Below are 59627 nucleotides of genomic sequence, written 5' to 3'. Positions count from 1 at the left end.
TGCCGGGGAGAGGCGCTCGCCGCTCCCGCCGTGTCCAAGCCGGGCTCGGAGCGGGCCGGGCCCGCCGCTCGGTGCCGTTGGCGGGGCCGCGTGACGCCGGTGGGTGTGAGGGGCCCAGCGCGGGAGCCTCGTCCCCTCCGTCCCGCACGGCGGGCGCGGCGGCAGGCGGCCATTCGGGGCCGGCCGGTGCCCGCCTCCCCTGCCGTGGCGGCCGCGGAGGGTGTGTGACAGGCGGGCAGGGCGAGCGCGTCACGGCCCCCGCGCTCCGCCCCCCGCTCCTGCTCCCGGCGCCGCCACCTCGGCCCGGCGCGGGCAGGCGCGCACGGCGCAGCCATGGAGCCGGAGTGCCGGGTGCTCTCCATCCAGAGCCACGTCGTCCGCGGCTACGTGGGCAACAAGGCGGCCACCTTCCCCCTGCAGGTAAGCAGCGCGGACCTGCTGCTGCTGCCGCTCCTCCTCTCGCTCCGCCGCTGTTCCCTGCGGGGCGGCGCGGGGAGCCGGGCGGGCGGTGTGACGGCAGCGCTGCCCGGCGAGCTCGGGCGCACGGGCGGCTCCTGCCAAGCCGCGGTGAGGTCGGGGCACGGTGCGGAGATGCCCGCTCGGGCGCCCTCCCCGTCCGCCCCGGTGCCGGCGGCAGTGCCCGTCCCGGGGCTCCGCGCTCCCCGCTGCGGCTGCGCCTCCCGCCGGCTCCGCGCCGCTCCCGTTAACGCAGCTCCGCCGGGGCTGGGCACGGGAGGGGCAGCGCGGGTGCTGCTGCTGGGTGTGCTCGGCTCCGCTGCCGGCTGCAGGCGCGGATATGCAGCCGCGGCTCCTGCCCCTTAAGGCAGGGTCATCGCCGTGTCCCGTGCCGGGCTCTCGGGCAGCGGTGTCCTTGTGCTGGCACCCTGCTAAACCCCGCCTGCCCGCGGGCACGGTGATCCCGCACCCCGGATGGGCCGGGGGAGCTGCAGGGGGGTGTAGGGGCCACTCCGTGCGAGTGCAGGGCAGGGCCAGAGAGCTGCCTGCCATGGCCCGGGGCTCCAGGGTGTAATTGGATCTTGGCCTTCACGGCTGTCATGTGCTGCCTTCGGAGTTGTTTGCTTGGATCTCGCTGCTGGTGGGAAAACACGGGGTGAACCTCTGCATATCGCGCTGTTGGCTCCTGTGGAGGGTCTGTATCCTCAAGGGCTCGTTTCGGGCCTGCCCATCAGGAGGTCTTTGTGCCTTGATGTGTCTGTGTGGAGCTCTCCAAGAGCCTCATCACCAGAACAAGGTGTTGTGACAGTGGTTATCGTGGTGTGTGCTTACCAAACCGTGGTGTAACTCAATTGACTAGACAGGAGAGATGATGTTCTCTGATAAATGAGATCAGGCCTGCCACAAGCCAGTGTCACACCCCCCTATTACCATCCAGTTATAATGTAACCAAGTCTCTTGAAAATCAGTGTATGGTGAAGGACGATGTACCTGTGTAACCCGAGCATTGTGGAAAAATACAAGTATATGGAGTTACAGGCCAAAAAGGTTGTCATGAGCTAGCTGTCCTTCCTTTCCTAACAAAACGAGCTCTACTTCCCCTTTCAATTTCTGTGTAGCAGAAGAGCACACAGTAGTACTTATTCCAGAATTCACAGAATGAAATCTCCACTCTCTTAAACTGTTCTCGCTCTCCATTCTAATTCTCTGTCAAAGGTTCTCCTCACTATTCTGTGGCTTAACCTTTCTGTGACACATGAGCTGTGTACCTTGGCAATGGGTTCCTGGAAAGTGTCTTTAGTTCCTTGGCTATGATGCTATAAAATACTACTGGAGTTAAAGAAACCCCTGTTGATGGTGCGGCTGGGTTTTGTTCAGGAGGCTGTTGTGCTCACACTGTGTAATATTCCTCAGTGTGTAGTGTAACAAGAAGTTTCTGGAGTGGGAGGAAAAGAAATTTACTTGGGGAGCAGCCAAACTCCTGCCACTTCTGGCTGCACTTGCAAATCCTATGCAGGCAGCCCTTAGTGAAGTTGTGCTTGCTGCAAAGTTACCTAAACCCTTGTTTTGCTAGAACAGCAGAGATGGGGCAAGGTGCCCCAAAGTCAAACTTTGCTTTTCTTTATGAATTACAAACCTGAGTTTTTCTCTTGCATTGTTTTTATATAGCTATATAAATGATAACCTGTATCTATTCTTGAGGATGGGTGCAAGTCTGACATGCTTTTATTTCCCATTCTTTTTTTTTTTAACTTTAGTTTTCTGAACCAGTTAAGTGAGGCCCCCTTTGGAGCTCATCACTGTTGAGTTTGCAAGGCAGGGTGTATGAGATACGTGTGTCTGTGTGCTTGTGAATCTGATGGGCTGAAATCCTGACACAACAGTTCAGGAATCTGCATTTGGACAGCAGCATCCAAATAGAAAACCTGTCATGGTTTCACCTACTCTTTGCAGACTTATCCAAAAAACATCACTTGTGTTTGCATGACCTGATTTTTGGTGGAAATCTATGACATGACTGTCAATAGTTAGCAATCTGCACAGAAGAGAGTTCTTTAAGATCTTTTTTTAAATCAGTTGGTTGCATTTTGTCTGGCTTTCACTGGAGTAAAAGCTAAAATATTTTAAATGTAGGTGTGGGGGAGAACTTCATCTGTGGTGTGTGTTGTACATGGTTTCTATATGGCAAACACAGCAAAACAGAGTTAGAACATATATTAGAGCAGTTATAATAATGGAAGTAATAGAGCTGAGTGAGAAATGTTAGAACTTTACATAATCTCAGGTCAAAATACATGTAAGTAATTAGACAATCTAGATAAACTAATAGGTTATAGAGGAAACATGCACCTGGATTTGCCAGAGAGTGAACTGCCCTCAGCACTGCTTTGAATTCTGCCTTGTCAAGAGTTGTAATAATTTTTACTTGCATGGTCTTACTATCTCTAAAAATTTCTGAAGGTAGTTCTGAATTATTTTTAAAATAATCTCAAGTTATTCCACAGCTGTGTATTCTGAGTTTTTTGTATCAGGAAGTGGTTCAGGATTGTCCAGCATTTACGAGAAGAAGAGTAATGGAGTGTAGATTAATATGGGGAGTTCCCACTCTGAGCCAGATAAATTATTTCAAAACACCAAAAAAGGTTTCGAAATGTTTCTAATGTTGACTAAGATTTGTCATAGTTTTCACGAAGTGTATTGTTACCATGACAGTCAACTTCACTTTTATAATATTTTTATCATTTTTTTTTCCTTAGAGACATCTCTTAGCTGTTAATTTTAAATATAATTTTAGCTTGCCTTTCCTGCCCCACCTTTTACGTAGGCACAGTGTGGCAATAAGGGAGCAGAACTGGCAAGCAGAGAGAGTTACAGTCCTCAAACCACAGAGAATCCAGAAGGACAAGGTGACTGCTGCAGAGGTATCTCGTTCTGACCAACAGCAAAGCTTTGGTAGGCAGAGGAATTTCAGATTCATACTCTGCACTCATCATAATATCAGCTCTTGGGAATCAGAGTGTCAGTCTGTGTGATCAGTTTTTGGGGTATCCAAGCACTTCCAAGAAAGAGTTTTGAAAGTACAAGGAAGGAGCATGAGAAAATCCCAGCCAGTTTTACCTGGGCACTGGACATTTGCATTTGGTTGCCACAGGAATAGTTCACACCCCTGTCTGCAAACCAGAAAATATTTATCTCTACTCATGTCTCAGTAACCGTGATTGTTTGGAGTGGTTTTGTTTGTTTGTTTTGTCTGCCCTAACACTCAGAGAATTTGAGAAAATCATGCCAATGTTTTGAGTATTTTATATTTATTTCCTGACTTCCTTTTATATCTGCTTACGTGGAAGATGAACCTAAAAGCTGAGAAAAACACCATTAATTATTTGGATCTGCAGAATGAAATTGTCTGTCCTGAAGTGTACAACCATAAATAGTTTCTACAATAAGGGATAAAATGGCCTTTTGAAATCTGTTCAATTATTTTATTTTCTTACTTTTTTTTCCCCTCTGAATGGAGATAAATGGAGATAGTTGTCCAGATATTAAAAAGGACTGATGATTGTCAGACTAGTTTTCAGTAATTCTCCTCTGGAAAGGTAACAGTAAGTCTACATTTTTAACTCCTTCTTAATTGTAGAAAAGATGAGAAAACAACTTTGGTCAGCACAGGAATTTCTTTGATTTTTAGGGATAGTCTTGAACTGCCTTGTCCGGTATATGCTGAGGCCAAAACCAGTATCAGTAGATCTTTTCTAATTATCTACTGCCTTAGCAAAAAAGTTGAAGATTTTTTTTCTTTATTTTGTTGAAAAGTATGGTTAAATGGCTTAAGAATTGTGTAGAAAAATAAAGTACATCTCTTATTTAAGATGACTCTCTTTTTCAAGCCCTGCTATTGTGTTAATAGTATGAGTCAGAAGAAGGATGAATCAATCAAAAAAGTCTTTACTGAGTAACAATAGGAAATGTTCTTACTGGGTAGCCCTTATTTTTGTTACAGATCAAAGGCTGGAATAAATCTAAACCTTAAAGGAAAAAATAAATACAAAGATGAAAGAATGAATTTGGTCTTTGTAATATCTAAATATTGTCCTAAATTGCATATTTGAAACAACAATTATTGCTCTAGAATCATACATCAAATGAAGTTTGTGGAAGCATTCTTTTTTCCCCCAAATTTGTTCTTTTAAGAAAGGTAGATAAGGGGTGAATGAATTAAAAAATACAACCCAAGACATAAAAAAAATTCACAACCCCTCTGGGAAGGCTTGTTCAAAGCTGTGTGATGAGTATTTGCTTCTTAGTGGATGTCAGCAAATGTAGCTGCAAAAGTCTGGTGAATTCCCTGCACAAGGCAAGGTCCTGAAAAAAACTTGTAATCCAAAAAAGTCCAAATAAGGTGGCTCCCCCACCTGGCAGTGTGGATTTTTGGGGAAAGGCTTTACCAGACCTTTCCAGAAGGGCTTGTCCAGATGAACCCAGCTCAGGTGCACTGGGAGAGCTTTGAACCTCTCAGAACATTGTAGGGCATGGACTTCCCACCTGCGTGGTAAACTGGGAGGGAAGGTGAGTGGGACAGGACTGGGAGGGGATAAGAAAGTAGATTATTACTCAAAAGACAACAATAAATAACAACAAGGGGTGTCTGTCGCTTTCAGCTCCTAACATTGCTTTGAGGTAGACTAGACTGAGCCTACTGATCTCACTTTTACCTCAACAGGAGTTTGTTTGTGCACAACTCTAAACAAAGACCTCAATTTTCTCTTGGAACTCCTAATGGAATCCTTTCAGCTACTAATGCAAAATAATCAGCTTGAAAAATTAGAGTCATTTCAACCTGCCTAAGAGAAGTGCAGCTGGGGCTGCAGATGTGCTGTGGGCTCTGAATGGCTGGGCAGAGCCTCTAATGAACAGAGTGGGACTGACTGAACCATCCTTACCAAGGTTAGGTCTGTGTATCTGTGGGGTTTCTGACTCTTCCTGCAAGCCACTTAATAGTGGCAGCTTGTTAAACAAGACTTTGTCATGAAAATACAGAAAATACAGTCATGGAAATAGAGAAAATACAGTCATGAAAATGTAGAGATGCATAACATCATCATTCACACATGCTGATTGCATAACACAGTTGTAAAGCTGCAGAAAGCATTTTAAGATGCATTAAAAGTTATTGTGCAATGTATGGGGTCAGTTGACCAGTTGGCATTTCAAACTTTTCAAAAACATGGTGATAAATATTTACAGTGATTGATGATTCTGATAATTTGCTGCCTTTTTCATAGTAAATTGTGTAGGTTTGAACCATGCAGATGCTGGTATTTGATACAAAAGTTATGCTGGAGTGTGTGTAGTGATGTGAACAAACAGTTTTTGACAGAAATGTAATCTTTTCATCTGTCTCAACACAGCAAAGGGAAAAAAGATGAAGGAGGATCCCATTTGGTGTCTACAAGTACATGCAAATATTTGAGAGGAAGCAAAAATACTTTACCCTGATTCACCCACTGTCTTTGGAAAAAAAATGGAGCTGTCAAGAAATTGCAAATCTTATTAAAAGACTGGAAAACCTTGCCTAGAGGTGGATTTGCACTGTTTGTGTGGGGAGTATAATGTACTCAGAGACTCAGTAGCAAGTGTTTACTTGCTTAAGGCATTTTTATATTAGGAATGGCCTTATTTTCTGTCCTCAAGTCTTAGAGGGTTTTTTTAAATTTTTCCAGTATTTGATGTCTTATTTCTGCTCCAAATGAAATCTCCAGATGAGAGAATATTTCTTTCTGTATAAACAAACAGGGACAGATAATAGAGTGAAGAGTGATCAGTTTTCTGGGGAAAGAAGAAAAGCTTCAAGATAAAGTTAATTTTGTCTTAAAATGTATGGAAATCTATTAAAAACAGTTTTGAAATAATAAAGTGAATTTTTATATATATGCAAATTGTACAAAGGTACACTTGAGAAAAACAAGTGTCGTACAAAGTTACTGATAGCTGTCTAAAATCTTCCTGTAAGTAAACTGTTGTCTCTTACTATTCACTTTTTCTATTTATATCCTAAAGATGATAGTCACTTTTCCTTGAAAAGCATATTTAGTCACTTTAGATGAAGAATGCACCATTATCCATGGCTGACTGTACACATACCAGGCAGGTATTTTTAGCTTCTTTAGGCTGAATGGATGCAAGTGGCAGTTCCACTTGAGCTGCTCGTGTTGTATGGAAAACAGGCTGGAGTTGGTGAGGCAAGGTTAATGTGAGGAGCTGGACATTAGTCTTGGGACATAAAATGTCCATTCTCCTGAAATTACTATATGCAGTAGAGAGTTCAGCTGAATAATAATATGTACAGAGGAGAAAAAATATATATATGATGAGCATAATGTTTGAAACATGCCAGGGAGGTCTGTGCTGATAGATAATATGAGCCTCAGGAGAAGCCAGACTAGTTCATCATCTTGTGGCTTGGCAGCAGTGGGGAGACTTATCATAGCTAAAAAAATATTACTGAGCTGAACCACCTGAAATTTTTCAAACCTTTGTTCAGGACTCATATTTGTTCATGTTAATTCATCCGTGACACCTCCGAGCTCCAGTTCCCTTATCATCTGGAACAATTATCCATAGAGCAGCAGAGAGAGCTGAGATACCAAAACCTCTTCTGTGGTTCATTTAAAAACAAACTTCTCTTCACCCTCTGTCATCCTTTGTAAATTTTAAGCATATGGAGTAGTTTGGGCTGAGTGGAAATCCTTGCATGGTGATTTAACTTTGGAATGTCTTGGGAATGCAAAACACCTCTTGCCAGCTGGATGTGTGGGATTGAGGAGATGCTAGAGCACACACTGGAAAATGGAAAGTCTCTCCCCTGTGGCAAAACAAAAGCTGGAGGGCTTTCTGATCTGTGGATGCAGTGGCTCCCAAAACCAGCAGTAAATGGTTTTCCTGACCTGCACAACTCTTCCAGTCTGGCCACAACTTTTCCCCTTCTCCACATGGCTGGGTCCCCTCATGCTTTACCTCTCAGAAGAGGATCTGTGTGGGAATCTCCAGCAAGGATGGCACAGCCAGCAGTGACATTAATGAGCTGAAGGGAGGAATCCATGACAATCTTCAAGAACATTGGAAACATCCAAAGAAGTGCAGTGCTGCTCTGTCCCAAAACATCAGAATAGAGCAACATTTTTTCTCTTACTTCATTTGGCAGACTGCTAATAAAGCCAAGAGTGTTACTTTCATACTCCCCTTATTTTTAACACAAAGTAATTTGGGTTTTTCCTGAATTTTACCATGTTTCTTTATAGCTGCTCAACATGGTAATTCTGTCTCCATCTTCTCTAAGGGGAAAGAAAAAGAAAGTGAGTTACAGCAGAAAAAAACTGTTGGCTAAATTCTCACAATTTAATACTGTTTTGCAGAATTGTGCACTGAAACTTATGATCATGTATTTAGTAAAGTCTGGCCTAAATCTAGAAAAAATAAATGTGTGTACCTTACAAATCTGTGTATTTTATGACACTGTTTATGATGATGAGTACTACTGCTCGAGGTTGCACTGAAGGAAAACACTTTTTCCATCCATCTTCACTGTGGTTACTCTCATTTTTCTGGCAGCATATAGCCCCTGGCTCACAGCACTACACTACCTGTGAGAAACCATCAACACAACTCTGGGCATTTAACAAAAATGAAAACATAAGTTTTTTAAAAAACCCAGCTGTTTTGTTCTCACTGTTGTTAATGGAAGTAACATTGTGCCTCTGCCCATTCATACAACAGCCAAATACATGGCAAGATAGTGTTAAATTTGAGAAGTTTTGTATTGTCACCTGTCCTCTAGGGTACTGAAATCTGCTGGTTTCAGTAGAGAAGCCACTTTGAGAAATGCTGCTGCCAGCTGGTCCTTCCACCTGCACTATTTTGTGTCCACTTCAATGCCCCAAGAAAGTAATTCTGTGAGGCCATGTGCTAAACTGCTCTGAGAAGCCATCCAGGTTATAAATGACTTGGCAAAAATGGAAAAGAAGAAGGTGAGTGTTTGTGAGCCAATTTCCTGATCCAATTCCCTAACACAGCCCCACAGACAACTCTTTTGGCATAGCTGAAGTGCCAGGGCAGGAGCAAGCCCCAGGCTCCTGCACCTGCTCTCTGCTGAAGGAAACATTTTTCAGAGTACTGTTCACTAAGACATCTGCTTATTCTGAGGGAAGTGGTGAGACATCCACTCTCTGTTAGCTTCATCCTTCCTGTGAGTGGCCTTGGACTGATCTTCACATGATGTGGCACCTTCTTCAGGGAGGTGTTTCCTGTTTCTTCAAGTATCTCTTACCATGCAATTTAATGTCTAAACCTTTGGTAGGACAGTGGGATCCATTCATAGTCTACCTAAGAAGTCACCTAAAGAATGTGCAGGATAAACCAAATCTCTCTCGATGTACAAAATGTGCTTGCTGATGGACTGGTGGTTGGATAGCCAAAATATGAACAGCAGGACTAAAAATAAAAATCAGAGTTAAAAAAACAATGTGCTGTGCTCCTCCACCACTTCATTCACTAAAATAAAAGAGATAATTTCCACGCCTGTTGGACCTATTGCTGCTGTCTGTCTGCCTCTCCTTATCAATGTTTGCAAACTTCCTCATGTAGCACTGCAGGATTCCAACTGGCAGGAGTTTGCAGTGACAGTATGGTGTTTTTGTCACATTACATCCAAGTGTAGAAGGAAGCAGCACGAAGATGATGAGTCTGAAATCTGCAGTGAACCTACTTCTCCATCTGAAATCAGCATCTGAAGTCACTGTTGCCTGACACTGAAGAGTCTCAGGTGGAATGTGTTTCTTGGGTGGGAGGCAGGCAGAGTCCCCCAGCACCACCTCATTCTGGTATTTTTATGTTTGTCCTTTAGTAGGAAGAATGAAGAGGAAAACAGCAGCAGAAACAAGTTTTTTTTCTTGTCTTTCATTGGCCTTAACCTTTATAAATGGGTGTCTTGCAGACCCATCACTTAAATACCACTCCAGATGGCAGGAATGGCCTCCTGCCCATAGAAAAGTCAGTAGAGCAGCTCTACCACAAATCTTTTGACCCTGCAGTCATCTCAATCCTGAACAAGAACTGCTGTGATGCAGGCAGTAGTGCTGAGGAGGGTGTGTGTCTTGGAGGCACAAGAGCCTGTTTGTTTGAGTATCCTAAAGAAATTATCATGATGTAAAACTAGGAATTTCTTAGTGCTGAATAAAATGGCTGAGGGGAATTTTTGATAAAGGGATATATTTTATGTCATCTGAGTATATTGCATTGAACTGTTGGTAGTACCTGCCAATCAGTCAGTCCAGGTGCAAAGAAAAATGAGTGACATTGTGCTATTTACTCTGAAGTACAGTAGTTTCACGAATACAAGCCGCACGGATTATAAGCCGCACCCCCGGTGCCTCGACAATGTTGCTGTCTTTGTCAATAGATAAGCCGCACCCCGAATATTAGCCGCACTTTCGTTCGTCGCGAGAATCCGTGCGCAGCTTTCACAAATTGGCCAATTAGTAAGAGGATCGCGGCATAGCGGGCTTTACTGGCTCGGGGCGGGGCCAGGCAGGCTCGGCCCGCTCATGGTTGCCGACGGGGCTGGGTGGCCCAGATCAGCGCCACGGCTCGGCGGCGCTGGCCGGGTGGTGCTGCCGCCGCCGCCGGGCTCGCTGGCCCCCCCTCTCCCCGTCAGCACCGCCCCGCTGCCGCTTTCGCTCGCCCCGCGCCGCGCCTCGCGAGCGCCGCGCCCGCCCCGCGGCGCTTTCGCGGCTCGCGGCGGCGCTTTCGCGGCTCGCGGCTCGCGGTTCGCGGCTCGCGGTTCGCGGCTCGCGGTTCGCCGCTCGCGGCTCGCGGCTCGCGGTTCGCCGCTCGCGGTTCGCCGCTCGCGGTTCGCGGCTCGCGGTTCGCCGCTCGCGGCTCGCAGCGGCGCTTTCGCGGCTCGCGGTTCGCGGCTCGCGGTTCGCGGCTCGCGGTTCGCGGCTCGCGGTTCGCCGCTCGCGGTTCGCGGCTCGCGGTTCGCCGCTCGCGGTTCGCGGTTCGCGGCTCGCGGTTCGCCGCTCGCGGCTCGCGGCGGCGCTTTCGCGGCTCGCGGTTCGCGGCTCGCGGTTCGCGGCTCGCGGTTCGCCGCTCGCGGTTCGCCGCTCGCGGCTCGCCGCTCGCGGCTCGCGGCTCGCGGCGGCGCGCTCGCGGCTCGCGGCGGCGCTTTCGCGAGCGCCGCTTTCGCTCGCCCCGCCGGCAGGGCTGCCGCCGCCGCCACCAGGCTCGCCGGCCGCCCCCTCCCGTCTGCACCGCCGCCGCGTTTCCTCGCCCTGGCCGGCACTGCAGGCCCCCGCACCGCCGGGCTCCCCCACGCTGCTGGCCCCGATTATGCTGGGCTTCCCCCGCTGCCAGGCAGCCCCACCCCCCGGCCTTCCTGCTTCTGCCATGCTCCCCTGCACTGCTAGCCCCAGTTCTCCCGGGCTCCCCCGCCCTGCTGGCTCAGGCTCTGCCGCCCGCCCCCGACACTGCTGGCCCCGCCTCTGCCAGGCTTTCCCACCTCTGCCGGGGCCGGCCGGGCTCCAGCTTGGCTTGGGGCTGCCGCGGGCTCTCACTTCCGTGTTGGCAGCTTTTAGAATTTTGTTAATAGATTAGCCGCCCCGGAATATTAGCCGCACTTCCGGGTTTCCACCAAAATTTTGGTCAAATTGGTGCGGCTTGTATTCGTGAAATTACTGTACTCCTGTGTCTCCAAGACTTCTTTGGAAAAGCATCTTTAAGGCATTACTGGATAATCTTGAATTTGGCCTAATTATTATTCAGATAAGTACTTGCATTGCAAGCCTTTTCAGAAAAATCAAGAGATTATTTGAGAACAGATTCACTGCAGTCTCAGGCTGTTCCAGTCTTTTCTGTTCAGTTGGTCATGATATTACAGCTAGATCAGCCCATCAGCAAATTCTCAGTGAGTACCAATTTTGCCAGAGCACTGTGACAAAAATTGTAGTCTGCTCTGGCAGAAGAGAGAGGATTTCTTTTCTGCTCCAGTCTTTACAATATCCTCTGTGGTGTCCAGTGCTGAAGTCAGCTTATAAATCCTGAAAATGTGTTCGCAGTTAATCACAGGTGAAAAAAGGAGTGTCATTGAAGAAACAAGCCCTGTTCCAGTGCCCAGCCACTCTCTGGGGGAAGAACCTTTTTCTAAAACCCAACCCAAACCTGCCCTGACACAGCTTCAGGCCATTCCCTCAGTGCTGTCACTGTCACACAGAGCAGAGATCAGTGCCTGCCCCTCCTCTGCCCCTCACCAGGAATTTGTGACTGCACTGAGCTCTCCCCTCAGTCTCCTCTCCTCCAGGCTGAACAGCCTCAGTCCCTCCAGATGCTCCTCACAAGGTGATGCTCCTTCCCCTCCAGACCCTTCACCATCTTTGTAGCCTTCCTTTGGATGCACTCTGATAGCTTAATATCCTTCTTCCATTATGCTGCCTTTTTCTCAAGGTCATCTGGTGTATATTTATACTGCCTGTTTTGTAATTGTCTATTCTAACCTCAGAATTTGGAGTGGTCCATTCATAAATCACCAATAATATGTCCAGCATCCCTGTCCCCAGTTTATTTGCTCTAATCTTTTTATCCTGGCGCAATATCCCCAATATCCTAATGATTTTTTTTTGCAGTGCCTTGTCAAATGCTGCACTAAAATAAAACTATATTATAAGTACAGAGTTCTTTTTAGATATTTGGTGTGCCTTATTAAAAGCTCAGAGAATAAAGAGATTGGGTTAGTCAATAGCAGTTTCAGTTTGGTTTATCAGCCCACGCCAGCAATTATTCCTGCTTCACTAATTGTCAGGACATGCCTTTTCTTTTCCCCAAGTTTCTATTTCTCAAACTGAATTAGTGTTTTTACTTTCCTGCACGCAGTACAATGTATGTTTTTTAGTTCAGCAGCAAATGGAAGGAGATGCAATTAAGTAAAAGAGCTGGCAGACAGCAAGAGGCACAAACTGTAACTGGGAAATTTTCCTTTTTTCTCCCATTCCACATTAGTTTGATTACAGAAATTCAGCCTTTAAAAACATGTTTCTATGCCATCTCCAGAGGAATACAGTGGAGCAGTGATGTTCACTGGAACTGCAGTGATGTCTGTGTGAGATGAAGTTCCAAACTGTAGGACATTAATGCAAACAGCTTGTAATACAGTGGATATATATAAAACAATTCATGGCCTGACACAGAAATTTCCTTATTGGAAAGTATTGCTGCCATTACTTGGCAAAAAACCACCCCAAACCTCAACTGTCTTATTTGACAGGGTAATTTTAACAGTGGTAGTAAATTCTGTTAATGTCTTTCAATTAAGATCGGGTTTAATATATATAAAAAAGTTGGAAGGAATAGAATGGATTTGGTTTATGTGATACAACAATATTTTTACACTAATGCAGACATTCCTGGCTAATTCAGATTGTGAACTGTACACATGCTCTGCTAAAAGTCAGCAATTTGGAGTCTACCACAAGGTTTCTTGAAAATTCTATGTAAATGGTGTCTACTTAAGTTTTGGTAACCCCTTGCTTTTTTTACATCTTTGTGCTATAAAAATTTGTCCTTTGACTGATGCTGCAGTTGGAGTAAACCTCACAGGGTGTTAATAAAACAATAGGGATGGGGGAGGGAATGTTTTGTGTATTTGTACATATTTGAGATGCAGGATTTGCTCTTAAATATTAATTTGGTTTTTAAAATGCTGCTGTGTGCTCTGAATTAAATGAATCAAAGTACTTCCCAGTGCTTGGAAAGTTTGACTGGCTTTTGAAGCTGAGGACTTTATTTTTTTCTTTCTGTAGAGCCCCATGGCTTGTCATGTGCTGCCATTAATTTTTGAAAATTAGGCACAACTTCAGAGTGTGATGATTAGAGGACTGGATCACCTCTCTTACAAGGACAGGCTGAGAGAGCTGGGTGGTTTTGGTTCATTTGATGATGTGTGTTAATCTTCTTGCTTTTTTTAGTATTTACTCCTACTTTGCTCTAACTCATTAGTCTGCTACCATTTGTTGGCACAAAGGATGGGACATGGCTGGCTTGGATGTTTCATCATTTGAATATTAATTAGAAGAAGAGTCATCCTTTTTGCAAAAAAAAATATCTTACTACAAAGCAGAAGAGTTCAGCTGCAAGGAATTTAAGTGTTACTATACAAGGCTGCATTTATATTGGGGAGAGCTGGATGCATGAAAGTCAAATCCTTGTTTCAGAAGTGGAGTCTCCAAAGGTTCTCCTGATTAGCAGAAACCTTGTTCCTTCTTACCTTTTCATCATTTTTCTGTGCCCTTTTCCTGTCAAACTGTGTTTCTCTTAGAGATAAACTCATCTTTCAGAGTTGTGAGATTTTCACCTCATAAAAAAAACCAAGGTGCCTTGTGTTCACAATAGAAGAATTTGTATGAATGACTGACTGAGCTTTTACAACTTATACTTTTACAACTTATGCTTTCCCTGACTTTGTGGTTTACAAACTGTTTTGTTTGGGGACTCATCTGAGAAAACTGGTTTTGATGTGTTCCAATATGGTAAAGGTAACGTTTTCTAAAATTAAGAACTTAGAAGAAACTGAAGAGTTTGGATGGAGGTCTTGCCTTCATCCCATGAAATGTAGACCTGTGAACAGATATCAGGAACATAAATGCTATGGAAGAAAGATGCTTGCAGGTCTACAAAATGTGGTTTTAAACAAACTTTGGGTTTTTTCTTTTCTTACAATGTTCTGGTTTTTTTTTCCTTCTGTCTTTTCCTCACTCCAGATTTTTCCCCTAACTTGAACTGCATTACTGCTTTGTGATTTTAATTTCAAACCTTAAAATGAAATGCCACTGGAAGAACAGTGCCCTAAGAGGGCAATATATGCCAGTCATGTTGCAGAGTAGAGAGGTGATTTTAATTGAATTTCATTCTTGCAGAACTAGGTCATTGTTCTCTAAGGTTGTTTTAAATTAAGTACAAACTAAAGCATTCTACTTAAATTGGTCCACTGGTCATTTAACAGCAAAGGATATATTATCTTTACTGTCAAGCTGACACAGTTAATAGTGTAAACATAGAGTACCCCTGGGCTTTATCTTAGAACCAGAACTTTAGGTTGGGGAGCCAGTGGTGGCATTTTGTGTGATTTTACACGTGGAGTTCTACAATGGATAAAACTGATTTTTCTTGTAGGTAATTGTGTCACTGGATACTGGAGTGAGCCAGGCTGGAAGGGACCTCAGGAGCCTCTGACTCAAAGCTTGGGCAGCACCAGGTTCAGCCAAGGCTGCTCAGGGCTTTGTCCTCCCTGGATATTGGAAACCTCCAATGACAGCAATTCCCAGAGCAACCAAGCCCCCTCTAAGCCCCCTTTCTCTGAATATGTACATATAAGGCATTGGAAATTGGGTGTTTTTGTTTGGTTGTTTTTTCTAATGTTTAGTACCCTGGAAACCAGTTCAGTTCAGTTGTTTCTCTAATTCAAGTGACAGTTTTTCTCACACACTTAGGAGATGTAAGGTATTTTTATCTTTAAAAAAAATACTTTTTTCCTCTCCAAACTGCATACAAACAACAAAAAAAAGAATTTCTTGAGTACTACAAAGTGTGTGACACTTTTGGAAATACCCCTTTTACCCTGCAGGAGCACAGTAAAACTGCAATGCAAATTTTAAACAGAAGCAGTTCAGTAACAGCTTTTTCACATTTTCTCAGGGTAAATAAAATTATTAAATGAGAAACTATATTAATATTTACTCTGAAGCAGAGCTAATCTTTGAAGATAACAGTTTTCTGATTCAAGTGGTATTAATAATCAGATACCAAATAAGATTAGGAGGTAAAAATGAGTACCTTTATTTGTCTCCAGACCATTGGTACATAATGTAGATTACAGTGAATCATTAAAACTGAATTTCAGATGTTGCATTTGCTTCAAAATCTTCCTTTCATTTCTCTGTTGCTATGCTCACAATTTTCCATGCTGTGAAATGGTTTTCTTCTTCTTTTTCAGCCTCTCCTTTACATAACAACTGAGACTGTCCTCTGGAATGTGTGTTTGTAATATTTGATTTGTAACAATCTCAGGCAATGATTTGTTGTGGTGATGAAGTAACACATTTTAGTGTTTATGTGGTTGAAATGTTCTGGAAGGAGTGGGAAGAGAGACTAAATTTTAAACAAAGCTGTAATTAACACAGCACAGTGGCAAAGTCCAAAGGGTTGCATGATTAGAGGTGAACCATAACTGTGACCCAACTGTTTATATAACTTAGCCAGTTCAAGGCATTTTCTGTCTGTCTGGACTTTAGATTGCTCTACTAGTGAAACAACAGGTATCTCTTGTAAAATTTGAATCCTGAAGGAAACCATCTCTTGGCTCTTTATTTAGGGCATAATGGCTGCATCTAAGCTTAAATTACTTCTGTGTTTTTAGGAAAACTGTGTATCCTCTTTTCCAAAAGTCCACCACCTTTAGAGGTTGTCCATGTATTTTGAGTCTCTTCCTTTCTTGTGTTGAGTATTTACTGTTTTGAAGAGATGCATTTGGATAGTTCTCTAGACCATGTCCCTGCCCTGCTTTCTCTTTGCAAGGCTGGGAAAGCATTGGGGGGAAGAACTGGATGAAATTTATTCCTTTCTTCAGTTACCTGTGATGAAGAACTCAGCTTAATTTGATGTCATGCATAATGTGCTTCATGCTGATTGTTTCTTCTGTGTGGGTACTTGGGTTTAGTCTTGCAAATATTTTCTGAAATGTGTCACTCAGATCTGCCAGCCATGCCTTCCAAGCACAGAACTCCTCCAGTTTTAATGTTTTGATTTAATTTTAGAAGTATAACCACTTCTGCCTCTTTTAATTGAAGATATTTGCAAATATGTTGAATTTGCCTTTTCCTGTAATATTTCAATTGCAAGTATCACTGTATAATGATCCAGGCAGCTGTGGTTTGGATCTTAAGAACAACATGTGCTTAGACTACAGGCTGAGAGATTTAGGATGGACTCAGTCATCTTTTTTCCTTAGAAAAGCACAAAATCCAAGTGGGGTGAGTCCTTCAGTTTATTACACAGAGGTACAAGGAGCACCTATGTGTGTACACAAGCAAGAAATTTTATATATTGAGTTTAGTACTGTTTTGAATTTTTACTTTCTGGTAGTTTTCTGAAGAAAAGGTTGATTCTTACTGATTTATTACAGTAGGAAAATTGTTATGTCCTACTAAATACATATTTTCAGGTCATAGTTGCTACTTTGGTGTGCAAATATGAGAGATTGACTTATTTTAGTATGATTTGTCTCATTCATTTGCTCTGATCTCACTTTTCTAAGTCTGTACATACAAAAAAATGTATTTCTAATTAGTTAACTTAATATTTATTTAACCTCTGGTTTGAGTAGAAATTTGTATTAATTAAAAAACCCCTCAAAACCAGTGCTTTTAGTTAGCTTTGGCCAAAGAATTAAAAGTCTGAGTATGCATTAAAAAGGTTCAACACTTTGAACAAAATTCTTTGTAAGCAAGGAAAGTGTCCATCAGTGCATCAGGAACTGTCTCTGATGTCCTTTAGGTGTGAAGGATGACAGTGGCTAACACTGGTTTTTAATTGTTGGTTGGGGGAAGAAAACAGCATTTCTTTATCCACTAGAAATGATCAGGCTGTTAAAATGAATTATGCAAACCAAAATAGAGACACACATTTTTCTCTAGTCCTAGAAGAGGTGATTGCTGGAGATCAATCCTGTTTTCAGGTTGTCTTCTGGTGACTAAATTTTATAGGACTTTTCAGTGCAGTTTGTCTTGAAAACAAACACAATGTGGCTTAACATGGCCTCAACATTCTTTTTGATTATTCTACTACTAATGCCAAGCCTAGGCCTTAGCAAGCATCTTCATAAAAGGAAGTGCATTGGAGTAACTGTGAGTTATTTTGAGGGTTGAATCAGGTTTCAAATTAGGTGTGTTAGATTTCAGTCATACGTGTTTATTCAAAACAAAACTTTGGAGGAAATTGGAAACTGTGACAGAGTAGACTATCACCAGTAAGTGATTTTTATGGAGACCTTTAAAGGGTTTTTTTAGCCTGTTTTGATGATGAGAAAAGGGAGACTGTCAAGGTCCCTTGCAGAATTTGAGCTGTTTGTGGCTTTTCATCCGCTCTCCAAAGCATTTTATTTGCTGTTTTACCAAGTGTAGACCAAGCTAACCTGGCTCCTATCCATCACAAGAGAGTGGCCTCCCTTGACTTTTCCATCTTTTGGTTGAAGCAGATTAACTGGCCAAAACAAACCAAAAACCCTAATCCTGTGGAAACCTGTTTGAGAAATCAATGATAACCAGTGCTGTGGAGGACACAAGGACACAAGGGGGGAGTGCTGACCAGTGCTGCAGCACTGCCCTGCCTGCAGCAGTTGTGCTTCTTTCCTTCCCTAAAGCACTGAGTCAAACCTGAATGAGTCAGTAAATCACACTGAGTGTGTTCTGTAGTCTCAGGGGTTAAGTGGTTGGAGAGACGTGATCTGAATATTGCAGAGAAATGGATTAATTCACAGTTATTGCCAAGGTACTTGAAGGAAATAACAACTTAAGTCTGTTCATTACCAGGAGAGGAGTTGATTATGGAGTGACAGCCTGGTTAGAGGCTATATTCCTATTTATTTCCTGCAAGAGCATGTCCAGAGATTAAAGTCATAAAGTCAAGATTAAAGTCATAACTGTGTTGTCATGTTCTCAACCATTCAGTTCCTGGACTTTAAAATAAAATCCACCAGGTAAAACAAGAACCTGGGGGGAAGAATAGGTGCTGAGCTTAATTTGAACCTGGTCAGGTTGAGGTAACCCACCATTCTGTGTACCATTAATGTGAAATTACTTTGCTTTCTGGTGAGGAAGGAACAGAAACCTTTATTAAATATTGAAATAAGAGATTTATTCTATGAAGACCTGTGTGGATGTGAGCTGTGAAACAACAGAAGAGTAGCACCTGCAGGCAGAAGGAACACCTGTGACAGCACTCAGCTTCATCTTGTAGGTGTTGGAATAAAGGGCTTATCACAGGGAAAGTACAGCACAGGGAAAACCAGACACCCAAAAGGGTTTTAATCTGTGCAAAGGAATTGCCTTCATGACAAAAAAAGGGAGAGGCGTGAGTCTGGCTGGAAAACGTGACTGGAAAAGCTTTGTTCACTCACTCCCCCCTCCCAGCAAATTGCCTGAAAGAGGATCACACACAGTGGTGCATCATTTCTGCTATCTCCCAGGATGACTCACTGAGCCATACATAGCAGCACTTCTTTTGAGGAGATTTCTTACTCAGAGCAAGCTGGATGTGGAAACAAAGGCTCGGCGTCAGACTCTTAATGTCATTTTTGCATTAGAATTCCTTGCGTGACACAAAAATGTCTAAAAATGGCTCGACTAGCAGTGTGTTAAACAGGTATTGTCAGGTTTAAAAATCCTCATTAGTTTTCTCCTGACTGAATGCTCTTATTTTCATCTTATTGATATATTTTGGGCAAACAAGAATATTGTTGATTGCACTAGGAAATGATTTGGGTATTTTCAGTGTTTGGATTGCTGGTAATGCAGTGTAGCAGGTGGCTTTGGAGCATGCTTTAGGCTTTTTTTATTCTGTGTTTGTTTCTCCCCTTTATTGCCCAATCATACCCCAAATTAATTCTCCATGACTTCTTCATTTTTTTTAGTTGTAAAGGAACTGATTGTGACATCCAAGTGTGGCTTGTAATATTGATCCCTTGTAAGATCCTTCTGTCCTCCCTTTAGAAAAATTGGTTTTCTGGAATGCCAATGGCATCATCCCTCCATATTGTGCATTAATTTAGTACCTTGTACTTCTTTTCTTGCCAGGAAAGGCCAGCCAAAACTTTCTTCAAGGTTTCAGTGCTTGCTGCTGGACCAGCCTGTCTGTCCTTATCCCCAGATGAACTCCAGCTGAGGATCCTGAGCTGTGTTTTCCTGATGCTGCTGCCAGCAGCACTTTTGTTCCCTGTTTGTTGCTGTAGTAGAGCACTGTGCTGTTTGATTATGTTGCATGTTTGTTGACTCAGCTCCCAAGATTTTTAAGTATGCACTGGAAGGCAAGGAGTTCTTCCCAGTTTTTTTTGTGATGTGGATAATGCATTAATGAAGTTGTGTTAGTAAAAGGAATATTCCTGTGTTCTGTTACAGGTTTTGGGATTTGAAGTTTGATACGGTGAACTCTGTCCAGTTTTCAAACCACACAGGTAAATTTTACAGATACTTCCTCAGTCACTGAACTCACTCAGCATGGGGCTCACCTCATGCCATGATAGTGGAGAGGACATTGATCTCATGTTTTCACTCACATTGGATGGAAAGGTAATTTTCATGTTTTGATTTGAGTCTTTCAGAAGCCTGGATATGGGAATAGGGCATTGATATGAGGGATGTGGTGTTGTCCCCTCCTGCCCTGCAGACTGAGTTTCTTTTGTTAGGCAGTAATCTAATTAATTCAGATAATGAAATAACACAATACAACCATTTACACAGCCAGGCATGTGAAATAAAGGAGTCTTTCAAATGCTTTTCTGTGAATTATGGCTCTATGAGAGTCATAATCACATTACCAACCCAAACATCAGAAAAACACTGAGGTAGATGCAATGTTTCCTTGCTATGTGCCCAATCCAGGTACTATCAAGTATCCCAAATTCTCATTTTGGTGGGAAGAAGGGTGTTAATACATTTGGGTGATACAACACCTTGGATGAATTTTTATTTATACGTTCTAAGCCTGAACAGAATTCACTCACTTAATATGTTCCAGACTTCCTAATACTCACAGTGCTAGGAGTTTATTTTATAAAAGAAAGCTGAAATTTGTGTTTATTTTAGCAGTACCTTTCACCCATAAAGGAGCTCCAGGTGACTTGATATTTTGGATCACTGGAGACACACGTGCTGTCGTTGGTGTGGCAGCTTGTTTAAGGGGAGAGTACTCTAGACAGAGAAAATCTATAGATGCCTTCAGAAAATAATCTGGGAGCAAATTCTGGCTTTAACATCTTGGAAAGAGCAAAAGTGTTTCTGGACAAAAAAGAAGGCAAAAGTTGAGGTACTTTTCTAGTATCTCTACTGGTACAGCTCTATTAATAAACTACATGAGATTATAAAAAATGGGATATAAATTATGAGTTAATAAACTACTACTAACTTCTGGAACAGAACTTCAGGATCTTACTCTGTTGAACTTGATGCAGCTTTCAAAAGATTGTCAGATGCCTGTCGTGGAGGGAATTTAGTGTCACCTTGGGAAGAAAAAAATAATACTTCAAAGGTGGCTTGAATCTATCTCTGCTAGTTGAGGAGAGGCACAGAAGAGGTAATAATTAAGGAAGGGAATGAGGCCTTTCCTGGCTTAGGCAAAAATCTGCTTATTTTGCTTGTACCCTTTGGCACAGTGCAAAGGTTCTCTTATGTTTTTCAAAGATACTTAGGTGAGACTTCTGTTTATTTAAAGAATGTATTTGGTTTTGGAGTTTGGGGTTTTCTGTTGTTTAGTTTGAATAGCTGGGTAAAACTGTTGTAATCTTCCCGAAATTAAGCAATTTTTCCATGTCAAATTATTCGGTGCTTGAAATGCATGAGCATGTGGTGTTTGTTGGCTTTCTTGTTTCAAGATTAAATCAGCTTTATAGAGCACTGAAAGAGCTTGATAGAGGTTTTATTGACCATAAACTGAAGTGTCCTGAAGGTGGGAAAATAACATTAACAGTAGGGTGACCAGGTTCTTAAAACAAAAAAAGAGAGAAAATTTAAAATTTGTTTTTAATAGTATCACAGCCAAGGAAAGGTTACCAGTGTTTCCTTCAAGGTTTGGCAGGCAGTGGAAGGAACAATAAATTAGTGATTCCTCCTCCCACAAGAAGACTGAAATGAGTATCCCAAACCTAAAAATTATCTCAAATACTGCAAGTCTTGAAATACTGGAACAATTCTTGATGTTTAGGAGTCACATTTTTGTTTGGGTTTTTTTTTTGTTGTTGTTGTTTGGTTTTTTTTGATTCTGTTTCTTGTTTTGTTTGGTTTTTTCCTAAATCTGTTACAAAATCCCAAAGTTTACCACACACAACCTGGTGGATTTGGGAAGCAGAGCTTGTGTCTGGCACTGTCCTGCAGGTATTGTGTGCTGGGTTAATGGGTGAAGGTAACTTGATTTTCCTATAAAAACAAAATTTTACAGAAGCATTTCTGTCATCACCATTAAAGCTGGAGGACAAACTCCTCCTTCAAAATCTAGCTGTGAACTTTGCTTTCTGAAAAAATGCCAAAGGAGCATAGGTAGAAGAATGTGTGGGGTTTTGGACATGGTATACTTTCTTTCCTTCTTTCCCTCTTTTTAAATTTGGGATTAGCAGCAAATAAAATGCAGAGAGAATTTATGACTAACAGCCTTTGGTGAATCATAATTGCTCTTTTTTTTGCCCTGTCTACAAATTAGTAAGGTACCACAGGCCTCCTTTCTGCTGACTCCTGCTCAGAAAATTCAGCTTTCTTTAGTCTCTTATCATCCTGAAATTTGGAAAATATGCTTTGAATCAGTGCCCCTGGAGAACAGTTTGTCGTGTTGCTTCGTGAGGAACTTTAGTGATTAGAGTGACTCACACTTGAGTGGCATCATGCTTCACATACAAATAGATTGAAGCTGTCATCATGCAGCCTATTAAGACTGTGCTTTTATCCTATATTAATATACTGTTGCAGAAGCAACTCCTCATATGATGTGCAAAAATAAATATTCCACATTTATTTTTTAATTATATAATTGATTTTTTGGAGGCGTCTTTTTAATTGTTCAGTGATTTCCAGTTTTGTTTCTCATTGGTAGGTTAGTTTTAAGCAATAATGTGCTTACTCTGCCATCCAAATCCTACCCTTTGAAACAGCTCTGGAAGAAATAGCCTGGGTTTTTTTTGTTACTTTTCCTTTATTCTTGAGCACATTGACTTCCACTTAGTGGGTGTGTAGTAGGTGGTTGGGTTGGCTGGTAGGTCTAGCACATGAGAAATTACAATTATGTCTTATTCTGCACAGTCTGCCCACCCAGGTGATTCATTCACCCCTGTGTGAGCAGGGCAGAAAGAAAAGATCTCCCCTTGTGCTGACACTGGTGGCATTTTTACTCCCACTCTATGACCAGCTATAAAACAATCCACCTGGGGAATTTGGTATACCTGATTTCTGGTTCTGTTGAAGGCCCCTGGTAGCTACAGGTGAGTCATGTGTTCAGACCAGGGTGGCTGCTGGAGTTTGCAATGTGAATTTTGTGACACAGCTGGGCCCAGATTGCCTGTCCATTATGAGCATAAACACTCCAACTTTCTTCCTTTTTCCCATGTGAAATTCTTTGTTACTGGAGGCACTTGGAATAGTTTTGCAGGGAGCACCACAGGAGGAACTCAAACCTCAGAACAGAATGTTCTGGGTTGGAAAACAAAAGAATCTTACATGCTTTGCTGTACTAAAATTGGAGGTTGTTTTTGTTTTGCTGTGTTGGACAGTTGGTTTGGGGTTTTTTCCTTCTGATATGCCTGGTACTTTCATTTTCTTTCATCCTTGTTTTTAAAAGTAATTAAGAGGATTATAAATACACTCCAAAGAAAAAAAAAAAGCAGAGCAAGGCAAGTATGCAAATTCATTTTGGGTGAAGCATTAGCTGCCTCTCTTGGTTTGTGTTTTTTTATTTATTTATTTATATTCATATGAATGAACCATTTCCTTGGAGACTGATGAATACATTCATTATTTTAGTGACATGAGGCATTGTATCTCACTTGTTTATCATTGCCTTATCTGCTGAAAGCAAATAGCTAACATGTAATTGCAATAAAAGATCATAACACAGACAGAAGGGGTATAAGGCTGTTTAAGTGTTTATGGTCATATGTGTGTTTTAAAATTATTACAGATGTGGGAGACTAATGCAGGCTGAGCCAAGTGGAGTTTGAAGAGCTGTGTCATGATTTGCAGTGTTCTCTGCTCTCTCAGACCAGCAGGGGAATTATTTGGTGGTTTTGTACCCAAAACAAGGAAGACTCAACTTTCTTCCTTTTTGCCTTTCCCCTTTCAAGGAAGTTCCTCATCCTGGGACCTCATCCTCCAGTTCATGAAACCCTTTTTGAGCATGAGTAACTGGCTTTTTGTCTTTCTACTTTTTGTGTTACATTCTGCCAGGAAAGTGGGATAAATGCAGGTCATGGGATTTGCCTTCTTTTTTGTCATGTTACATGAAATTATCCTGGGGAAAGGTCGTAGGGGGTTCCCATCTTGCTGCCAGTTTTGATTTGGTTTGATTATTATGTGAACATAATTCAGTTCCTATCAACATCACAGTTCTCTGCAGCTGCAGTGAAGGCATTCTCCTTTTTTTTTAATGTTTCAATAACTGGGACTTCCCTGAGAGCTTCCCTAGGGCTGTAGTGAGACTTTAGGTTGTATTACCCATTACCAGGTAATTAAAAGGATCCTCAAGTTGCCTGTGGAAGTCTTTGCAGAGTTCAGACACTGTCCCTACCCCATGTGGGTGACACCAACTTCAGCAGCTGGGCTGTTGCCTAAAGTTGAGTTTTATTTATTTCTCTCAGTGGAGGATCAGTATAACATGAACCCTGTGCAATGACCATTTTAGACAGCTTGAAGGGAAGGTGAACTTCTGGTTAAGCAGTGAATTTACAGGGTCTGTGTAAGGATAGCTCCTGAAAGTGTCCAGGAGCAATCTATCAGAGTTATTTTTAAGATAAATGCCAACATTTTTTGCCTTGATTCTGGATGAAAAGTGCACCCACAATGGAAGGACACTGTTGTGTCCCTTTTCAGTGCTACAGAGGCTGGGGGAGAGGAGAGGGCACATTATTTCTCTGTGATGCTGCAGATGTGACAGAACAAATACCTGCATTTGTGTTAAATAAACCAAATACTGGATTTGTGTTCACTCAGGGGTTCTTCATATACTTGGGGCTGTGCCTGTGCCAAGGTGGGTGGGTGTTGCAATGAAACTACAGAAATCCCTTACTTTGTCCCTTTCTTCACAGGGACTTTTTCAAAGTGAAAAGCATTTTCCTGGGAGGGAGTCAGGCCCCAGCCAGCTGGCAGGGACTCGTGTTTTAGAGGCTTGGCCTTTGTGAGCTGAGGAGAGCAAAATGATCCATCTGCTCACCATACCGTGGGTGTATTTGCATTCATAAGAAGGAAAACTGAAAAATGTGCTTATCCCAGGCTCTAGGCACCTTTTGACAGCCACTCTAATAAGTCAGTTTAGAGTGATAATCAAAGCCAACAGTTTTCATCACAGAGTTTTCTAACTGTGAGAGCAGAAGTTAAACAAACAAAATACCATTGTCTTTACCAGGGGAGGTGCAGGAGAACATACCTCCCTTAACCTTTCACTTTTCCTAATTCTAGTTCATAAAAAGATAAGCTTTTTAACAAACTCTGAATTTGTGGAGATTGAAGGAGTTAAATTGTGGATGCTTCATCTAATATCCTGGAGGAAGCCTCATTTTTACATACAAAGGAGTGATTGGTGCCATCTAGATGGGGAGGCTTTGATGACAAGGTGCAAGGTGCATTTACATTTTTCAACAAATGTTCAGATTTTGTTAAGAGAGATTTTTTTTTTCCCCCTTGGAATTGGCTGCCATGGACCTTGGTCCACTATTTCCTGAAATCAGTTGAGTTTATCCCAAGTAACTTCCACCTTTCATCTGCTTCTCTCAGCTGAGCATATTTGCTTGTAGTTCTTAGAGATCATTCAAGGATGAGAGTATGTGGATATTGTTTATCTGTTTGTAGTGCCTTTCTGTTACTCATTTCCTGCTCCAGGATCCTCAACACTGAAGCTGTGCTATTTTTGGAAGAAAGTCTGTCAGGTGACACTGTGCATTTAAGGAGCATCCATGGCAGTGTCCTGCTGTGTCACTCTGGTTGTGACATGCAGGTCCCAGTGGCTGCTGTATCTGAAGGGTGCAGGCAGATCTGTAAGCCTGTTAAGATTGTCATCTAACTGTCAGTATTTCCTTTTTTATATATATAGTATAAAATAACAAAAATATATTATACTGACATCCTCCTCCAGTAAAATCTAAAGCATTATACTGTTATATATGTTTTTTTCTCCTCCACACAGGAAAGGGATAGTTGCAAAAACTCCATGAGAAATCTTGCAGGAGCTGGTGTGTGCCCAGCTTGATTTGCTGGTAAATAGACACTCAGACTGCAGTGTAGTCACTCCAGTTCCTTTGGGAGGCAGAGGTGCTAAGGAGAAGTTGGCACATAAACTGTTTAGCAGCAGCATTTCACAGGAGAGGAGGTGAAAATCCTCCTGGTGCTGATGTTTGATGTGCTCCCTCCACGTGTATCATGTGTGATCTGAAACAGAAAATCCATCTCTGGAAAAGTGACCTGGTGTTTGCTTTGCAGGCTATGCCCACTGGAAGGGTCAGGTGTTGAATTCAGACGAGCTCCATGAACTTTATGAAGGACTTAAGCTGAACAAAGTCAACCGCTACGATTATGTGCTCACAGGTAAGAGCAGCTCGTTCCCTGGAGTTCCCAGGAGGTGTAAACAGGGGAAAGAAATGTAAAACATATCCCTTCTTGTTGCAAACCAAGCAATTAAAATTTCACCTGTATATTATAGTCTGAACTGGCTCATGCTGTTTAATTTGGAACAACCAGGAGGCTGGAAATGGGTAGGTAATTGTATAATTTACAGACTTGCACAGACCAGGCATGTACAGGCACACTTAATATTTTGGGAGTGCCTCTAGTGGAACAAGGATGAGGAATGTTAAAGTATTATTTTTAAATTAATTAGGAAGTCATGAGTTTAACCTTTTCTTCTTTTCTTCAGTATTAGCACTCTGTGGTACTGCAGCATGATTTTGTAAACAGTTGTCCTTTATTTTTTTAATTGATCTTTCAGGCTTACTGCTTTGGACAGTGAGCAAAGTATGAGTAGAGTTGAGTTTTGACTGTCATATATCTTGATTTTTTTACTCTTGTTACTGTGTAGGTCATTTGAGTGAATACAGTTCTGCAGTGTATTCCTGTGCTTTATAACCACTTATAAACTAAGTGTTTATAAATACAGGCAAAGAGAACTGCTTGTAGAATACTTCATTAAAAAGAGAGATTCTGCAAGAAGTTTTCATTAAAAATTTCTTCTCACCCAATTCCTGCTTCTCAAAAGTAGGTTACTGATCAGGTTTCACCTCAGTAGAGCTGTGCATCTGGTTTGGATAACAGTATCAATTTCTTACAGCAGTGAACAGGGACTTTTGAAAGGTAAGCAGGAATACATCACCAGATTTGATTGATTTCATGGGTTCCACATGTAGGAAAATTCTTTATACACAGGGAAAAGTGGAAATTTTAATTGCATGAGTTATAACTCCAAAGCAGTCATTCTGGCTTCATGGGTGTGGCATGTCCAAAGAATTATTGTCAGGGGTTTTTCAAGGAATATCTCCAAAATAAATAGATTATAAAAAATACACACAAATTTTTATAACAAATAGATTGAACTAAGGTTAAGAAATTAATTTTGACATAAATGGGTTCTTTGTCATTGAGAAATAGATAAACACCCTTTCTTTCCTGGAAGGAACTCACACAGATGACATTCCAGGAAAAACACACTGTATTGTAGGAATTTTCAGGAGATGTTAGTGTGCAAAATTTATAAATAATATTTGAGTATTCTTTTAGCTGGAATATTAAATTTTTATTTCCCTTCCAACTCCTGGAAAAGACCTCTACACTACTTTCCTGTCATTGGCAAAATGGATGTAAGAAATTAAAAATGGTAAAAGGAAAATAGAAGTCTTCAGCAAAAGGGAATTTCAGAGAAAAGGGGAATATTGATTAATAAAAGTATTTTAAAATAGGATTTTTGTGTGTTCAAGTTGGTTTTTTTAATCTCATTTGCTGCAGCCATTTTCAGTGTGAACAAAAAGAAGGCATGGGTAGAAAGAACAGTAATTTCTGAATATCTAATAATGCTTTTTGTGTTGTAGTCTTCAGCTGCAATGTGGCTGAACTTAAAATCCTTTTTTTTTTTCATTGAGGGCCAAAAGCCAGATTTTTCATTTCAAACAGATATTCACTGTAGTTCACAAATACTTTGTACTTCAACCAACCTGGATATGATTATTTAAACACTGAAAAGCAATTTATCAGCAGGTGAGATTTGACTGTTAATTCTGTTGACTGTAGATATCTCAGCTGAGATTAAAATTATTATCTTTAGGCCAGTTATACAAAGGACTTTGTGTTATTTGTAGATTTTGTATCTGTTTCATTTACAGTAAGACACTCAAGGAAGAGGGAAATTGCAGTTCAGTGTAACTGTTTTAAACACCTCTAATCAAACTCAGTGTTATTTTCCAGCCAGTCTGCCATTATAGGTCATTAAAAAAATTTTCTTGACTCTTTTGACTGATTCTTAGCATTTCATGGATAAAATTCTGCATTTTGGCAAACAATCTTCTCAATTTCTCTGCAGCACCCAAGAACTTAACAGTTTTTCAAGTTTAAAAAAATCTCCAAAATCCACTTTAAAAATGTACTTTAAAATATTTTATTAGAGTGGACATTTCCAAGGACATTGAAAAATGCTACCTTGCTAAAAATAATAGTATTAAATCACAGAATCAAAAAATATATTGAGTTGGAAGGGACTGACAAATATTGGGCTGGCCCTGCACAACACCATTCCCAAGAAATTAACTACAATAAATTAAAATCAAATTGATAATTCATAAATATTGTAACAAAAGTTAATACAGTAATATATAAATTAAGAAACATCTATAAAATTTAGAAACTAATGATTAAATAAGAATATTGTGGTGCTAGCATTGTGATTGACCCTTGAAATAGAGTAAAAACTTATTTCCAGTTTATTTCACTGTTAAACCTGAAAAATAGGAACTTTATTGGTATTTTGGAAACTGCTCTGAAATTACCAAGATTAAATCTCTATTGCAATAACGTGTTGGACTCTATCAGCATGAACACTATTAATAATAAAAAATTGTTTCAAGACAGAGCATGAGAAAAGTCTATGGAATGTAAAAAAAATCCTGTTTATTGCATGAAAAATAATATTGATCAAAATACTGTTTTTATTAAAAGGAATGTTTTTTTCCTTCTAGCCTGACCTTTGTTTATATATGTTCAAGCATTTTGAAGTTATTTGAAGCCTTTCATATACAACATTCTTAGTAAATGGATTTTTAAGGTTATACTTGTAGTTGTGCAAGCACTGTATGAATTTGTATTCCAACCTATTATTCCTGAGACAGCTACTGAAATGCCTTTGTTCTAAAAATATTCTAAAAATTTATCCAAAGAATGAGAAGTATGCAGCATTCCTGTCCAAAACTAAAACCAGCAAAAGTGTTCATGAAATTGGACTTCAAAGGTGTCCTTTTATTTTATTTTTTTTTCTGAAAGGGTATACAAGAGACACATCATTCCTTGCAATGGTGGTGGATATTGTCCAGGAGTTGAAGCAGCAGAATTCTAACCTCGTGTATGGTAAGGATGTGCATTATAATCCTTTCTGCCTCCTCTTTGAGCACGCTCATCATTTTCAGTTTTTAGGATGGAAGCACTGCTGTGATGTTACACAACATTTCTGCTCTGTTCTGGGGCCAGCTGGGCCTCCAGGGATGTTTCATTCAGCTGTAGGTGTTGAGGGAGTTGGGTTTTTCTATTTGCTACCTTCCAGTGTGTTTCTTGCATTATGCCATCCAAAGGAGAGTGTGCCTTGAGGACTGGTTATCTGTGTCCAGGAAAGGATAAAAATCCCAGCCAGCTGCTGCTAGTCCAGGGCTGTGTGTGCTGACAGGTGAAGCCTCTCCTTGATTTCCAAGTCAACCAAAGCAGGACAGGCTCTCCCATGCTGCCCTGCCATGGTTCCATGTAACAACCCAGAAATGTCCTACTTTTCCTCATAAGTGTCATGATTTACCCCGAACTCCAGGGCTTTTTTAGCTCTGGTGCTTTCTAATATTCCTTTGGGCTGTCCAGGGAGCAAGAGGCTTCAGCATCTCTTGTCACTGATATGTCACATCAGGCTTCAACCTGTGAGAAAAGATCCCTTCCCTTCCCTTCCCTTCCCTTCCCTTCCCTTCCCTTCCCTTCCCTTCCCTTCCCTTCCCTTCCCTTCCCTTCCCTTCCCTTCCCTTCCCTTCCCTTCCCTTCCCTTCCCTTCCCTTCCCTTTCAGAGTGATAGGGCAAAGTCAGTGAGGATTTAGTGGGATAAAATGCTGGGAATGATGGTTTGAGCTGGCATCTTCAGGCTCAGTTAAGTGTGGCCAGGAAATGCTTGGCAGGATTTGCAGGGTGTTGTGCTGAACAGTGATACCTGACTTAAAATTAACAAAGCATAAGTCTTAATTAGCAAAACATAGCAGAGAAATCTTGTCTGGGTTTTGTTGGTTTTTTAGGCTTTATTTACACTGTTGGATTGCCACATTCTTCATTAGCCTTGTGTGAAAGCTGAAGACTGTTCTGGAATGTGAACAGAAAGTAGAACAGGAAGGAAGTGGTCAGGTGGAGAGATCACAGCGAGGCTTCTAAGATCTTTTATGTTGAATAAACAGACCTACAACATAAAGAAAATACTTTTAAAATGTAAAACAAATTGCCCTCTTTTTACTCCTAGAAACTTCCTGAAATACTGACATTGATTTGATATCTTTGGATTTGTGTTTCTTTTTGATCTTGCTTAAAGATCTTTAAATATAATGAACAATGTTCCTTTCTGAAGTGCAATGCTAGTGCAATTCCATCCTCACTGAGGACACTTGGAATGTGTTATTAATGCTGCTGGTGATCCAGAACCTGTGCCAAACATGTGTTCATATCATTCACCAAGTACTCTGGCATGAATTTTCTTACTGTTTCATTATAATATTTTCTTTACTATACACACAGCATTTTGGTGTGTACATTTGCCATGCATTTTTTTACACCCAAGTAAAATTAGGATTCTTTTCAGAGCTGTCAGCTTCTCCCATGCTTCTCTCCTCCATACTACCATTCCAGACAACTTTTTAAGCCACTTGACCTATTCAAAATTGGCAGCCACCAGATACAAATTTCAGTGTGCTACAAGAGCTGTGAGAGTGTGTAAGTTTTAAGGTTCTCAGTGCTGTTCTGTAGCCACTAATTTACCTAAAATTTTTCCCTCCCACCAGGGTCTTTATACCTTTGTACCCTATTTCTAAACCTAATTTTTTTTCCAGTATGTGATCCAGTGATGGGTGACAAGTGGAATGGAGAAGGCTCTATGGTGAGTACTCTTCTGTTTGGATTCTCTGTGTACTGAATGTTTGTTATAAAAAGATGTATAAAGATTTTTTATGTTTAAAACAACAAAACAAATGTGTTTTACCTAAGTGTGGCTTTAAATCTCAGCATCAAGTAAGTTTAATTAAATTTCTTGGTTTTGAATGAGATTAGTATCTGAAAAAGATGATAGCTGCCCAGCCCTGGGATTATTTCTGGCTCTCTCCTGAGACCACAGAGGGTATAGAGACCCTGTCCACAGGAAAATATCCCCCTGCTGCCCACCCTTGTCTCTCTGGAGCTCTCTCATCATCTGTCAGGAGCTGTGCTCTGGCTGGTAGCCTGGCTGCCATCCTTGTCAGTCATCCTGGGAATTGACACAGCCCTGGAACATAAATGAAGATGACTTACTTCATGTGGGATCTGACAGCTGTTGGCACTGGGCTGTGATCAGTGACAGAAAGGTCCCATGTGCCAATGCCAGGCTGCACACTGACAAAAAAAACATTCATTTTTGATCAAAAATTTTGGAACAAAATAGTTTGGTTTGGAGGTAAGGACATGAGTGAGCTGGGACACTATTTCCTTATGCTGCTGTGTCAACTTGGGGAGAGAACTTGAAAGTTCTTCATCCAGGCATCATTTCCTTTTAATGCTGCCAGTTTAGCTGCATCTACTTTAAAAATGGTGCTTCCCATCACCTCCAGGGAAGGAAGGGCTGTTGGTGACAGTGTCCCCAGCTGGAGGATGCTCTGCCACTGCAGTTGCAGAGCTTGGAGCTGTCAGGTCACTCAGTGGCAGCAGGAGTGCTGGTTGAGGGAAGGAGAGCTGCAGTCCCACATCTCAGACACTGCAGACAACTTCTGACACTGTTTTTTCTCTCCCCAGTATGTGCCCAAGGATCTCCTGCCAGTCTACAGGGACAAAGTTGTACCTGTTGCAGATATAATCACTCCTAACCAGTTTGAAGCTGAGTAAGTGCTTATTTCCTTTTCTAGCCAAATAAACTTGTGGAAAAAATGCAGAGAAGATTGGTACCCCCTTAATTTTATTTGTCTCACTGTAGTGCCTTATGTATGTATGTGTTGGGTTTTGGGTTTTAGCTGTTAATTTCAAGTGGTGTTTTTCAGATAAACTCAATTGCTGCATGTTGAAACCAATAAAAGATCCAGGAGTTATGTGAGGAAAAGACACTGTTTTCTCCAGTGTCTCATTTTCCTGATTGTTTCTTGTTATTACCAGAGGCCTGTTTCTAGGGCAGGTTAAAAAAGTGCCTTCCCCATCCTTACCCATTACTATGAAATCTTTTATTATGTGCAGGAATATCAGAATGAAATGGTTTGGTTCAGCCCCTCCACCCCCAAAATTAGATTCAGAAATACCACCATGGCAACACCTCATAGGAACTAAATTTAAATGCCTCCTATCTGTCTGCATAGCTGTGACCCTTTGGTCAGGAGATAATCTGTGGTGGTGCAGCACAGGCTGTCCCCTTGAGGGGAGGGAGAGAAAACACTTGTGAGGGAATTTTTGTGGTGCAGGGATGTCTGGAGGAGGCAGGGCAGCACTGGTGTGAGTGCAGTTGAGCAGCACTGTGTGTCTGTGCACGTAGCCTTTAACAAACACAGGTCTGGTCCAGCAGACCGTGGAGCTACAGATGGGTTTGGCCTGTTTGCTGCAGTCCCAGCTTTCCTCCTTTGAAAGGACAAACAAACAGTCACTGCCTGCAGAACTCTTGCCTTTTTAAGGTTTCTGTTTCGTTCTCAGGTTACTCACAGGGAGGAAGATTTACACAGAAAAAGATGCACTGGAGGTAAGTAGGCAAAGGGTGGGATGTGTGATTCCTCTTTTCTGCATTCCTGCCTGCACTGCTGCAGCCTTGGAGTCACTCTGGCCTCTGTCCTTTCCATGTGTTTATCATTAAAGTTTGTACACTTCAGGCACAAAATATTTCCTATTTTAGTGTCAGGATTCCAAAGAAACCTCCTGAAAGAGCTGCAGATAAAGGGGTTACAATGGTAATAAATACATCTCTCTGAACTTGCTTTCTGCAGTGAAGGAGGAGTGGCAGCAGCACACGTGGCAAACACCCAGACACTGCCAGCTCTGTGGATATTACTTGGGTGGGGTGAAATCCCCAGGGGACCCCAGGCATTAGGAACCTGTCTGGGGCTCTGCTGTCCACATTCAGCACTGCTGAGTGTGAGGACAGCTTTTCCTCATTCCCCCAGATAAATCCACAGCGTTAACTGCTGCTGTCATTGCCATATAGAGCTGATAGATGGCCTGCAAATATATTGCATCAAGGTGTAAAGATTTGCCCTTTCACACAAAATGAAGAAAATAAAAAGCTGCAAGGCTTGGTGGTGAAGGACAAAATAGAAATACAGTTTTATTGATGTCTTGAGAAGGGCTGAGCTCTTTGTTTTGTTTGGTAGTCAAGTGCTTTCATAATGAACTAATGTTATTCCCTCCAGTTTGGTTTTGAACTTCAAAAGAACACAAAATCTTTAAACAAGCAGCAGCTGCAGTGGCACCCTGGAGAGTAGCTGGGGGTCTGTGAGCCCAAATGTTTGTTGTTTTTTTGCTGTAGCAACGTCAGACAACACGGGTTGGTCACCATCACTTCCCAGCAGGAAGCAGCTACAGAGATCTCATCTCTGAATTTCCCAGTTTTACATTACCCCACTGTGCCGGGTGGGGAGCATGAGCTGTGCTTCGTGCTAGTGACTGAGATCTGCAACTCAGTTCTTGTGTTCTCATCCTCACCACTGGAACCAGTCTTGAGAAGAACAGAATTAGCTGAGCAGCCATTAGTTTTAGATTTTCATATTTCAGCTGCAAACATGAGTTGCATGTGCTGAACAGTTTGGCCAGTTAGTCTGGTGACTGATTTATGCCATAGCTCTGATTTGTGATGGGCTTTAAAAAAATCTCTCCCAAGGAGATGGAATCATACTTAGAAATAGAAACATTTTAAAGAAGTTGTTTGCAGGATGCTGTATTTTAATCTGTCTTTCCAGCTGCATGTCATATATGGGTCTGAGTAATAATCCATGCTGGAATTTGTCCCCCTTAAAGGTGGTAGGAATTGTGGCATTGATTCCCATGATTTCATGTTTGCTTTTCTTTCCTTAATAACACCTGTGATGACAGTAGTGTCTTGTAATATAAAATTAAGTATTATGTAATATTAACATAGAAAGAACTAAGTCCTACAGCCAGAAGTAGTAGAGATTAGGATCCTGGTGAATTGTGACTGAGAAATGAAATTTAGTTTAATATTACTGCACAGACTGGTTGTGTCAGTGTATGCTGGTGGATTTACTGCTTCTTCAAAACCCAGCTGATGTCTGTGCAAAGACATCTGAGAGCTGAAGAAACTTGGAGGCTTAGACAAGAAAGAAAAGCAATGAAGTATTAAAAAATTGCAGAAATAAGTCCTTATCATTCAGCTGCTCATGAGTCATAGCTAGCCTGAGAGGGTTTTTAGTTAAACTCTGCTAGGAGAATTAATATTTTATCCATGTTTTATACTAAACTCATTATTGAAGTCATTCTTTTTTCTGTGAAATTAAAATCACTTCTGTCTGTAACAACCAATTGTGATGTCAGAAGTTGAGTATTAATGATTTTGAGTGAGGAACACAGAGTGGAAATACATGTGCAAAGGTATATAATTTACAGCTGTAGTTTGGGGGTTGAAACAGAATGAGAAAAGAAGATTGAGATAGACACACTTGTGTCTCTGATTTAGGTTTTTTAATATTTGATAGCTCTAAAAGTAGTAGCTAAATAAGATTTTGTGTCTTGGAGTTTTTGGCTTTATAGTAAATGCTTCAAGATGCCAGCTCAGGTGCGTGTGTCTGTATATTTATTCTCTTATCTTTTTGATAATATGTTCTGAAAAACATGATGCAGGCAAAAATTCTGATCACAGCTGAAACAGAGTATTCTTTCCAGAGGAGCACCAAAGATAACACAGACAGAAATGCTTGTATATTTTAACAACTGTGTACATTTAAATGTGGATATTTTTATTGCCCTATTTCAAAGTAATGCCCCTAATTCCAGTGGACTATTTCAATAGAGATTTTTTTTTTCTCTTTACCAAAGATGCCAAAATAAGGTGTTTGTTAAAAATCCTCAGTACTGTGAATGAAAGTTTAATCAACACATGTTGCAGTCACTGATTCCTGCCTTCTTGCACACTGAAAGGTAATGGATATGCTCCATGCCATGGGACCAGAGACTGTGGTGATCACAAGCTCAGATCTACAGGCACCTCTAGGAAATGACTACCTGATTGCTCTGGGAAGCCACAGGAAAAGTAAGTCAAGAACTCCTTCCTTACCTGTGCTCCCTTGTGTGCTTGCAGTTACTACTTGAAGAATTATTTCCATCTGTAGAGCATGGAAGGAGCACAGATTCCTAAGTGAGCCCCTTGTCCTGCAGTGATGGCAGGGCTGGGGCTGCTCCAGGGTGATCCCAGCACAGGCAGGGCTCTGTCCCCACCTCTGGGCACAAACCTCTGAGCAAGGTGAGCAGGACAGACAGGTCCCAGTGACAGCCCAGAGTTAGGGAGGCAAGCCATGTCTGAGATTAATCTGGAAAATTCAGTAAGTACAGAAATATCTGGACCATATCTCAGGCAGGGATGCTTGTGCCCAGGCCTGAGCTTCCATTCAGCTCCTGGGCAGAGGAGGAGGATGTCCTAGGTGAGGTTTATTGGGACTCTTACAGCCCCTGGTAGTGATACAGAACAGGAACTGGGCATGTTTGAATGCTTTTCTGGAAAGTCCCACTGTCCTGTTAGCAGATTGTTCCTCCCTTGACAGGTTATAAAATACCCTTCTGCTTCTTCTGTGAATCCCCTTCTGTACCCTCCCCAGGATTAACTGTGTGTTCACTGTCACACATTCCACCTGAAAAGGGCACAGTTATGAGGGATGAGAAATGAAGGTGGTAGCTCCCTCCTCCCTCTTCAATGTACAGTACAGAAGTTGTAAATGCTATCCCAAGATGGCCAAGTTTTGGAAGGCTGTGCCTTTTAAAAGAGCTAGTACAAAGTTCACAATACTCCTTTAGATTCCAAACTGCAAAGGAATTTAAAATCTGATTATGACTTTTAAAAAGACTTCATTTAAAATTCTGGTGATACTGTATGAGTTGCTGGGTCTGTCACTAACTGTGGATCTGTGTTGTAGCTAAAGCAGATGGTACCAGGATAACACAAAGAATTCGGGTGGAGTCTCCTAAAGTGGATGCTGTCTTTGTTGGAACAGGAGACTTGTTTGCTGCTATGCTTCTGGCATGGACACACAAGCACCCAAACAATTTGAAGGTGGGAGAGAAGTTATTCATTTCTCTGCAAGTTGGGACCTTGTTTCTCTTCAGTTTTTTAAAAACTGATCTGTGACTTTATTTAAATACTGTCTTCTGTTTTGGTTTTTTTCCCTCACCTCAGAGAAAAAGCCACAGAATTTCCCTTTTGCCAGAAGAGACAGTAAATGGTCATATCTCAGTTAAATTGATTTTCTAATTTTGTCAAATAAGATGTTGTTTTTTCTAGAGACAGACTACATGCACGTTTATAATTACTTTTTTTATCCTCACTTCATGATAAGCACTGAAAATAATTTCTCAAATCAATTTTTCTGTTTCTTTCCCTTAAGGACATAGAATCCTTGATACAGTTATGATTTCTAATACCTGTTTGGGGAGAATTAAGTTTAAAAAAAATAAATTCCCCTACTCTGCATTGCATAGTTGTCTTCATGTTTATTTTGCCAGTCATGTTTTTCTCTTAATAGCAGTGTTTTTGAAATAATCTTAATTACTACTAAGTAATAATAAAGTAGGTAGCAGAAATTTTACTAAACCCTGGATATGTTGTGTTGATGCAGGTGGCATGTGAAAAGACTGTGTCAGCCATGCAGCATGTTCTGCAAAGGACCATTAAGAGTGCAAAAGGTAAATTCATCCACACCTCACTCCCGTGTTCTGTCTGGATTGGCATCAGAAGAAATTTTCAAGGAGCTTTCTGGGTTTCCTGACTAAAGGCATCCCCTCACTGCAGAAGCAGGCAGAGAATTTTCAGAATGAGAGCTTGGTAGTTTTGTCTGCATGTCCCTGCTGAGTCTCCAAGCCCATTTTTTATGAGAGCTGACTGCAGATGTCACTGTTTAGCTTGTGTTGGTGCCAGTGGTGCTGACTGTGCCTGACTCAGCTCTGCAAATCCAGCACAACTTGAGGAGATGCTGGCTTTGGTGTGCCAAAGAGCTCCTGCTTCAGTGTAGCTCACCCACTGACCCTCTGAGTGTGTGTTTAGCACTGAGAGAGGTTTATCAATTAATAATTTTCTTTGCTGTGTTGGCCAGTGTGAGGAGCGATTTTTTTTCAGCTTCTCTCCCCTTGGAGTTCCCATCTTTCAGTTCTTAAAGAAATCTGTGGGTTCTCTGAACATGTGTGTGTGACTTCTTAATTACCAGCAGAGCTATGTTTCTTTCCTGGAGAGAAGTGTGGAACAGTGGTGATGAGAAATCACAGTGCTGAGCTGGATTTTCCACCTTGGAAGCCTTTAGCAGGGAGCAGCAAGGGAGAATGGGGAAGGGAGGAAAGCAGAGAAAATTGTGGGGTAACAGAGCAATGTGACTTGTTTCTTTTGATACTGCTGTTTTTAATGACATTCTGATGTCATCTTTTTAGTGCAAGCTGGAGAAGGAAACAAACCAAACTCAGCCCAGCTGGAACTGAGAATGGTCCAAAGCAAAAAGGACATAGAAAACCCAGAGATCATAGTGAAAGCCACCGTGTTATAAAGGCTCCACGTCTCCAATAACGCACAATGTATCGATGTCCTCATTTCTTTCCTGTAAATTGTAATATTTGCCTTAGATCTGTGACAGAAACCTGACTTTCATGAAATAGTGCCCAGCATAGGCAGATATCCACTCTCAAACATATGTGCTGGCCTTGCTCAGTTTTAAAAACAGAACAGTTAGTGTGCATTGAAGCATATTCCCAAGTATCCCAATGTCTGTCAGATTCACTTAGTCTATGTGATTACCCAGGGCAAGAGAGCAATGTTCCTGCCTTGCCAAAGACTGTAGATGTGAATTTGCTAATGGAATGCTTGACTGACTGGAAAATGTATTTCAAGATGGCATCTAGTGCCAATGGAGCTGGCTCCATGCTCCCTTTTCCTGGAGGTACCTGGTTACCTACTCTGGTATTCAGTATCTCAGCTGCTATGAAACTAAGCAGGGTTAAAGCTACACACACAGTTCTGGTTGTGTGTAGGGGTACTTTGAAGATGTTTGGCATGTTCAGTACTCTGAAGTGACCTTGAGGTGTCATTCATGTTGCTGATCTCTGCTCCTGTTTCTTGTCCATGAACAGCTGCACAGTTTTGGTTGTCGCAGGTTCCGGCTGCTTATTTCTCGTGTCCACGGGTGCCCGCATGATTTTCCTCCAAAAGCTGCTCCAAAAACATCTTCATGAACAAGACCATGCCTTTATTCAGTAGCACTGGTTAGAAGTATGGCCTCTGAGGCCAGGTTTGATTCTCTTTTAACTAAGGGCAAAAGAGAAAGCAGCTCTTACCCTGGAAGTTGGCTGCCTTGGTTTGTTCATCGTGGGTGGATGTACTTACAAACTACATGAGCACTTCATTTCACACCAGTGAGCTCTGCTGGCAGCCTCAGCAATGAAGCAATGTGGGAAAAGTAGTATTTTTGGTTTAGTCAGATCTGGATGAGTTACACATGTTTACCAAATGCAGTGAAGTAGAAAAATTAACTTGTTCATAAATGTCTCTGCAAGCAACACCAATTAGAGATTACAGAAATACATCATTATTATCATTATTATTATTATTATTATTGTTAATGCACAATTCTGCTTGATAAGGCTTCAAAATGGGATTTTTAATCATTTCAGTGTCCTATGGACCACAGCCACATACTAAAGCAGCAGGGCAGGTCTGCTGACAGGGCACTCACACTTCTGTAGGATCTGTCTATGGGATCTGTGTTCTTTCTTTTCCCAAGATAAAGTGTAGTGTGCTGTTAAATCCAGATGGAGCTGATGAGCTTTACCTGTCTCAGACTGCATAAGGGGATGGAAATTGCATCTCTGATTGCTTTCCTCTCCTGCATTTAGCATCACAGGTGAAAAAAAAATCATGTTACTTGAGAATTTAGGGGGAAAAAAAATCAGCAGGAATTTATCTACAAAATGTGACTCTGATGCCACAGTTTTTAGTAACCACTGTCATGAAATAACTTTCTAGCAATAATAATTTTGGTTGCTAAAGTTAGCAGTCAGTGACAGAGGTATGAGCTCATGGCTGATACCCAGCCTGTAAAAAGATGTGAACTGCCTTGGCAGTGTGTCCAAGTGTCTGATGGGAAGCAGTGAAGAGGGAACCAGGCTTTCCTGAGTGGTGCCCAAGGAAGTGATAAATAGACAGTAGCACAAATTGAAATACAGGAAAATCCATGTAAACCTTAGAAAAATGTAATTCACTGTGAAGGTGTTCAAACACTGGCACAGGTTGCCCAGAGAGGTGGTGGAGTCTCTGTTCTTGGAGATACTCAGGTGCATGACTGCCCTCTGCTCTGCTTGCTCAGAGGTTGGACCAGAGGATCTCCAGAGGTCCCTTCCAACCTCAGCTATTCCATGATTCTCTGAGCACATTGAACTGCCTGTCTTTGCAGTGCTGGATTTTTAAATTTTGTTCTCCCTGCAACAAAAACTTCCAGATGGGCTGGGAAATACTCATGCTGGTATTTCCCCCCTTTTTAGGTAAGCTGCTGTTTGTTGGGCAGCTGTGCCAGGAAGACAATTACCTCTTTGAGATCCTTGCTTTCAGCAAAGATATTTAAATACTGTAGCTGGTGTTATGTTCCAACAGTTGAACACAAACAGGATTTTAACTGTTTCTAACATTGATTAACCAAGTGCTGCATGCCATATTCCAAACGAGTTTATTTATCTTTTAAAATCAGACTGTTTCATGTGGAAGTGTATAATCCCTGCCATTCTCTTAGAAAGAAGGGATCAACATCCTGAACTTCCCTGCCTGTACAGACAATAGTCAATGCCCTTTTAACAAGTGTGAGACAGCACAGTTTTATTTTGTCATTAGAATAAAGAGACTTCACAAGAGGATTGAGAGAAAGGCAAGGGCTGTTCTCTCTGAAATAAAGAAGCTTGGAATTTGGGAAGCTTGGAGCTACCTTGCAAACAAGGTTTTGATTGTAAACCATGATGAGCCATGATCTTGACATAAAAGACAAAGTGATATGTTTGTTGGAGCAGTTTATACCTGTCAGGTGTAATCTTCTCCCACTTCTTCAAAGAACGGATCCATTCAGTAATTCACACCTTCCTTGGAATCTGTGACATACCCATGTTTAAAAAAAAATTCATACTAATGTGCTCAATTTGCAGAAGTTCCTATTTCACAGTAGCTGGATCCTGTAGCAATGAGCTGCTGACTTCATCTGCTTGAATCCCTGAGGGTTGCTCATGTGATACCTGTTCCAAACTCCCACTGACCTGATCTAAATTAGGTCAGGTTTATGTCTTCAGTGAAGAATTGGGCTTAACATCTCTTGCCAGGAACAAACATCAGAAATTACCTGTAAATATATTCTGTAGCTAATGTTTGTAGGCACAGCAGGCTAACAGGTATTTTTGAATGTCAAGGTACACATTTTTATTTGCTTAGAGTTGCACAAAGCTCATGTGCAGAACAAAATTCAAAGACTCAGCACAGTCCTGTCTAATATTTCATTCCCTCCTCTCCTCCTGCATATAATACCTGTATCTTTTTCTGAGTTCCTGCTGCCTGTCTGATGCAGCTGGAAAGTTTCAGAGTCAGTCAGTGCCCACTATTTATTTAGGGGCTTGGAGGATGCTGACCAGCATTGTCTGATTCACTTGCAAACCTTTAGTTAAAGACCAAAGGTTAATCTAAACTAGGTTAGGTCCTAACTGATGACAGGAGAAGAAGCACTTTAGCCCAGAGAGTGGAGTCTGTGATAATGGAGGGTCTTCCTGGCCATCCTGAGAGCATGAGAGGTGTAACCCAGCAGTCCAGGACTTGCCCTGGTGGCTTCAGTGCCAGGTGTGTGAGGTCAGAGGCGTGCCAGGCTCCTCCTGCTGCAGCACATGGAGGGGTGAAGGCTTTGTGTTTGTGTCCACTCGACTTCCCTAACATTCTTTTTTCCATTCTGGAATTAATTTGAGTCGGATCCCCTTTTCCTGGAGTGATTTGCAGTACCTGCGGCCACTGCTCAAGTCCACCCACTCGTTTTTGGAGTCACCTGTGCAGGAGAGACCAAAAGTTGTTTACAAACCATCTACTCTGGGCCTGGATTAGTCTCTACATGCTGAGAATTGAGACGTGCATAAAGACATTGTGCTAAAATCAGTGCTATTCACACTCAATAGAAACACTTCAGAAACCTGCAGTATGAATTGTTAATGTTTGTGTGCTGATTTTTATCTCTAGTGGGGAGAAATCTATAATTCATGTGTTATACAAAAGAATCAGAGGACCAAGGTTTCCAGCTACTCATACTGCCTTTTGAGTATCTTAACTGTGTCTTGGTTGGATGGTGTTAACTTGTTGTCTGAGACTGTTATGGTGATTGTATTGATTAATTTTATTTTAAAATATGTGGCAAGGAAGATTGTAATAAAAGCATCTACGTTTATTATACTGTGCACACACAAATTGTTAGATCCTATTTTTAAAAATGTTAATCATTTCAGAATTAAACAGCACAAGAATGGTTTGATAGTCTTGCTGAATAAAGTGGATGTAATTAAATGTTTCCTTAGTTATGTCCTAGGATAGAGAAAGGGTAGTTATGGAAGAGAGCACATTTCTGCCCTGTAATCATCTTACTGTAAGTTATGGATGTGGAAGTGAGTAACATCTTTGTCCTAATTTTTATTTTTTTAAAGATGTTTCATGGGAAGAAAATTGCTGGCATTCTGCACCACTCCCTTGCATTCCTCTCACTTGTATGTGTAGGACCTCATTGTGTTGTAATCTTTTTTCCTGCAAAGAGGGGCTTGGAATTAGAACCAGAACTCATTTTGAGATCTCCTTCTTGTATTCAGCTGCACTCAATTATGTTTTTACCTTCACTGTTCAGGGTGGAGCACACAGGGCTGTAGAGGGGGAAACAAATATTCCTCTGGAAACAAGAGCTGCTTCCATCACTCAGCAGTGTCCCTGCCAGGGTGGTGGTTTGCAGGAGGAGGAGAGCAGGGACCCAGGTTAAGGAGAGCAGAAAGTGAATTGCTGTGTCATTACACTTTGTCCTGGAGAGCTTTGGTTTATATTTATGCAGAAGAAAACCACCTCTCCCCAGTAAAGGTTCTGGTCCAGTTGAAGAATGCTTTTAAAAGCTGAGACATGTTAAAAATATTGGTCACTCTGGTACTAAAATATTTCTTCATAAAGGGAAACACATCCCTTTTACATCCCCTTGCTGGCTTATTGACTGTAGCCATTCCACTCCTGTTCAGAATCCCAGGATTAAATATCCAGAGAGCTGTTCTTCCTGAAAGCACATGTTCTTCATGTTCCTGGTAAGTGAGAGCCTGCTGAGCAGTTCTGCAGCTTTCTAAAACATGCCCATTAAAGACATTTGTCAGCCATGGAAACTAAGCTTTGAGATGTTCAATCACAGCCCAAAAATAGCTCTTTCAAATAAATGAAAACTCTGGAAAATGCATTATTGTCAATAAGTGAGTAAACCAGTGAGTTTATACATGCATGCAGGAGCAGATTTCAGGTAAATCCCCGAGGTTCAGTCAGCCACTGGAGGAGTGTGCCCTGAGCAAAGGAGAGACCCAGCTGGTTCTCACCATGTCCCAGAGGGGAGGAATGTGGTGTGGTATTCAACAGCCAAGGAAAACTCCCATCTGCTTCACCAGGAAACCAGTGCCAGGTGACAGCCCCAGTGCCACCAGTTTGGTGCTTTTACTGCTCTGGCAGCAGAGGAGCTGGAGGCAGATGGGAAGCTCCTAGATGTGCATTCCTGACCCAGTGCCTCCACAGTGCAAATAATGGTGACAAATCCCCCCAGGTGCAGAGCAGTGAACAAGGCAGCACATTATTCAGAGACAGAAAACCAGCAATATGAGAAGGCTGTGCCATATGTTACCACTGAAATCACACTTACCTATTGCCCTCGTGGTTGCATTGCTGTTTAGAAAAAAATCTGTGTGTAGAAGAGTGTAATTTATGTACTCTGTGTGTGCGTGTGTGTGTGTGTATGTTGAAGCTTTATTTGCAATGTGGTAGGGGTGGGAAACAGAATTTGGGGGGCTGGCTGAGTAGGCCTTCAGGATGTGAGCAGAAGGTCTTAAAGAATTATATTTTTATAGATTGTGCTGAAGTTTTGGGTCCCAGCCACACATAGCCTTTTCTTCCAGAGAAGTAAAATGGTTTGGAAAGAGAGTCAGGTGGCTGTAATATAGTAGGGATAGTACAACCCCACCAGCCCTGGACAAACTGAATAACTTAATAAAAGATGCCTTTTTAAGTAATATTTTTTTAGTGCTGAATTGTTAAACAAAGAAATATTTATGAGCAAACTTTCTATGTACTTAAAGTTTGTGTGGTGCTTTGTACTGACTAGGTGGACCTGTTACCTGTTTACACATCTTAAATGATTGTCCTTGAGGTGTGTGTAGTAATTCAACAACTTCTATGCCAGAAAAACAATGAAGTTCTGTGTAATAGCAAATAATTTAATTTCTGATGAAACTGTAGGCTTCCTAGTGTTTGTGTATTTTTTCTGGTTGGCCATTACAAGTTGTATCCTTCCTGCAGTAAGGCTTGTATGCTTGATTGTAGAGAGAGGCAATAGGATGGTAGATAACCATTGTTTAACAAAAAAACCCTAAATATTGCTACCTTATCCATTTGAAAATCAGGTAAGCTTTGTGGCATAAGCCTGAAATTTTGCATGGGAAAGAAGTTTCAAATACATGTAGGTTAGGTTAAAAATTGGGGATGGGTTTGTTTATTTAATTAATTAAGACAGGGAGGTCCTAAAAGTGCTTAATAGCAACATGGACAAGCCAAGAGATGAACAAAAATGGCTTGTTCCCATTGTATGGACCTGACCAGGCTAATCCACAGCTTGTGCCAAACCTGTGCACTGACAGGGGAATAGACAAGTGGGGAAAGTAAAGATTTTTTCCTTGTAGTTTGTCAGCTGTAATAGCGTGAAGAATTTCAGTTGTTTGTTCTGAATTCGAGTTCATAAATACCCTTCAGGAGAGCTGAGTTACTGATAAAATCTCATTCAGTCAGAAGGCAAAGCTGTTCACAGGGTTCAAAACCAGAGCAGGGTTTTTTCATCTTGCTAAACATACTGTCTTTGTTTCTCAGGGCTGAGAGACCAGGGCTAAAGCACAACTGAACAGATACTGTCCAGATTAATTCTTCTGGTTGAACTTCAGGGTCTCTGTAAAAAGCACAAGGGTCTGCATCATAAAGGAGTTTTTGGAGCACTGTCCTTGGTGATTTGGCAAAACTGAGCATCACTTGCTATATCCCATTTAATTAAAGTGGCAGCATCCTTGCCACTCCTGTGAATAAATCACCACTGCAAAAAGCAGAGGAGAATTTACCCTGAGTCTTTCTCCTGAGAGTTCCCCATTTCTGGATGTGTCAAAAAAGCAGCATTTCTGCTTTGCTAAGTTAGCAGGAGAAATGTCACTGAGATGAATAATGGATTGCTGGGGAGGGAACAGCAGTGCTGGGGATGTGTTGTGCCTGGCTCTTCCTCCCCTGGGAATCTGTGGGTGCAGTGTCCCCATGGTGGTGGCAGTGATGTTTTGCCTGCATCCCCCTGTTGGGGAGATGTGGAGGAGTGGCTCTGAGCAAGCGGGAGCTGAGGTCAGGGGGGAGCTGTCGGGTTTGTTGGGCAATGCTGTACCAGGGATGTGGTTCAGGACAGCTCTGTGTGCACCCAAAAGCTCCTGGTGTGCAGCCCCCTGCTTTCCTGGCCACGGAGTAATCCTCTTAGATTTCTCCTGCAGGCCATGGACAATTAAGAGACTCTAGAAGTGCATTACTCAGATGGTTCAGGCTTGGCTTTTGTGCTTTTGAAAATAAAGGGAGAGAATTACCAGCTACTGTGGTGGATCTGTCTCAGCTACACCATAAAACTGTGCCCTAATCTTCCTCTCCATCACCTCTGCTGCCACTGATTTGCCTGTCCCCATAACAAGGGACATGAAGGAGCTGAAATCAATGGGGAATTCAGTCAAAATCCCTGAAGTTTTAATCTTTAGTTCCCTAAACTCCTCATCCTGGAAGCAGATAAGTGCCCATGCTGCTGCTAGAGAGGGTCTGGGACAATGCAGCTGCTCAGAATGAGGGAGAGTGGAATTGCCTCTCTCCCTGAAAGCAAGGTGAGCAGGACCTAATTGCAGAGCTGCACTGTTAATGGTAAAGAAAATAAATATTTGTGAGCAAAGTACTTGAAAGAAGAGCTGGTGATTCAGTGATCAGAGTTTGGTGTTCTCAATGCAACAAAAATATTATAGTACTAAAAAATCTGGTGTGGCTGTTCTTAATGATCTGTGTGATGCTTGTGCCTAGCAGAGCAGAAAACAGCATTGAATAAATCAGTGCTCTAAATAGGGAATGTAACAGGGAGATCCAGGTGGAGAAAATGTCAGGTTTGTTTTCACAGCACTTGCATGCTGTCAGAGTTGTCCAGGTCTGGCTCTTTTCCTTCCTGCTCCCTTTAAGGAAAAATGGCATAAATAAACCAGTACATAAATAAGGGAATTTATGTGGCATTAATACTGATTTTCATTGCCAGATTGATAAGGCTTTGCACACCAGAGGTCTCTAGTCCACCAGGGGCTTTCAGAGGTGTGACAGAGCCTGTCACAGCTGGCTTGGAGCACAGTCCTGGGGACACAGCTGTGACAGATGGCATTGGGATGCCACCTGCAGGCCCTGCTGTCCTGCATTGTACAGCACGTGTCCTCACTGGTGTGTGCTGCATGTGAACACAGCCTTGGCAGGGAGGAAAGGGCTTGTGGCTGCAGTGCAGTGCTGGGAGGAAACCCTGGAGAATTCAGCACCTTCCAGCGATCCTGCATTGCTGTCAGGGTTTGGCAGTGCAGTGCATCCCCTTGCAGTGTTGCTTGCTTTCTGGGAGATGGGACTGGCAGCCCATACACTGCTTTAACATGCTTTTATCTGGCTGAATGTGGAAAACTAATCAAGATTGTTAAAAATGGAGGGGAGGGATAGCTGTGAATTTGCCTAGGACCTATGTGAGTAGAGAGACTGAGATTTGTCTCTAATTCAGAAATAATTCAATACTGACCAAATGAGTGCCATGTCTACAATGGGTAGTAGCACCTGGAAGAGGCCAATATTTAGGGTTTTTGCCCAAAGCACATTTAGCCCTGCTCTACTGTTTAGTGAAAATGCCCAGTGCAGATGCCACCAGAGCCTCATCTCGTGGAGTAATGCTGTAATAAAGAATGTGGTTTTCTTGTGCAAGTCTTGACCTCTTCTTATGAAAATAAGACACAACTCAGTATTTTCATGGTGTATAAGTGAAATGTAATTTTTTTTTTCAATAAAATACATTTCCTTTCCTAAACATGGATCTCTGGTTTTTTCTCTTGGTGATGTTTCTATTTCATTTCTGATGGAGCTTTGACTTTTTGGGTCTTCTCTCTACATATGTGAGCAGAGCTCTGTGCTCTTCCTGTGAAGCCTGACCTTGTTTCCAGAGATCACATCATTTATTTTTCCTCTTGAGCTCCACCCAAGCTGGCCTGCCCCACGTGCTTGACTCAAACCCCAGTGGAATCATCTGCTCCTGAGGTTCTAAAAAGTGGTTCCTAAAGTCTGACCTGCATTTGTGGGCTCCCTAAACCCTCAGAAGCAGATTCTGAGTGCACTCCATTAGAAAACCTCCCTGCTCTTCTGCAGTCCAGGATAGCAACTCTTTTTTTCTCATTTCACTGAATATTTTTCTCATTACAGTGAAAATTTTATACTCTGCCCTTTCAAGATTGCTGTGGCCAAGGCAGCCACAGATCACCACATCCCACAGAAGTCCTCTGCTATCCACAGAGAGCAAGTCTAGGAGGGTATCTTTGTGAGCTGTCCCACTGAGTGTCTGTGATAAGAAGTTAAGAATTTCCAAGATCTGCTCACCTTAGCAGAATGACATCCCCAGCTGGTGTCTGGGAAGTTGAAATCTTCCACAGGGATGAAGGTCCAGAAATTTCTCCTACAGAATAACATTCAGTACAAATTTCCTGTATTTTCATCCCCCTCACTCCAAGGCTCTGAACCACATCATCACTGTCTGCAAGGGCTGTGCAACCCAACCTCTCCCTCACAGCTCACTGCCTCTCCTGAGCCTGCACCCTCCATCCCAGCACTCCCAACGTGGGATGCATTCCAAGTCTCTCCAAAACCAGCAGTCAGAGCTCTGGGAGCTGCCCAATGCTTCCACTTCATCTGTTTGTTTCTCCTGTTTCTCATACAAACAAAATGGAAGATTGGAATGTTTTAGGGGAAAGTGCTGAAGCTGCTCCCTCTTCACAGCCCTGTGAGAATGAACATTTAAGCCACTGTCAAAGGTGTTGGCAAGAAGCAGGTTTTAATATGAATTTATGAGAGTGCATCTTTTATTAGAGTTCAGTGGCAAAGGTGACTCTATTACTTAGGACATGGATGAAGCACATGTAAGAAAATCAGAATATAGCCAGTTTAGGATGATTTACACAGAGAGCAGAGATACAGAAGGGTAAGGGAGTAAAGGATATGCATACAAAAAGATAAGGGTGCAGAAGGGGTTAGCAACTCTTAATCTAACATTTAAAAAGTGACTCAATAGAATTAGCTGCAATTATAACAGTGACTTAATTATAAATTCATGATAACAGTGATACCATAATCAATTCACACGGGTGCACAAAGGCAGAGAGATGCATACATCAGTTTTATACAGAGATATGTACAGAGCTCCAGCCTGGAAGTGCCCAAGGCCAGGCTGGATGTGGCTCTGAGCAACTGGGACAGTGAAAGATGTCCCTGCCCAAGGCAGGGGGTTGGAACTGGATGATATCTGAGATCCCTTCCAACCCAAACCATTCTGTGATTCTGTGGTATCTGTCTGTATCTATCTATATCTGCATTTATCTACACACCCCAGGGAATCTGATGCAAGACACTTGGCATTCACATGTCCTAAAAAAAAGAAAAAAAAAAAATAAAAAGTGTTTCCTGAAAAAAAAAAGGAGGTCACTGGGGCAGCCAGGTCTGTCATTGGGAGCTGAGAATCAGGATCTGCTCTTGCCGTCCCCTTGTGACAGAGACCACACAGGCAGGGGGAACTCAATGTAAGGAAAGGACTCAGAGGTGGGTGTGACTCTGAGGTGAATTTCTGGATGTAACTCAGCTTCTGAACAGGTTGTTTACCTGGTACAGAAAGCCACGTTCTGCCTTTGAGCTCTGCATGCCCTGTTGATGCCCAGGAGTGCTGCTGAGGATGAAAGGAGCTGGATTCCTCACATTCCTGTCCCAGCCCTGGACTGTGACTGCCCAAAGCCCAGCCCTCTCCATGCAGCAGGCTGGGGACCCCCTGCTGGACTTTTTTTCACCCTGTTTTTCTTTAGTAAATAACTTTAGTTGTAAACACAGCAGAAGATCATTACAGGCTACATAACCAAGAGGAATTTTAGGGAAATAATAAAAGCTACCACCACCTCCCTATCCCATTGCCCTCCTTTGATTCAAAAGACTGGCCTGAATAATAAGCATAAAGTCTGAACAGGAGGGTAATAGCCAAGGCTGGCAGCCTTTTGATTCGAGCTGAATTATGAGTCAGGTCCCACAAATGGCTTCAGGAGGGCTGGAAAGCCAGGGCATTATTCATAATGCTCATTAGCTGCCTGCCAGGACAAAGGCAATTAGATCTGCTGTCAGCAATGCCTCAGCTGCAGGGAAAACAGGGAGGGATTTAACATCGCCCTCACTGGTGGCAGCACCCAGCATTTCACAGCTGGGTCTGGGTGGGATGCAGCATCAACACAGCCAGGTGCTTTCTTCAGCCTGGGCTGCTCCAGCTGGGGTTTGGGCAGTGCTGTTAAACAAGGCTGTTTGAGGGCAAAACCCAACTTTATTAACGCTAGTAAAGGTTGACCTTTGTGTTTAATATTTAAACAATGGTTTGCTAAATCACTACCACAAAAAAACCCTTGACAGTAAGAGCAAATAATCTAAGACACGCTTTTAGAGGTCACCTGTGTAATTCCCTGGATCTGAATAATTCTTCAGTGCTCTTGAGGCGTTTTTACCCCCTTGACACAACTCAGATTCTTGCAGCAGACAGTGAAGCAGCACTGGCTGCAGCAGAGGTGCCTTGGATGGGTCAGGGTGACAGGGGCAGGGACAGATGAAGTTTTCAGGTGTGTGGTGAAATTTCCACGTGCTGCTGGTTAAACACACATGGTCCAAGGCAGCTGAGGGGGTGGATTCAGGGCAGGGTGGATTCAGGGCAGCCCATGGTGAGATATTTCCAGGAGCTGATCCTGCTGGAAACCACAGCTAGCCAAAAATGGGATTGCTTTTCACCTGGATCCAAACCTGAGCCACCTGCCAGGGATAGTGCAGGGCAAAGGGCTGGAAGGAGGACACGGGTGCTTAGGAAATTGCCTGGGATCTTGTAAGGACAGATGGTGAGATCCCCACTTCATACAGATGGATAAATGAGGTTAAGGAGAGGGCTGTTCCTGCCTTTTTCCTGGAACCAGGGACATGGGGATTTTGGAGTGATTCTGGAGGAGGGAGGTGGTTTGTCCCCCAGGCCTTGCCTTTGGGGAATATTCTGAGAGAGTCTGGGTGGAGCTGGTTTACCCCACCACACCCCACAGGGGTTGTTTTATCGCCTGTCAAATGCAGGGCAGAGAAGGGATGAAGTAATAATGATGCAATAGCTGGGAAACTGTGCAGCTGCTGATTTATGGGGGCAGGAGGAAATGTTTGACTTCACTTTTTATCAACAATTGAGAGACAGATGGGGACTACTGACTGGATCAGAATCTGAATTTACTGTGAGCTACATATGCTTATATACCATTCTAGGAAGGCTAGTCATTTTTACTACATTGATTGGGTTAAACATCACAGGCAAACTTATACATTTGCAATGTTTCTGCTTGATTCAATCTTCTTCCCTATCACCAGTCTTGATCCAATCTCCTTGCTCTGTTCTTGGTTATCAAGCTGCTTATCCAATATCCACAATGCAACATCCACAGTGCTAACTGGACAAAAATGCAAAGATGGAAAAATAAGAGGCAGTTTTAAATTGAAAGAAAAGTCAGAGTTTTGTTTCTGAACGTTCAAAATAAAATTACCCTTATTGTGGTGTATTTAATAGCTGTAGAAAATGCAGCAGGGGAGTTATTTGAGTTTTCCTGGTCTGTCATGGTAGTGCTGCACTCACCCCTGGGCTCAGAGCTGCTCCAGGCACCCCAGCTGGGAAACTCCCCCAAAGCAAAGCAGGACAGTGGAGTTTTTCCCTCCTTGCTGAAGATGGTGTGTCCAGGCCATCCCCACCTACCCCTTCTCCCAAAACCTCTCACAAACATTTGAACTGAAGCTGCTGAGTTTTGCCCTTAGAAGTGGAGGATTCATCCCAGCCAAAAGAGGAAATTGCCCCAACTGACTGAGAAAATTGCCCAAGATCAATTAAACAAAATTAATCTAAAAATGGCCACTATAATAGAGATGCAGAAATGAGTTGTCCAAAGCTTCAGCCCCCGTGGGAAGCCCCAGTTCCTGGATGGTGCTGCTGGGAATGCACATCTCTCCCCAGGGTGCTCTGTAGTCAGAATTCCAGGCTGTGCTTCAGCAATTAATTTGCCTTATCCTAAAGGGCTGATTTTGAGGACCCAGGGCAGTCCTGGGTGCTGTCCTGAGCACAGGAGCTGCAGCACAGAATGAGATTTCTGGGGAGGAACAGAGCAGTTGGCTCTTGGAAAGCCCTTTTATCCTTTTTGCATCCCTAAGTGACATTTTTAATGAGCTGTGCACAGCCTGTGGGGGTTTGCAAAAGGCCAAGGAAAGGCTGAGAGAGAAGATTTGCAAAGTGGTTCCCATTCTGAAATCAGGAGACTCAATCCAAACCATTAACTCATGACCTCAATGTTTATAAATTGATTTTGGTCTTGGTTTATTATTAAATGACTGGGGTTTTCTTCCTCATTTTTCTTGAAGGCTCTTAGCCCACCTCAGAATTGTGAGGGCAGCCTGGGGAAATCTTTTATAAGCCCTGGGGAGGGAAGATGGAGCAGACAGAAATTATCCCAGTTTACATCATCTTGCCTGTGCCTGTGTGAGCACTTGGGAATTTCTTCCCAGATCCTTGTTGTTACTTTGATCATGAAATCACCCAAACCTTAGGTTTGCTGAAACTAATCCTGACAAGCTCCAAGAAACAAAGCCAAAGGGAGCTGAAGATTGGATATCTGGGGTCTTAAATTTATGACCCTTCAAGAAGAGTAACCAGAAGACAGAGAGGAGATAAAGTTGGGAACTCCCTGTTTGAGAGAAAGATGATAAAAGTCAGATTAGCATGAAGAGCAAGAGACCAGGACACCTCCTGGAGCTCTCCAGCCCTCAGGTTTTCCATACTCAGAGGATGGTCATCAAAAGCTGGCAACAAGGCCTGGGAAATACCAAGATATTTGAATTATTTCACTGAACTCCAGGGGAATTTTTAACAGGAATACCTTTATATATTTAATCCTTCATGCATATATTTCTCATTTTTTTCCTCTGTGTGTGTGCATGTGTTAATTGATTTAAATCCCTATAGCAAGTGTAGTATAAACATTGGGATCTCAGATCTATAATTAAGTCACTATTGTGACAGCAGTAAATCTCATTGATTCACTCCATAAATGTTTAGTCGATGATTAAGTGCTGCTAAATAAAGTTTTCTGGATAAAAACTATTGATGAAGTCTGAGACTGAGCTCACCTAAGCTTTATCAGGGGTTTAGAAAGCAAGAGGCTCCTCTCTGATCAGTGGGTTGCCCTTAACCTTTTGCATCTTCAGTCTGTGTGTAAATCATTCTAAATCAATTTTAACTCCATTTCCCTTTGTGTGCTTCATCAGTGTATTAAGTAATAGAGTGACCCTTGCTACCAAATTTTGTTAAGTCACACTTTTACAAATTCATATTTAACCTACTTCTGCTAATACCTTTGATGGTGAAACTTTGAGCAACCTGAAACCACAAATGCATTACAGAGTGGCAGGGTGGGCAGGATGGCAGGTGCTATCCCTGATTCCTTACAAAAGCATGGAAGGAATCCAAGCCCTGAGTGAATGGAAAGCTCTGAAGAATACCCAAAGGGGGCCAGGGGTCACATACAGGAGGGAAATGGGATTATTTATCAAATGTTAGCCAGCCACCCAAAACAGCTGCTTGTCAGTTCCTGAAGAATGATAATAAAAGGGAGCAGGACCTAAAGGAATAAAGGGAAGAGAGGAAAGAAGCTGAGTTATCATTGTCTTTGAAAATGGGGTAGCTGCAGAAACAGGAAGGAAAGGAGAATAAACAAAAAGTTGGAAGGAAATTTGAGGTGATGGATGTGTCCTGATCCCCCAGACACTGCACAGGTTAGAGAAACAACATCCCCTGAGGAATGGATGGAAACATCCAGGGTGACCTGGCAATAATAAAATGGGGGAAGATTGAATATTTAGCCAAACTCAGTATAAAAACAGAAGAAACTACTACAGGACTTCAGGGTGGAGTGGGAGCATCGTACCCCAAACCCCCAAACCCCACCCCATTAAATCTGAACATCCTGGGCTGGAGGAACAGATAAACTGGAGACAAGAGAGCCTCTGCCCATGCACATTAAATCCTTGAGTGAGCTCTCCACAGCTGGTACAAATGCTGCCTGTGCATGATATTCCCTCCTGATATTCCCATTCCAGCAAATGTGGATCATGACATGATAAAGGCATTAATTAACAGCCCCTGCTGTACTCAAACCTTAACTCAGGGGCCTGTGTCTGCTTCTTTCTCGTCCTTTGTGGGATACTTGGCAGCAAAAAACTCCAATCCATTGTTCAGCACAGCCTTTCCCTCATTCCTGAAATCCCCTAGCTTTGTTGCCTTCTCCAGCAACAGCCCCTCTGATATGATAACATCCGAGAGGGGTCCCAAGAGTATTAGACAGTCTCAGAAAAGGGAAAAAAATTGCAAGTCATGTTCCCTGAGCTTTGCTTTTATCTGTCAATAGAGAGCAGCTTTAATGCTGTTCTTTGTCCTTGTAATGTTGATATATTCTGAATTTAAAGCTGAATTTTTATATTCCAGCTTTATCAAGGCCAGTGTGTGTATTTAGGGGCAGGGATTTGAAGCCCAGTTCCAAGCAGGTGCCCTGATGTGCATTGCAGCTTCTCCAGCCTCAGAGGGGTCCCTGACTCCTCTCTTTGTGCAATCACCTTTGCCTGTGGAGGATGCATTTGTTGTCAGGCACTGGTAATTCCTATAAGGAGCATTTAGATCTTGTTCTCCTTGAGTCACCACCAGCCAATTTACTGTAATTCTTTAACACATTCTGAAATTTCTTATTTGATCTTCCCCACACACTCCTCTCTGTGTCCCAGTGCTCATCACTTTACTTCTAATTCAGTGACATTTATTTGCCTTCCCTTCCTTCCCTGCTTTGGATCCACAAGGAAAACAGAGAGAAGTAAAGGTTTTTTGAGATTATTTTTTCCCCCATTGTCATTTTGAGTTAAAAAATAGCCACAGGGCAAAGAAATGGTGATTTCTAATTTAGTGGTAATTTGCTAAGGGAAAAAAATAGTAATTGGTGCTGTTAAATGTTAAATTTGTTATCTGTTTAATTACTGTTAGCTGGGTTTCTTGAGGACCTCATTATCTAAACATCTGGTTTTAGAGATGCAATTCTTAAGGTCTCAGATGCTTCCTGCAATTATCTAGCTATGGCTGAGAACTCATTAGCATATCCCAATAATCAGTGCAAGGCTGTAAAGTCTGAGTGATTAATTTGTTATCTGGGCAGAGGACCACAGGCTGGGAGCACTCCCTGCCCTGGGACAGGCTTTGTTATTTGCTCTTCCTTGAAGTGACACTGGGCTGCAACTCAGCCCAGCCTCTCCCAGAATCCATCCTGCAATGGAAAATCAGCTACTTACATCAAATCTCCAAAAATCCAGGCATTTTAATCACCTTTCCCTCAGCTCTCAAACATGTGTGATGGATCAGATTCATTTCTGGGGTCTGTACCCACTCAGCACTTTATACCAGGAGCAGATGGGGCAGTGCTGGCTGCCCTGGGGAATGGAAGGTCAGGTTTAGCTCCTGCTTCTCCATCATTCTCCTTGCTCTTTTAGGAAAAAGGCTCCTTCTCAGCCACATCCCCTGACATCCCGAGAGCCCTGTGGCTGCAGGCAGTGGCAGCTCATTACCATTTCAAGGCTCTTTTTCTTTTTGCACTGCTGTGGTCAGCCCAAGGGGCTGGTGAGTGCTGTGAGCCCCAATCAGCTCGGGGAGGTTTCTGGCACCCTGAGTGCTGCTTTGAAGGCAGAAGCCCGAGGTAACCTGAGCAGGCACAGCCCAGCTGTCAGAGCAGGCTCAGCTTCTGCTGGTGACACTGTTTGTGTGCTGCTCTCCCTGCTTCTGCTGCACCTAATTACCTCCTGCCACTTGTTATCCTGTAAATCCTGACACCTTTCCCACCTGTCTCTTGGAAGTGTGGTTTTGGGGGATATAGTGAGAGACCATTCTGACATCCCAGGGATGATTTGACCCCAAATTAATTAAAAGTACTTTCAACTCTACCCCCATTTTAGCAGATTTCCAATATACTTTGATGACCTGCACCCTCTAACGATCATTTCAAGATTTAATTTACTGGAGGAACTTCCTTCAGAATGCTAATATGGACAGAAGAGAACAGAACAGCTTTGAATCTGTTCATTAGCAGCAGTCAGTGTGGCAGGCAGCACTGCTCTGCCTCTTGATGCATGTGCTCATTGAACAGGGGAGAGCTCAGACCTTTTGTATTCAGTGTTTTACAGCCTGGATGGCTTCCTGACTTGGAATTGTAACCTGTTATCCAGGCTTTACTGGCCAAGCTGGTCCTCTTGATGGCCTTAGTTAAGGGAAATGTTGAAGATTCCAACCTGCTTTGTGCAGACCTTTTTTCAGCTGAGTATTTTTCAGAGGTGGGGATGTGTAGGTGTATGTACATGAAGATGTGAAAAGAGGCTGAAGAAGCTTTTGTGACCCAAAGAACAGTGAGGGGCAGGAATGCCAGCTAGAGGATCTTTAGCATGGGTAGCAGGAAAACTTGATGTTTTCTGCATCAAAGCAGGACTTTGTGTGGTTTTGTTAACAAATAAACTCATCTGATGCTGGTCTGCCTCTCTTCCCACATCCAGAATAACATGAACATCTCATTTGGTCTAAAAGCACAGCAGATGGAAAAAGCCTGGAGTGTTGGCTATCCAGGAGAGCAGCCTGCTTTGCTCAGTGCTGAACCCCAAGCCCTCCCCATGGTGTCAGAGCAGGAATGCAGTGATGCACCCACAGCCAGAGGGGCTCATCCACCTGAGCATGGGACTGCACTGACTGATTCAGGGTTCAGCTGGGGGAAAGGCTGCCTTTCACCAAAAAATTATCTTTTCCCACCCAAGATTGCCTCCTCCCCCACAAGTCTGCAGGAGATTTTTTTTTCCAATGTGCTCCAAACTCCTGCTGTGAGAGCACAGACTGGGCACCTTGTGCCTGCAGGGCAACAAAGGGAATCCAGTGTCACTGGATATTATCTTACCTTGTAAGAAATTAACTGGACTCAAACACCCAATGAAGCTGCCATGAAATCTGATGCACTTATCAGAAGAGCTCTTTTTTTTTTTTTTTTTGTACCCCAGGCACTTTGAAATGAGGAGATTAAAGTAAAAAGTTTTGTTACATAAAATGAAGAGTGCTTTCATAACTGGTTTCAAGGTACATCAGCTACTTTGGAAGAGCCATGTTGGAATTCATTCTTTCTTTCTTTCTTTCTTTCTTTCTTTCTTTCTGTCTTTCTTTTTCTTTCTTTCTTTCTTTCTTTCTTTTCTTTCTTTTTCTATCTTTCTGTTTTTATTCTCTTTATCTTTCTTTTTCTCTTTTTCTTTCTTTTTCTCTTTCTTTTTCTCTTTTTCTTTTTCTCTATTTTTTCTCTTTCTTTTTCTCTATTTTTTCTCTCTTTCTTTTTCTCTATTTTTCTCTCTTTCTTATTCTCTCTTTCTCTTTCTTTTAATCTTTCTTTCTTTTTTCTTTCTCTTTTTCTCTTTCTTTTTTACTTTTTCTTTTTCTCTTTTTTCTTTTTCTTTCTTTTTCTTTCTCTTTCTTTTTCTCTATTTTTTCTCTCTTTTTCTCTATTTTTTCTCTTTTTTTCTTTTTCTTTTTTTTCTTTCTCTTTCTTTTTCTCTATTTTTTCTCTTTCTTTTTCTCTATTTTTTCTCTTTATTTTTTCTCTATTTTTTCTCTTTCTCTTTATTTTTCTCTATTTTTTCTTTCTTTCTTTTTCTTTTCCTCCATTTTTTCTCTATCTTTCTTTTCTCTCTTTTTTTCTTTCTTTTTCTTTCTCTTTCTTTTTCTCTATTTTTCTCTTCCTTTCTTTTTCTCTTTCTTTTTCTCTATTTTTTCTCTTTCTTTCTCTTTCTTTCTTTTTCTTTCTCTTTCTTTTCATCTTTCTTTTTTTTTCCTCTTTCTTTCTCTTACTTTTTCTGTCTGTCTGTGTGTCATTTTCTCCTGGTAAGAACCTGGCTGGCCTGGCCCTGGCTCCAAGGAGGGGATGTCTCACCCTGGCATCCCTGGGAGCATCTCCCCCACCTGTGACTCCAGCTGACCCAACCCCATCCCTCATTTACCTCCCCAGCTTCCACAGTCTGATAGAGACCTGCCAGCCACCAGGGCTGTGTGTTTACCTGCCAGGACCTTCCCATCCCTGCCAAGCTGCCCACAATGAGCTTGGGAGGCTCAGCCTGCCAGTGCTGCCTCGGGCACAGTCACAGAAACCTGGCAGCTTCTACTGCAGGACAGCCTGGGCACCTTCAAAATGCCTTTTCAGGTCTGCTCATCAGTGTGCCCAAATATGTTTATTTTTCCTGTTCTGCTGTTTTTCTTTATAAGCCCAGCTTGTGCATAAAGATGCAGAAACCCAAGGACAGCTGCTCGCTGGAAAATGCAAATGCAAACAAAACTGCTTAAAAATCTCCTCCCCAGCCCACCCTTCTCCCCTTCTGTGCCCCAGTGGCCACTGAGCTGCCAAGGCTGTGCCCAGACCTGCTCTGAATAACTCCCAAAGACTGTTCCCAGTCCCCAAAAACTTCCCCAGGAGCCTCCAGTGCATTTCACCTGGCTGTGATTAACCAACATCGTTCTGTCCTCTGCAGTGAAAGCAGCAATTCCCTTCCCTCACTGCCAGGCCATACTTTAAACACCTTTTTATGGGGTTTTATAGGGTTTTATGGGGTTTTGTGGGGTTTTACATCCCTGCCTGGCCAGGCTGCAGACCTAGGGGAGGTTTTGTCTCTCCTCATCAGCCCCTCTGACCTTTCTGTGCTTGTTCCTGCACTTTCACTCTCTGCCTTCCTAATAACCTGGAGCAGGAGGTGACACCACCAGGCCATGGGGACACTTCCCCTCCCCTTTTCCCAGGGAATGCCCTGCAGAGCATCTCCAGTGGCTGTGAATGAGCAGAGTTCATGGCAGTTCAAGCCCCAGCCTCAGACACAACAGGCTTTGTTCATCCCTTTGCCACATGGCAGATCCTGATTAACTAGTATTCAATTTTTTTGTCTTTTTTTTTTTCCCCACCTTCTGGGTCCCTAAAAGCATCTGACTTAAAACAGAGGTGCTTTTAGCTTGCTGAAGGCTGACTGGTTTGGTTTTTTCCCTACCTGGAAATGAAATATTGGTGCTATTACAATCTGGAATGTAAATCTGGATTCAGTGGGGCTAGGATGCTGAGCTGTATTTTAATATGGTTGAGGTATTTCAATGCACAAAATTATTTTTCTTTTGGAGGAGAGCTAGCTAAGTGGAACAAAACAAATCATGTACTTTAAAAAGTGAACTGGTCCTGTGTGCATATGTGGTGCATATTGGACAGCTGATCTTTCACATGTACTGCAACTCCAAGCTGATTTCATATATATTATAGACTATCCTTATAAATTCACATCATCTCTCCTGAGGGATAACCAGAACAAAAGGTAACTGTTCCAAGATTAAAAACGTGTATTCCAGGAGAGGTTTTTGCAATACATTTAAAAGGAGAAAAAAAAAGAATGTCAAAACAAAATGTAAAATCAAATTATTGTTTCAAAAACATTTCCTAATTTCTGATTCAATAGCAGCACCTTCTTTTTTTCTGAAGGAGAGGATTTCTCTCCTGACTTGATCAGGAAACTCTGCATGGGTGTCTGTGGCCACAACTGCACAAAACTGAACCTGTTCCAATGATGTTTCTCTAAACAATGAAAGATCCAAACTGACTGTTCATGTACAGAAATCTTTGTATCATTAGCTGAGAAAATTCTACAAATTATCAGAATGAGCTATTTTCTGATGGTCCTTTCCAATGCTAAAATATTCAGCAAGGTGAATGGAAGCTATTTGCATTTCAAGTGACTTCCAGAAAATTCCTATGCTGTTGTTGAAAAAAAAACCCCATGAAGGATCCCTGAGTGCCAAAAGCAAACCCAGGGCTGAGTCCCGGGAGCAAACTCCAGCAGCTGAGCTTCTGGCACACAGCTACCAGCACACAGGGCCTGAGAAATAACCTGTGCCAGACTTTCCATGAGATTCTTGTTTTTTGTCTCAGGTAGCGAGTCAGGGAGGGTGTGAGCAGAGACAATGAATCACTCTCACTGACACTGGTGGTTCTCATCCATCCTTTGGGGTGCTCATTGATCTCACACTGAGGGGAAGGCTACACAAATACTGCTCTCCAATTTTCTAGAGCTATTCCTCTGACACCTTTCCCCAGCACTGAGATCAATGGATTTGATTTAGCTGCAGATAAAGATGCCTGAAGAAATTTAAAAGGCAGGACTAAAGAGCAGGGCTGCATAACACATTTAAAGAAGCTTTTTTTTGCTATTAAACCTCCAGGTCAAAGAAACAATTATTTGGTATCCTGTGTCTCCTTGCTGTGCTCCTTGGTGGGCAGCATGCAGGAGGAACAAGGTTGGTTTTTCATCAGCAGAGAGCTCAGCAAGTGTTGAACCAAGCTTTTATTGGAATAGCTGCGAGTTATTTTCCACAGAGATCCTTTCTCCAGCCTTGGACCCACACTGGCTTCCTATAAATGAATTATTCCCTCTGCTGCACACAGAGAGCCAGGTCATGCACAGCTTTTACTCCTCTGTCACTGCCAGGATTTGTCCTGCTTCCTTGGGAAATGATATCTCATTATATACATACATATAAAAAATATATATTTATATATTTATATAGAATATATATTATATATATTACAGGATTCGTCCTGCTTCCTTGGGAAGTGATATCTCATTATATATATATATATATATATAAAATATATATTATATATATTACAGGATTTGTCCTGCTTCCTTGGGAAGTGATATCTCATTATATATATATATATATATATTTATGTATTTATATATAATATATTTTATAGGATTTGTCCTGTTTCCTTGGGAAGTGATAT

At 42.2% G+C, this 59627-nt stretch overlaps 1 protein-coding gene across 1 annotated transcript; it reads left to right on the top strand.

Moving 5' to 3' along the window:
* Positions 1-276: 276 nt before the first annotated feature.
* PDXK (pyridoxal kinase) lies at positions 277-46486 on the top strand. The gene is given in 12 exon segments (XM_033051263.1): positions 277-420; positions 19668-19685; positions 19687-19723; positions 25938-26042; positions 28977-29060; positions 30776-30822; positions 31707-31792; positions 32586-32631; positions 35037-35148; positions 36026-36162; positions 36725-36791; positions 37527-46486. Coding segments are annotated over 12 exon segments (939 nt in total). The 5' UTR covers positions 277-333; the 3' UTR covers positions 37640-46486.
* The last annotated feature ends 13141 nt before the right edge of the window (positions 46487-59627 follow it).

Source organism: Catharus ustulatus, chromosome 2, assembly GCF_009819885.2.
Source record: "Catharus ustulatus isolate bCatUst1 chromosome 2, bCatUst1.pri.v2, whole genome shotgun sequence".
Lineage (NCBI taxonomy): Eukaryota > Metazoa > Chordata > Aves > Passeriformes > Turdidae > Catharus > Catharus ustulatus.
The sequence above is the reverse complement of the archived record's forward strand: the minus strand, read 5'-3'. Positions and strand labels throughout refer to the sequence as shown.